Raw genomic sequence first — 70,342 nt, 5'->3', positions numbered from 1 at the left:
GAGGGGGAAAAACGATCTCTGAAAACCTTTTCACAGTGAACTGAGAACAGATTTAGGATGCATATACTCCAGGGAGAGGTGACCCACTGATAGAAATTCACAGTGGGCATAAATTACAAATATCAGACTCTTTCCTGGAAATAGGAAGGCTGGCCCCTAAAAAGAGATAGGATCCTCAGATGAGGATCAGAGAAGGTCCTTCCCGGCCTGAATTGGTCCTGTAAACTTTCCAAAGAAGAGGTGGGATGTCCTTTGCCTCCTTTCTTCCTTCCCCCTTGCTCCTGAAACAGTCCTGGTTCTAGCCTCATGTTACCAGATAACCCCAGAAGGCGCTTGCGGCTCAATTAGCGCATGGCCCTGCGTTCAGACCCCGTGTGCCAGCTGGGCAGCCAGGGCCCTTCCCCTCAAGAAGCTTTTCATCCAAGCCAGGTGCATTAATATAAGAAAACACTAGGGGACACTCAGTTGTAAGTCCCAAGTGATTATGTCCGTGGTGGTGGCTAAATGACATCGACAAGACCTTCCATGGAGCAAGGGCGAGTAGATTCATTCCACAAATATTTGTTAGCACCACCATGGGCAAGTCCTTGCTGCTGGGTCACAGAGAGGAGTAAGATCTCATTCCTACTTTTGGAAGCATAAGAGTTTTCAAGGAAAGTGTATTCTTTTCCTATGGACTCTGTAATAAATTATGACAAATTTGGTGGCTTAAAACAACACAGATTTATTATCTTACGATTTTGGAAGTCAGGTGTCTGGAATGGGTCTCATGGGGCTAAAATTAACAAGAGGGCTGCATTCTTTCCAGAGGCCCCGGAGAAGAATCCATTTCTTTGCCTTTTCTGGCTTCTAGAGGCTTCTGTGTTCCCTGGCTTGTGGTCCCCTTCCATCTTCAAAGCCAGCACTGGCTAGTTAAGTCTTTTTCATGCTGCGTTACTCTGACGCTGTTGTGTTGTTACATCTCCTCTGACTCTTGACTTCTTCTTTCCTTAAGGACCCTTGTGATTACATTGGGTCCACCTGCATAATCCAGGATAATCTTCCCAACGTTCAGATTCTTAATCACATCTGCAAGGTCTTTTTTGCCACACAAGGTAACATAGTCACAGATTCCAGAGGTTGGATGTAGACATCTTTGGGACATGTTTGGGAGGCCTTTATTCTGCCTACCTCAGAAGGTAACATAAATACTACAGTGTCAAAGAAGACGGGTTTCTCTCAGTATCTGTCATTGTTGGATTTGATACCCAAATGAGCCAGATGCCTGGGAAAGTTAGGGGTGGTACCACATTTACTCCTGCCCAATCCCTCTTAGAACCATGGTGGGGGGGGCCCTTCTGTAGGGTTCCTAGCTTCTTCTGCTGTCCATACACTGTGTCACATGACCAATTATGCCAGGTGCTCTTTTGGGAAATGGGACTAATTGATCTGAAACCCAGTCCCTCCATGGGAGAACACTCCCTTCTCTGACTCTGTGGAGCCAGACTAGATCAGGTTTACCCACCACTGGCACATCACCTCATCGAGGCCAGTCTTGTTGAGAAACACAGTGTTCAGGAGGCCAGGACAGTGGCTCCGTCCATATACAGACCCCAAAGCTGTAGCCCATACCTTTACTGTCCTAGCTACATACTAGTGCTATTGGTCACAAGGGGAGGTGGAGAAGCAGGTGGCTGGCTCAGGAAAATGGAAACACATCCCAATCCTAAGGTAGAACAGGAATGTCATCTCTGGGCCGAAGGGTAGCACACGAATAATAGCTCTGCTGTTATTTCCTCACCTCCTTCCAGGGAGGGCATCCCAGTTATGGGGATCTATGTTCTGCGGGGCCAACATAGGAAAAAAAAAGGTAAATATAGTAAAACAATGAGTATTTTTTTTTAACTTTGAAAAAAAGTCTGCATATTGAGGGTGGGGTATCTGGTTTAAAAATGTGGTGGAGAATTGTTTTACCATGCTCCAAGGAGTGAGTTGAGGGCAGAGCCCCTAGCACACTGCTCAGGGTCATGGCAGAAAAGCCCGTCAGGCCCCCTTGGGCTCCAGGCCACGTCAAGGATGGGGCAAGCGAGGACCAGACACAGTCTCAGAAAACTCCTCCAACCTGGGATCAGGCCTGCTCTCTCAGAGACTCTAAAGGGTGCGGAAAGCTGCCACCTCGTAGCCAGGGCCGCCGCCACTCCCTGGAGCTTAGCCCATGAGCAGGGCTTATACTCGGTCCTTTCTCTATCCCATCCTGTGGCGTTGGGATAGCATTGCTGATAGCATTGCTGCATATCTCAAAAGAATTCAAGATCTTTATTTGCCTATCTTGCATACCACGAAGGGGACTATTTAGAGCTGTTTAGAGTTCCCACCTTTCTCTCCTGCCCACCTCATTCACTCACCTTGAGCCTCCCTTACCTCCAGCACCCTGAGAAACCTCCTCCAGTGTTAGCTCCTAGAAGCCTCTGGGCCACCTCCAGCCGCTCCCAGTTCTCCATGGGGGTGGGGGGGGGGGGGGTGGGGACAGTCCGTCAGGGCGGGGCCTCCCTGGAGGGCAGGGCCTGGAGAGCCTGAGAGAGGCTGGGGTCACTCTTCAATCTGAGTTTTCCCCTCAGAGAGGTGGTTGCTGGAAGCCCGAGTGTGGTGCCGAGAAGCTGTTCCTAACGTGTGTCTTTGTACCTCAGCGCTCACTGTGGCTTTTCAAATCATCCTGTTGAGGCGCTTACACTTCTCATGGGGATTTCAGCCCCTATTCATCTCTGAACATTAGGCACACGCCTGAGTCCACATCCACAAATAGGGACGTGCATGAATAGTCCAGCTCTCTACAGCAGGCTGAAAGGTGTCTCAGAAGTGGGTCAGACTGGTTCGAGCCAGGCAGCCCAAGGTGTAAGACTGAGAAAGAACATTGAGTCAGAAAAGGAAGGCAGTGATGCCATCCTCAGGAACCCCAAATGTCAGCAACTGACAGATTTCTTGGGCAATTCGGTTGTGGTCTGTGTTGTCATGGCTTCTTCAGATGTTGCATGTTCTAAGAGAATGCTTCATGTCATCCCTCCTTAGTTCAGAAACTGATGATGACACCAATTTGTACAGCCCGTCCTGATGATACAATTTTTCTGCTGGGAAGGAGATCAGAGTAGGGCTTGGGAATAGGCTTTATTGTAAAATCCTGAGCACTTACGGCGCTTTACTGCTGGTAACCACTTCGGGGAAATTTGGGGCCAGGCACTGCCAAGTGAAAGCAGAATTACTTCCTTGCTCAAGGGTTGCAGTTGACCTTGAAATCAGGTTCCAAGCCTGCACGACCCTGGAAAAGTCACTGCACCTCTCAGAGTTTCACTTTCTTCGCTTGTGAAATGGGGTCTGTGTGTGGCTGTGCCCTCCTGATGGCCTTTTCCACCCCCTCATTTCCTTTCTTCCTTCGCTATCATCTCTGGTCCTGGGGACCCACATTAGCTCATTTGCCAGTGTTTCATCCTTGGACCCTGGATACCCCCAGACAGGCCCTCATTCCACAGTCAACCTCTCTTAGATGCCCAGACTAGGGTTTCTTAACTTAGGCACTGTTGACATTTGGGGCCAGATAATTCCTTGTTTGGGGGGCACTGTGCTCTATAGGATGTTTTTCACGTATGTCAAGTCCAGGTACCTTCTTCTCGGTGTGAAGGGGGTCTTATTCTTTCCCCTTTCATCCCCGCGTCCTCTCACCTCCTTTCCACCTGTCCCAGCGACTCCTTTTATTTTTGTTGAGCTGGCCTCACCGGAAGATCTTGACTTCTTCTCTCCTTTTTATTCCCTCAGCTCCATGAAAGTCCCTTAGCAGGTTTATGAGTAAAAGTCAAATCCCAGAAGAGAAAGTCCCCACAGAGAAGGCAGACGAGGGGCCTGCTGGACTGGGGTTCGGGGGAAGCAGTGGTACCTCAGGAAGACGTTAGGCAGTGTGGCCCCTCATGGCTTTCAGAGATAAAGCTCAGAAGCTCACAGCATCCTGCCGCAAAATTCAATAAATAAAGAAGGGCAAACAAGCTAATATAGAAATAGAATATTCTGCCACAGCAAGAGACTTTCCTGTTTTTTGGAATCTAGTTAAAATGTTAGCTCATTGAAACCTATTGGTTGAGAGGACGCGGGGATGGACCATTGGAACATATATTCTCCATTTTACTGGGAGGTGAAGAGCATTTCTAGATGCGGGGTGGAGTGCGCACGTGTGCGTGCGTGTGTGTGTGCGTGCGTGTGTGTGTGTGTACATGCACTCCACAGAGCTGCAGCCTGTCATCCCGCAGCTGCAGGCAGCCTTCCCGCGATGACTGTCCCTGTCTTCCCATTCACACGCTCCCTGGCCCACGGAGGGCTTGTTGCTGTGATGTAGGTGGAATTCGGGCTCCAGGACCAGAGCCTGTCAGAGGCCAGAGGACAGCGTGAGGAGTTGGGGTTGGCAGGAGGGCTGAAGGTGGAATGGAGCCCATGCGCTAGTGAAGTCAGTGACCTGGGACAGCCTGTGGGGCGGGGTGGGGGGGAGAGGGTGCAGCTTGCTGCCTCGGAGAGTATTCCAGACCACCCTGAGGGCCTGCTTGGGGAGGGCTCAGATGGCCTCTGTGTGTAGCCCCTCTGGTGCCTAGAGGTGGGGAGGGAAGGAAGCGGGTGAGAGAAGGAGGCAGAGGAGTCACTGGGCAGTTTCCCATCAGGCACAGCTACAGGAGAGGGTAGAAGAGGCTCCTAGGTGCTATACCTTTCTGATCTTTGGGGAGCGATCTTATTTAGTATAAGTAAGATTGAATAGGATACAAGATTGAATAGAACACATAATGAGGGATGTGGTTCCATTAGGTGCTGTGATCAGGGAAGCCTTCCTGGAGGTGGTGGGCTTGAGCTGGGCTCACACAGAAAAGGAGGAAGGTAGTCTAGTGGAAGAGAATAGCATTAGCAAAGGGGCAGAGTTGAGAATTTGCATGTGCTTTAGAGGCCTGCAAAAAGATCAGACTTTTTTAGTGATATTTTAAAAAATTTACTAGTCAGAGAAAAGATGTGTTGGATAATAATAAGGTTGGGTTGCCACCTCAGGAAATGCATGGTAAACAAAATTGCAGCAAGATTTAAATAAGATTGTCAGCTTTGAGATGGTCTCTATTGGCATGCTTTAGGGCTCTGCCATTGGCCAAGTGTTGTAGAACTTGTCAGTGACTTGGAGGAAGAAAAGGAAGACCTACTTATCAAGTTAATGGACAGCTTACAGCTGTGTAGTATCGTGATCTGTGAACTGACACGTTGAGATTCAGGAAGATTTTGCTAGGCTGGAAGATGCCCAAGTGAACAGAGTGAAAGTCAGGAGAAGTGGATGTAGAGCCCACACTTAATCTTCAGAACATCAGTCATCATCCAAATATAGACAGAGAAGCAGCAGAGGTGAACAAAACTTGCATTTCTCTGCAAGCTCAGGGAGACTCCCCAGGGTGAGGTGGCTGCAGGTGTGGGTCCAGCCCCAGGGCAGGCCACCTCCATACATCTCCCTTTGCATGGTCAAGCCGTCCCCAGAATCATGCACTGCCCTTTGGGAATGACCCAGAATCATGCACTGCCCTTTGGGAATGACACTTTTTCAGAGAGATCCCGGCAGATGAGAGTGTGTGTTGGGATGACCTCCAGGAGGGCAGAAGGACCAGAAGTCTTAAAACCCAAGGAACTCAGGATGCCTGAGACAGTTGAGCTCAGAGAATACCTAAGGGGAAGTGGTATGGGGCTGTCTCCTAATATTTCAAGAACTGCGATGTTGAAAAAGTATTGAATTTACTCTGTGTGGTTCCATAAGGTGGAACCAAGCCCAATAGGTGGGTTTGAAGGAGCAAGAGATTTTGTTTCAGTGCAAAGAGGAGTTTTCTGATAGAGCAGCTCAGAAATGGCGGGGACTGTCCTTTGAAGAAGAGAGTGCCCAGCACACGTTGGATGTCTGTTTTCTGCATTGTGTGGGTTGGGCTGAGCCCCTCCAGGTGTAAGTCTCTGAAAACTTGGATATAGTGGGAACTTCACAGATGAGTGTTGGGACGAAGCCAAGGCAAGGGATACTTTCATTCATTTACTCATGCTGTCCGCAAACACGTATTATGTTCCAGGCGCTGTTCCAGGTGCTGGGGCCACAGCAGTGACCCCAACAGAGATCTTCAGAGAGCCGCTCAGCAGTTGGGGGAGGGGAGGTGGGCTGCACAGGGGCATGAGGGAACTTTTAGGAGTGACGGGAACGTTCTCTTGATCACGTTGGTTGACATTTGCCAAAACTCACTGAATGAGACCCCCAGAGCTGGTGTATTTTACTTGATGTAAATCGTATCTCAGTCAGGTTGATTCAAAAAGCACAGCCCTGCCCTTGTGGACCTTTCATCCTGGTGGGAGGAGAGCAACACGAAGCAAGCAAAGTGGTGGAAGGGGGCGCGGGTAGGGAGGAAGCCCCCGCCCCCCCCCGGGGGGAGGGAATGTGGTTGCAGTCACCAGTTCACGCATTCTGCGTCTCTGTCCAGGAGTACGAGTGCCTGGAGCAAGAGAACACTGTGCTGCGGAGAGAGATCGGGAAGCTGACGGAGGAGCTCAAGCATCTGAGCGAGGCACTGAAGGAGCACGAGAAGATGTGCCCGCTGCTGTGTCCCATGAACTTTGTGCCAGTGCCACGGCCGGACCCTGTGGCCGGCTGCCTGCCCCGATGAAGCCCGAGGATCGTCCTCCTCTGCCGACGGAGGAGCCTTGGTCTTTTTCACATCTGAGCGGAGAGTGGGGAGGAGGGTTCCCTCCGCATCTGTGTCCAGGGGCACCGGGGGCCAGGTCACCTCCTCGGAGCTCCTGGCCATGTCCTCAACGGACGGCTCTGCAGGACGCTCCCGCGGGCGCCTCTCAGAGCCCTGAGCGGATCTGGGCAGGGAGGCCACCCTCAGGAGTCACCTCAATCCACTTTGGCAGCTAGTAGGTTCCCTGCTGTGTAGAATTATTACCTCTAGAATTTGAATAATAAAGATGGTTATGATCTCTCCTTTTGCCAAGGTCTTGGAATTTGGAAATACAATACGTTTCCTAGTCCTGGAGAGGTCGTCACCTTCTGTCTTCTCAGGCTGTTTTGTGGCTCCTGGGTCTTGCTTTCTCCTCCTGGTCATCATCCCTGAGGCCGTAACTGTGCTCGATGCAAGCGGCACCTTCGTGGGCCTGCAGAGCAAAGGCCAGTGGGACTTCTTGCCACCCCAGCTGGGTCACCAAGGGATAGTCATGCTGGGCATGACTCGTGCTTGTCTTCTGTTTTGGGTAGCCCTCTGTCTCAGTCAACACCCCCGCCCGTGCTGGACTCTCATGGGAACTGTTCTATTCCAGGCTGGTGTTCCTGTCTTCTCTGTACACTCCTGGGCCATCTCCCCATTCCATAAGTAGGCGTAGGATCAGAGGACAATTTCACTTTATGTTAGTATGAGTCACGACAGAATGGGGAAATCTGTCCCCATCTGTCCCCAAAAAAAACAAATATTTTGGCAGATGAGGAGAGCAATTTCCTTTCAAAAGTCCCGTCTAACTATTATTTCAGGAAAAGCAGAACCAAGACAAGTCAAAGGTGGCCCCAGTGAGAAAAGCAAAATGGCGGAGGACTCCCCATCCTCTTCCAATTCTCTTTTTCCCTGGACCAAGGGAGTTGTGGAAGGCGGAGCCATGCCATCATAAAGGGCACAAGAAATGGGAACAGAAGGAAGATGCTTTGTTGTAAATGTGATGTTGAAAAAGAAGAGAGTAAGAAAAGAAAGAGGACCCAGCCCCTCCCAGGGGTGACCAACTTGCTGACTTCATACAAGTATTCATATTGGCTACTCCTCGCGAGCCTCCCTTTTCTTGGGGAAGTGTCCCCCGCAACCCCCCCCCAGGCTTTTTGGAGGTCTGCGGGTCTCTTGTAACTCACACGGGCTGAAGGCTGCAAGGTTTCCCTGGTCAGAGGCATTGGAAGTCTGCCATTAGAGACCCAGGCTGCTGTAGAACCAGGCCGAAGCTTCCTGAATACAGCTGTTTCAGGGGAAAGGTGGCCCTTCTTAGTAAGAGAGACTTGATAAATCATCCAGCCTGATCATTCACTTTGCAGGCAAGGGGCTCTGATGTGGTGGGGGAGAGGCCTTGCCCAAGGTCCCCCGTGAGCAAGGAGCAGAACCAGGTTGGAACCCCAGAGGGTCTGACGTGACTCCTGACCCACCAAAGAGCTGATAGCTTCAGGCTGAAGCCATGTCGCAGGAGGTGACTTAGGACAGGACCTGGGGTCTATACGTGGCATGACCTTCTGTCAGAACCGCACAAGGCTGGCCAGGACTGCCACAGTCCAGGTGACCAGCCCATCCACGAGGGGCAGACTCAGAGCCAGGGTCCCAGGAGCTGATGTGGCTGTGAGTACGAACATGTTAAGTGTGTGCCTTGTACCTGCAGGTGTTTTGAAGCTGCTGTCTTTCAACTCCAGCACCTTCTGTCCCTGTAGGGAGCACCTTCTGTTCTGGCTGGGTCTCAGCCTGATGCTGCAGTACTTCCGTCTGTCCTGGCTTGCACAGTCCTCGGCGGTACTGCCCGCTGATCTGCGGTGACCCCTTCTGGCACTCCTCTGTTCCACTGTTAACCCCGGGCTGTCTGTTCCTGCTGGCCTCCCTGGCCTGAGTCCCCTGGCTCCACACGATAATTCAAAGACTATCTCCTTCCATTTAGTTGCTCTGTGCCCCTAAGGCCTTGGGGTCCCCTGGTTCCTCTACTCTGGCCACGAGACTCGGGACAAGGGGCCCAGGGAGGATGGTGGGGAGCAGATCTATCTCAGAAGTGATAGTACACCATTTCCGCCACAGTTTGTGGCCAGCCCTCAGTCACACGGCCTCGCTGAGCTATCAGGGACATTGGGGATTGAAATTCAGCCATGTGCTCAGTGGGGGACAAATCGGATTTGGGGACTATCTGTCAGTCTCTGCCAGAAGAAGATCCAGCTTTTGCTCCTACCCCCTCACTGAAACTGCCCGCTTGCAGGTCCCCAGTAAGCTCTGGCTGCCAAATCTCATGGCCATATCTCAGGTCTTATCTTCTTTTCATCCCTCAAATTAAGACGCTAGCTTCTGCATTTCTTTCTGTCTCTCTACCTGCCGCTTCACAGTATAAAGGAACTCCTCCTCTTGGGGCCTCCATCTCCATCTATCCCTAAACTGATAATTCCCACATCTGTACCCAGAACGAGGGGAGCTATACTCAGCTGCCCTTCCCATGCCTCCGAGGATGTCCCACAAACGTATCCCACTCAACACGTTCACAGCTGTACTCATGATCTCGTCTTCCCTTCAAAGATGCTTCTCGATCTGTTTTCACCTGTTGAATAAAGGTCTCTGTCCCCCACCTGGCATCATAGTTTCATAGTTGGAAGCACTGTGTCCCCAGCATAATTCACCAAGCCCCTCAGTTGTGCCTCCTAAATAGCCCCAGATCCAGTCACTTCGCTCCGATGGGCTAATTGCTTTATCTGCTAACAAGGCCTTGATTCCAACTAGCTGCTAAACATGGGGGCCTTCCCCCCGAGCTGTGTGTTCACTGAGGTGGGGCTGCCTCCACTTCTGAGTCAGAGCAGTAAATGTGGAGTCAAGGAACCCAAACTAGGGAAGCCCAGGGAAATGAGTCATGGCGCTGGGGTCCAAGTCCCCTCCAGGATAACTGGCAATTGTGAGAAGAGTTCTGAAAACCAAATGTTCACTGAGCTTGGCTGCTAAGAATGTCCTTATCAACTTCCCAGTACCATCAGGGGCATCTCAGCTCCCCAGTTCCTATGCCAAAGAAGCAAAAATTCTGTATAAACTTGAGGAACTATTGTATTATTCCAGGAGGGACAAGGGAAGTCGATAAGTTGCTGGGGTTTAGACTTACTTGGTTGTATTCACACTGCTGTTGTATGCACGGTCCGGCACCCCACATCTGAACTGAGTCTCCAAGTGACTGTGTGTTGGGCTGGGGCAGGGGGAAGGGACGCAGGCTGAGAAAGGCCCCTTCAGCATAGAAAGTGTCAGAGGGAGGAAACCCTTCCTTCACACCCACGCAGCCACACCACTTCCTGTCCACAATCCCTCCCTATGTTGCAGCAGCCCAGCCTTGAAGACTGGGGTTTCCATCACTGAATCAGGCCCCAGTTTGGGCCCCAAACCTTGCTTGAGAATGATGACACTAACAGACAGGAAAGCAAGAGACCCAAAAGCCCCTCTCTTCTTTCCCATCAACGCTAGAGTTTCCATAGTCCCGGGTGTACTTACCAGGGCTGCGGGTTCTGTCCTAGCAGGAGCTAGAGGACAAGGGGTGGTGCTGAATCTCACGGACATGTCTTCCCTCCCACGATATCCAGGAAGTCCTGGCAAGGTCATCGGTGCCACAGCAAGAAGGCTTGTAAACGAAAGCCCGTGAGCAGAAAGAAAGGAGAATGGAGAGGAGAAAGGGGAGAGGAAGGAAGGGAAGGAGAAAAAGAGGGAGAGGGAAAGAAGGAAGGAGGATGGGGAGAGGGGGATGGGGATCCTGAGCTCTGAACCTAAAGCCTCCCTGTTCCTGGGCAAGTAATGCTGAATCCCCAGGGGGATGTGCCGCTGGAAGCCCCCTAATAATGACATGTAACTCAAGGAGGGGAGAGTGGAGCTGGCCAAGGCCAGAGTGTCTGCAGACCACTCCATGCTTGGAGTCAAGGGAACTTTCCTGCATTGCCCATTTGGAAATGGACTTCCTTGATGAGATTAACCCCCATTTATCTATTTGGGACCAAAGGAGATCAATGAGTTCGCTTCCCCCACCATGGGCATCATCACCTAACGTTAGCATGACCCACACTGAAAGTCTGTACTCAGCAGGTGCTGATGCTCTTGGTGTGGCATGCTTGAAGAACTCGTGTCCTAAATCTGGAGCCATGTTCAGGGCAGACACTGGCCCTGGAGGCAGCTCACCTGCTCTTTTGGGTGTTCTAGCATGACCTTTTCGGGTCCAATATTCTTGAGAAGATCAGAAATGTCATCGAAGATCAGGCCAAAGGCCACTAGCCCAGAAGTCCGACCACGATGCTGAGGAAAGTGCAAGGGACAGTCCAGTGTTTGCATTCTAAGACACCATCCTGAAAGGCCAGAGATGGAACTGGAACTTCCCTGATTTCCCTAAAAAACCTGCTACGTATCTATCCATCCATTATCAAGACCCTTCTTGAACCGGTTTAAGTTCTCAGTGGCCTTGTGCGGGGCATCAGCCTCTGTTCTGTCCTGAGACCACCTTCTGCTCTGTCTCAATCTCTGGTCCCTCATTCGTGGACAGAGCCAGGGTCCTTGCCCGGGGCCTGGAAAGTGGCACTGTTCCCGAGGATCCTGGCATTCATGGAGTTCCTTGCAATCTTTCCTCTAGACCAGCAGCAAGACAAAAAAGTACCTTCCCAAATGTCACAAACCCACAGAAAGCTCAATTTGCCAGGCAGTACTTTCTGAAATTGAGAAAGTAAGAGAGTTGGAGAAACACTAGTGGGGGCCAGCATCCTGAGGTAAAAGAATGGAAAGAACCAGTGAATGCACCTTGCAGTAGTTCTCGAACTATTGCAGTGAATTTGCTAATTATTAATATTATTAAACGTTATTAGTAATTAATTACTCTAATAATCGATTGATTGTACCCAACCAATACATTTATTTATAGAAGTAAATAATAAAATACTTATTTAAAAATAAAACTGTTAATGATTAGTCGTTACTAATTTATGAATTAGCTATTGTTTAAACCTTCAGTAGTTAAGCGTCCATTGTGTGTATGTATGTGGGGGGGGGAGACCAGGACCCGCAAAGGACAGACACCCCCCAACACATGCACATACCTTAGAGAATCACCTTATCATATAACTTCTGAAATCTCACCTCCAGACCTTTTTCAGTTTGAGGAGGGGAGAGATAATGATGTTCTCCCTCTGGTCTGAACCGGGAACATTCCTACTTAGATCGTAAACAACTATAGGACAGGGATCGTGTTATTTATCCACACATCCCTGGTTGTTTAACACGGTGCCTAGCACATGGTAAGCACTAAAAATATCCATCTGAGTGATTGATGAAATGAAGGGCTACTCCTTCCCTAGTCCTCATGCCATGTAAGTCCTCACCCCCATTCCACACCCCCATCATTTAATATTACTTCATTTGTGATATGAATTTCTCAGTGTTATTTCCGCATTTAAGGGCATGGAGCTAACCTACTTCCTTTGTTCCTATCATTCTTCATCTGGGTCAGTTTGCCTGTTTTAAATTAGGGATTCCTGTAAGTCAGCAGTGAAGTTGCTTCATAAAGATCTTGTAACAATAATGTCGAAAGCACAATAGGTTGATGATGATGAAGGTGGAGGTGTGGGGCAGAAAACACACGGGAAACAAACCTCTTGGTTGTTTTCTTCAATTTTATTTAAATGTTGTAAATAGTTACTCTATTTTTATTTGTTCTACAACACTATTATTTAAGTCTTTAATATTTGCTTAGGGGTACTAGACTTGACATGTGTACACAGAGGAGGTGGATACATGAATCACCAGGGGCTCTGGCCTGGAGGGGAAAAAGAAAGAAATTGAACAGATCAGTCGTGGGGAAAACTATGTATTGTCTAAGAGGACATTCCTCAGGTTATCTAATTACAGACTTTCAATGTCTTTGAGCCATTTTACAACTCTGTACATTATAGCTAGCTGGTGTCAATGCAAAATGATTCTTATCTCTAGACATGCAAATTATGTCCTGTCCCTAGAAGTCAATATACTTTTCTCCCTCCCTCCTCCTTGAAAAACCAGTTTGCTTCCACTGGCACGTTCACTTCAATATTTCGAATCTATAAATATGGTGGCTCTGTGGATTCTCTTTTGAACTGGTTACACAACTGCTCAGCTTCCCCATTGATTAATGACCTTTCATCTTTATGATCTTATTTAATCTTTAATAAGTAAAAATTTTAACACCTGTTCATTTCCTATCTGAACAAGGGCCATGACTTTGCCTTTTTTTGCACTTTATTTTTAAACAGGGCCAAACGACCCTAGTGTTGCTGGGGAAGTTCTCCCCACGTGAACAGAGTCCGAGAAAGCAGGGCCGCGTATTGATTGCCATTGAGTGTTTGTCTCCAAGGGGCAGAGTCTCTGGGACCATTTCTCCTGTTTTGCTGTCCTGGTCTCTATTATCCTGAATCCTCTGATTGGCTGTTCCTCCTCCTTATTGTTTACTCAAACTCTCGAGCAACCTTTTCATCACCACTAAATGTGATTTTCTCCAGCAATCTTCTGTGATCCGACAAAGTTGATCAAGAGCTCTTACTAAGGTGCTTTCCTCGATTCTGGATGTGAGTCACAGCACACATCCCATCTGATTGTTACTGCTTGTGCTGTTACCTAACTTCGATGAGAAAACGTCTTGGTCCTAAAGAGAATCTTCGTGGAAACATTTTCCTGTCTTCTCTTGCGGTGGGACACATCGCCTTGTTTTCTTTACTGTGTATTTTTACATGCGTGGGCACTTTACTAACACCTGTGGCACCTTAGCTTTTTTATATTGCTCTCTTTGTCTTTCTTTCCCCTCCTCTGTCCTCTTTAATAAATCACAGAGTCCACAAAACGCCCACACAACTGAACGTGTATTTGCAAATAAATGCTCGGAAGGCAGCAGGACCCCAGGATGTTGCAGCTCAGGCTGTTCTCCAGCAGCCCGGGACATTTCATGGCATAACAGAGGAGCCGGAGTCTCCCCGACGCCACTCTTGGAGTGAAGCCAGGGTGCACAGAACTTCCCACCTCCAAAAGAAAACGATGAGTCATCTGGTCCCCCACAGGAAGCTAGGAAAGTAAAAGCATTAGAGGCACCCTGGGCCCCAGATCGGGCTGAGCAAATCTGTGCACTTACCCAGACCGCTTCTTTAGGTGAATAAGGAGGAAGGTGATGATGCATTTCACAAATACGCAGACCCTCTTTCCAAGCCCGGCTTCAGAAAGGCTCTGCAGCGCACTTCCATTTCACCCCCCAGCGGGGGTGGGGGGAGTGGGGGGCCGAACAAATGTGGTTGGTGGTCACTGAACGTTCTTGGCCTTCCAGCATATTGGGTGAGAAAATATGGAATCCTGTGTCTTTAAGAACTGAAACTGGGTAGAAACAGGATTTGATACCCTGTAGGAGACAGGAGACTTCCCTTTTGCTGTTCAAGTTTCATCTTCAGTTATCAGGAACTGGGGGGGGGGGGGGGGTGCGGCGTAGGACCTGGAGCTCGGCGGCGCAGGTCTGTAAGCTGCTGCTTTTTGGAGATGAATACACTCTTCTTTCTTTCTGAATGTACCTCATCACAGTGAAAAATACGTTTAAGAAAGTCCCTGGTTGACTCTGCACGTCGCAGGGCTTCGCTGGAAGAGGGGAGCATGCTGTGTAGTTCCAGAGGACCGCCAGTCCCAGGATTCTCCGCCCCCCCCCCTCCCTGGCACTGCCCTTGGTCAGGCTCAGGGCCCGGTGGGCTTGCGGTGCAGCCCGGGCAGCGGGGACCCCAGCGCCCAGCCCGGTCGGTCTGCCGGCCGAGGGAGCAAGCTGCCTGACGGCATCGAGGAGGAACCCTACGTTGGAAGGCCTTGAAAGTCACGTGGTCCAACCCACTCTTCACAGCTAGGGCAGTCAAGGCCAGGAGGCCAGTAGGGTGCCCCTGAGGACAGTCGGTGTGTGTGGGAGGGTCAGGCCTGTCAGGAATCCAAGTATCTTGACTTCCTGTGGTGTGGTTTTTCTGTTCTTCCACAGACTCACCAAGCCTTTGCTTCACACAGGCTGTGTGTGTGTGTGGGGGGGGGGGGGTTGTGCTGGTGCATCTCGTTTACCCCCTCAACCTACACACCTGACCCATTCTCCACCCTTCTCTGCCTTCTCTGTGTCTGCAGGCCGATCCCTGCGGCCTTCGGCCCGGCCTCTCCCGATGGCGTTCACCCCCCGGGAGTGTGAAGGCAGGGAGAGGTTGGCTGGGCTCTTTCCTGCCTGTGCCTCCTGACGTGGAGCCTTCGTTCTGGCAGGGGCTGCTTCCTCTGTGACTATAGCTTCTCCTGCAGGGGCAGCTCATTTCCCCTGGGCCTCAGTAGTACCATTCTCTCCCTCTGCCCTGTCAGGCCGGGATGTGGTAACAGCTCCCGACTGTTGAAATCCCTTGGACGCCTCCACATCCCTTGTTGGTTCCCCCCTTTCCTGCCCACATCTCTGTAAACCGCCCCTGTAGTAAAGTCTCTTCGGAAGAGCCATCAGAGTGGAATCCTGGAACCTGATGGATATGCTGGTGAAATTTGTTCCAGCATATTCTAAACCAAGGGGTTAACGAAGTCCTTGCTAAATAACACAACCACCGCCACAGCAAAACTACGGAGAAAGTTGCTTTGTACTTGCTCAGAGTCTAAGACTCAGTGTCTATCCAACTAACTAATGCCCAGAGAGCACCTTTCTGGCCAGCAGGGCCTGCTCCAGGGAGGCAAAGCTAAAGGGCTGGCGGGAGTCGGCCCATCTCTGGGCCTGCCTGCTGCAATGGACTTCCTGGGCTCTCTGTGGAACATGCAGAAACAATTCTCTCAACCTCTCTCACCTCCAGTCCTGTATGTAAACCTAGTCTGCTCTTTGTTTCTCAAGGCCTGGAGAATGAAGTCGTCATCCCCCCAGCTTCCTCAGCTAGAAACTGCAGAGTTACCTGGACACCTTCTTCCGCCAAGTCCAGTGGTCCCCACATCCATCCCTGTCTTCCCTCTGTTCTCACTGAGTCCCTATAAATGCCACTTTGTCTGGACTAGTCGTTTTCAACCAGGATTAACTGGGGAGCTTTTGCAAAATGCAGGTGCTTTAACTCTCCTTCCCTCTGTTTCCTAAAGAGATAGAAAAATTTTCGCCCAAGGTAGGATGTATCTTGCTACGACCCAAACCCCATAGTCACTGAGTTTCATTGGTTTTGAGCTTCATTCTCTCTTACTTGCAATACTTTCTTCCCTGGCCTCCTGCCACTCATCTCTTCCACACACCAATGGAATTATCTGCCCCAAAGCTAAATCTGATCAGTTCTTTCTCTTATTTAAAGAGTTTCAGTGGCTACAATCATAAAAACCAAACTGCCTGGGCAAACAAAGCCTTTTGCCATCTGTTTTTAACCTATCCTTCTAGCTTCATTCCTGGAGGTGTAGAGAGAATAAAGCAAAAGATAGAAGGAGCCAAGAGAGGATGGACACAGACAGGAGACGACCTTAAAGATTTAGGGGCTCCGGCTGCTGAAGCCAGGAGAGGAGCCTGGGATCCAGGACTGCCCTCCAAGCTCAGAATCCATGAGGTGTCTCTAAGGATTTCTATGAGACTTTATCTTCTGGACATTTACTTCATTTAACTAAATGGGATGAATTTTAGTTCCTCACGATCAGGAAAACCTAAGTAAATCAATGCCTTTCATGAATGTCTCCACCTGATAAGTACTTAGTCACCTTTCAACTAGTAGTTCAAACAGTGTCTCCCTTGAAGAGCTTCTGAGTTACCTGATAGGAGCAGTTCTTCCTTCCGCTCTACTGCCTCTGTTACAGCTTTGGTTTTGTCTTATTCTATTTTAGATTCATTGTTTGGGTTTTTTTTTTCATTTCTTAGAAGCTTTTATTTATTTATTTGAGAGATAGAGAGCACAAGCAGGGGGAGGGGCAGGCAGAGGGAGAGGAGAAGCAGACTCCCCGCTGAGCAGGTAGCACAATGTGGGACTTGATCCCAGGACCTTGGGACCATGACCTGAGCTGAAGGCAGATGCTTAACTGACTGAGCCCCCAGGCACCCTGGATTCATTATATTTATCCTAAAAATTCCATATAAATTTACAACCGCCTCGTCAATGTCTGAAAACCACAGCTGTGTTCAAATAGGATTGCACTGCATCTATGGATCTATTTAGGGAAGATTTAACATCCTGATAATCTTGAGTATTCCAATCCATGAAGGTGATATATTTATTCATTTGTTTAAGCATTCTTTAATTTCTCTCGGCTTATATATGTTTTTTTTTATATATTCCGTGTTTTATAATATTCGACAGAGAGGTCTTGCACACCTTTCATTAAATTTCCCCCTAAGTATTGTATGCTTTCTGATGTTTTTGTAAATGGGATTTATAAGACTATAATTTCCCAGTTGTTTGTTGCTGGTGTACTGGTTTTTGTATATTGATCTTGTATGCTTTAACTTTGCTAAATTCACTTATTAATTCTAGTTGGATTGTTTGCTTTTTTTTTTTTTTTAAGATTCTTTGGGATTTTCTATGTAGACAATCATGTTGCCTGTAAATAGAGAAAGTTTTGCTTTTTGCTTTCCGAATTTTGTGCCTTTTAATTCTTGTTTTATACATTGGCTAAGGACTCCAGCACAATATTTACTAGGTGTATTAAAAGCAGTCATCTTTTCATTGTTTCCTATGTTAGGGGAAAGCATTCAGTCTTTCACCATTAAGTATGTTGTTAGCTGTAGGGTTTTTTGTTTTTTGTTTTTCCAGAATTATCCTTTATCAAACTATTTTTAGTTTGCTGAGAGTTTTTAGTCATAAGGGAATACTGATTTTTTTCAAATGTTTTTTTCTGCCTCTTTTGAGATGATGGTTTGATTTTTAAAAATCTTTTATTCTGTTAATATGGACAATTACATTGATTTATTTTTGAATGTCAAATCAAACTTTCATTCCTGGGATACACTCCATTTGGTCATGGTACATTACTCTTTTTGTATATTGCTGGATTCAATTTGCCAACATTTTGTTAAGAATTTTTGCAACTATGTTCATGAGAAATAGTGTTCTGTGGTGTTTTTCTTGAACTGTTTTTGTCAGATTTTGGCATAAAGGTTTATTTTTAAAATTAAAATTAGGGCGGCTGGGTGGCTCAGTCATTAAGCGTCTGCCCTCGGCTCAGGTCATGATCCCAGGGTCCTGGGATCAAGCCCCGCATCAGGCTCCCTGCTCCGCGGGAAGCCAGCTTTTCCCTCTCCCACTCCCCCTGCTTGTGTTCCCTCTCTCGCTGTGTCTCCCTCTGTCAAATAAAATAAATAAAATCCTTAAAAAAATTAAAATTAGGGCACCTGGGTGGCTCAGTTGGTTAAGCGACTGCCTTCAGCTCAGGTCATGATCCTGGAGTCCCGGGATCGAGTCCCACATCGGGCTCCCTGCTCGGCGGGGGGTCTGCTTCTCCCTCTGATCCTCTTCCCTCTCGTGCTCTCTGTCTCTCATTCTCTCTCTCTCAAATAAATAAATAAAATCTAAAAAAAAAATTAAAATTAAAAATTTAATCTAACATATGCATAATTTTTTAAAAAGTCAACTTGTGCTAGAAGGCTTATGGCACAATTAGAGTTAGTTTCAACTAAAAATTTAGCAGAAGAGCCCAAAATATTTGTGCTTAAACAAGATAGGTATTTTTTCCATGTCAAAGCTGCCTGAGGGGAAGGGAGTCAAGCTGGTATGGCAGGGTCATTGTGGCATCAAAGACCCAGGCTCCTTTTATTTTTCTGCTTATCCTTAAGGTCACTTCATATTCCAAGATGGCTGCTGGAGCTCCATTCATCAGGTCCATATTCCAGGCCCACAGCAAAAGAAAGGAGAAGAAGAGAAAATGGGTATCTGTCTCTCACTTTTATAGAGACTTTCCAGAAGACCCTTTTAATTATGTTTCTTTGACCATAATTTTATCATATGGTCACATCTATTTTCAAGGAGGGTTAGGAGGCATAATCTTTTAGCTGGGTACATTGCTGAGGGTTTGGTTATTAAGGAAGAAGGGGAGGATGGATAAAAGCAATATGCTGAGCAAAAGAAAAGCCAGGACACAAGGAGTTCATACTATAGGATTCCATTTATATGAAACTCTAGAAAAGTCTAATTTATAGTGACAGAAAACACATCATTGACTGTGGGACTGATCCCAGGATTGAATGACATGGGGTACAAGGGACCTTTTTGGGATGATGGAAATGTTCTGTAACTCGATTGTAGTGATGGTTATATGGGTATATAAATTTGTCAAAATTAATCCAAATGTGCACTTATAAATTATGTGTATTATATTGTATAGAAATTATACGTCCACTTTGTTGTTGATTTTTATAAGTATGGAAAATTCCAGCACTATAATAAAACTTAAATTTTGCTCATCTCCTTATCTTCATATGATTGAAATCAGAATGCACATAATGACTTTGAATCTTGCCCAGTTACCGAGTTAGAGAAGACATTCCAAAGGAATTGGTAAGCTGTATGTAAAATTTACCCCAGCGGTAGCTTAACGCTGGTGATATGACCCTTGAAACCTCTCAGCTACGCCAAGATATTAAAGGGGAGAGAGAGAGGAGATTGTGAAAGGCTTTGTGAGGGCTGCCTCGATCCCCTACAGTTAGGAAAGAGAAATTCAACAGGGAGCTCATAGCCCTCAGTATATGTCCCTGCGGTCTGAGGGACTCAGGAAGCTTGAGTCTGCCTTCTGCCTGAGAGATGCTGAGGGGAGAGGAATGTGCTTTATTAGGGGAGTGAAGGGGTGTGGCAGTTGCCTGTGCTCATCTTATGGGCTCAGGGTTTGTCGCAAGAAAATTACACACGTTTGCCTGTGCAGCAGTTGGTGTGGGTGGTCTTAAGTCAGTGCCGGCCCTGATCTGCCCTTGTCTTTCTCTGCTCTGTCAGCTGGAGGCTCAGAAGCCCAGGCTTATCTCCCTGCTCATGGAACACAGCCTGTCTCTCATAATCTCAGTGCAAGTTAGGAGCAGACACTCCAAGAGTGAGGAATTGGGCCTTGGCCCAGCTCTCTCTCAGCCTGGCTTTGCCTTTGACCCTTTCTTAGCTCCTAGCCTATCCCCCCTGCCTCCCTGTGGGCTGGGCTGAAATAGAGACCTCCTGGATCACTGTGCTGATCCTGAAGGGGCTTTTCTCTTCCATTCCGACCACCTGCACCAAAGACAGATGCTTCCCGTCACAGGGTGCAGACCCCTTCCCCCTGCCGCCCACTGCCCCTGGGAAAATCTGCTTTCTGGGCTTCCTCCCATCATTGCTCCTCCCCACCTACAGACCAGCTGCCAAGGTCATGGTGCAGATCCTGCCCCAGAAGGCCGGAGGGCCGCAGAGCCTGCGTCTCTCACAAGTTCCCAGGTGGTGCCGATGCTGCTGGTCTGTGGACAAAACTGAGCGGCAAGGGCTTCACACATTCCAAAGCCCCGGTGATTTTTACAGAGTCATTCTTTAGGGTCATCTCGTTCATTCAGAATAATTGATGTAGGGAGCAGAGTCTGAGTTTTTTTTTTTTTTTTTAAAGATTTTTTTATTTATTTATTTGAGACAGAGAGAATGAGAGAGAGAGAGAGCACATGAGAGGGGGGAGGGTCAGAGGGAGAAGCAGGCTCCCTGCTGAGCAGAGAGCCCGATGCAGGACTCGATCCAGGGACTCCAGGATCATGACCTGAGCCGAAGGCAGTCGCTTAACCAACTGAGCCACCCAGGCGCCCGAGTCTGAGTTTTTAGAAGATAAATTATTTAAATATTGTAAAGCACAATGGCTTTTGCCTCTTACAAACATGTATTTTCACTGAGTGGGGCGACAGACGGTTAAAGAAGAAGGTCCCATGGATCTGCTCCAACGAAGAGGGAAACATTGCGAGTCGCAGGTCTGATTTCCTGCTGAACTACGGGCCCCGATATGGCTTGGAAATTGCCTGATCGATTCTCTCTCATAGACAAAGACACCACAACCGATTATCTTACCCATTTTTTTCTTGGCACCAAGGACTATCTTTAGTTTTTTCCCCCTAGTCCTCACTGAGTGTGAGCCATATATGCTTTGAATGATAGAATTTCTTTGCTTTGAAATTCATCTGCTCATAGATGGTGGAAAAGGAAACTTTGGTGCTCCATTTTCACAATCTGTGCCCCATCCAGATGAATGCCGCTTTCCCAAGACCGAGGCCGGGCCCAGCCCCCGTTGTCCCCCTTGTGCCCCCTTGTGCCCAGGGATCACTCAGAGGTAGGGGAGTGTGTTTTCCTGAAGCAGGCTGAGCGGGCATTTTCGCTGCCCGGCAGTGACAGCCGGTCACAGCCCATTTGTTGTCACCTGTCCCTGCCTATGCCAGGTGCAGGGGGGGTGGTGTGGGAGGATTGGCAGGGCAGGGGAGAGGCTACTCTCAGAGGCTGCTGAGTGAATCGCTGCATGGTTTCTCCCTGAGTCATCACGCCAGGGGTGAGCTTGGAGGAGTGAGGCTGGCCTGCCAGTATTTGAGTTCTCTCTGGATGTGAGCAGACACAGACGCAGATGGCCTTGGCAGCCACCTCACCAGCTGCCACCTCATTTGCATGAGGATTTACGTGGCTGGGTCTTGGACACTCACCTGTAGGTACGTTTTGGGGGCGTTTGAGTAGGTACATGCTTCATGCGTGTCTAGGCAAGCGAGGAATTTCGGGGAGGGATAAAGGATCAGAAAACTAGATTTTAGGCTGGGTCCTTAATTCTGCATTTCTCCCAGAGAAGCCAGCTGCTGATGCAAGCATAACCATGAAGTTGGAGCATCTAACTAGAGTTCACCTTACAAAGAGCTTCCTGGGCGCCTGGGTGGCTCAGTTGGTTAAGCGACTGCCTTCGGCTCAGGTCATGATCCAGGATCCTGGGATCGAGTCCCGCATCGGGCTCCTTGCTCAGCGGGGAGTCTGCTTCTCCCTCTGACCCTCCCCCATCTCATGCTCTCTCTCTCTCTCTCTCTCTCTCTCTCTCTCTCATTCTCTCTCTCAAATAAATAAATAAAATCTTTTTAAAAAAAAAACCAAAAAAACAAAACAAAGAGCTTCCTGTGGGGCCCTTGGCGTTGGAGAGGGGGGTACATAAACTGGTAAATAGAACCCTAGCTTTTGAGGAACTCACAGTCTGAAGCAAAGAAAGATCCTGAGAACACTCACGGAGAAACTTGTGCACAAATGGGTTTGGGGGGCATGGGGGTGGTAGCCACGTAGGGAACAGAGGTATTATGGCCCCCAGTTGAAGGCACGGGGTTGGGGGGGATCTAGCTGTGCCCTCTGGGGAGTCGGCCAACCTGCCTGAGGGCTCAACGTCCCCTGGCCAGTGAGACTCATAATACCTGCCCGCTCAGCTGTTTGAAGATTAAATGAGATCATGAGCGTGAAGGGTCGAGAACAGCACCTTGCTCTACCCGGCCTTGGTCACAGTAACTGTGAGTGTTGGTAAGATACAACTGTGGATCAGCCATGACGCCGCCTCACACGCTCAGCTTGCCTACCGCTTTGTTCCCTGTGAGGAAGGCCTCTTCCGAGCTCCTGCCGGCCCTCAGACCTCGGGTTTTCTTTGGGATCTACATTCTCAATTAGCGCGGGCCAGAGCACAAGGGACCACTTGCAGCTGCCAAACGGGATGGACCAGAAGGAGGCTGAGAGGCCCACCTGAGGGTAAAACTCGGGACCTGAGCCTCAGGAACATCCCCAGCCAGCAGGGCCGGAACATGGCAGGCCCAGAGGCCACATAGGGTAATAGCACAGAGCCAAACTGGATTCAAATCTTGTGCTATCACCAGTTGTATGACCAGGGCGAGTTATCTGACCTCTCTGTACCTCTGTTTCTTGATCTGCCAAATGGGGGAAATAGCAGAACTCATCGAGTAGGATTGTTGTGACAATCAAGGGAGCTAATGGGTATGAGGTGCTGGGAACGGCCTGGCACAGAGCGCATGCGGTGCAAATGGTAGCTATTCTCATTTGGTAGAGGTCCTTGGCTGTGAAACCCTGGGTTTTGTCACTTTCTGATAATTTTTGAGGGGGTGACTGGCGTGCGTAGGGTAGGACGGGGAGGGGTTCATGACCAGAGGATTAAGGACATCCAGGTGGGTGGGCAGAGCCCTGCGACAAGTCTGTGGGTCACTGGGGAAGGGAAGGATAAGGATGGTGGCCAAGAGAGAGGAGGATAAGCCTGTCCAAGGTCAAACATTTCCTCTGACTCATTTTCTAGGAGCATCCACGGGGAGCTCAGAGCACTGCCCAGGATAATATCTCCCTGTTCTGCAGATTGAGAAAGGCTGTGTCTACACGACCCTTCGGGGCACCACGTCCGCCAGCAGCAGCCCATCCTTCCTCACCCCTCAGCCAGCCCCTTGCTGGGGCACTGGTGCCTGAACCTTCCCATGGTGATATCTGACTTTTCCCACCATGATTTCCCTTCTTTCCATTTCCTTTTTTACTTAAAAAAAAATCTTGCTGTGGGGCACCTGGGTGGCTCAGTCACTTAGGCGTCTGACTCTTGATGTTGGCTCTGGTCGTGATCTCAGGGTCGTGAGATCGATCCCTGAGTGGGGCTCCGTGCTGGGTGTGGAATCTGCTTAAGATTCTCTCTCTCCTTCCCCCTCTCTTCCCCCACCCCCAAAATCTTACTGTGTCATATCTATTTTTGTAAGTCACCTTAGACTGTTCTTGGAATAGGCAGAGAATAAATAAACTAGTTCCTGGAGTTCTAATTTACCTTTATTCAAGTTTTTACAGTATATATCTCTATCTATCTATCTATCTATCTATCTATCTATCTATCTATCTATCATCTATCTATCTATCATCTATCTATCATCTGTCTATCTATCTATTATCTATCATCTATCATCTATCTATCTATCTACCTACCTACCTACCTACCTATCTACCTATCTATCTAATATTTGGGTTAAAGCATGAAGAAAGACCCCAGGCCCCCAGTTCTGGGTATCTTTACCAAGCTCTACCTCTGAGAAGCCCTGTTTGTAAACCACCAGTCTGCTCCATGGAAACCTGCAAACTCAATATGTCACTATGATGCAAAAATAAGGAAGTGAGTTGGTTTCTTATGGCCTTTAGGACAATTTGCTAATTACTGGGGGACACTAACTGCTAAAGAATGAATATGAGCTAGTATCTAACAGGAAAGAGCTATGAACAAAAACAGAAGTCCTGTTTATCCTTCTATTATGTAAGATAATCATTTGTGAGTTTAAGTAACAATTAGGCCTTCAGTACCACTGATGGAGTTTAATAATTAAATAATGAGTCCTGGATGTGAAACGTATAAGAAAAACGTTCAAAAGTAGTTTTGGAACTGAATTTTAACTGATGATCAACACAACCTCTCAGCTGCCTCAGTTTCCCCGTACAAGTGAAGTCCCCGTTCTCCCAAATGCTTCCACTTTCCCATTTCTCTCCTTTCATGTTTAAGCCTCTTTCCTCAGAACTGAGCTCCTTCATGAAGCCCCTAGCGACCCACCCCGTGCAAACCTGGTAGCACTTGTCGAACTTAGGCTGCTGTGTCTTCGTATGCACGCCTGGCTCCCCCAGTGAGGGGATAATGTGGTGTCTGAGTCACTTTGTACCCAGTGATCGGCCCACACTTGGGTAGTTCCACCACCAACTGCTACTGTTGAGTTCTAATTCTGCTTGGTACCTAACTCAGCGGCTGCTTCTAAAAAAATTACAACTTACATGGCTATGTTGGAATAAAGACACTTTTTAAAGATTATGTATTATTTATTTGAGAGAGAGAATGCATGAGTGGGGGGGGAAGGGCAGAGGGAGAAAGAGAAGCAGGCTCCCCACTGAGCAATGACCCTGACGTGGGACTCGATCCCAGGACCCTGAGGTCATGACCTGAGCCGAAGGCAGTGGCTTGTCCGACTGAGCCACCCAGGCATCCAAGACAAACATATTAATATGATGTATTAAAACATTATCTTCAGACCTAAAAATTCATTTTTTTCTTCTGAGTTTAAAAGAAATTAGAACATTTTTCTAAGTCCCCCAAAGGATCATCATGGGCCCTTGGCACTGTGCACGTAGATCAGGTTACCCTTCCCAGTTCTATGGACTTGGGTGATTCACTTAACTCTTCTGGGTTTAGTTTTGTTATTTGTAGATTGGGGATGATAATAATAGGACCCAATCTGCAAGATTAAATGTTAGCTATTACTTATTTTGTATTGCGCAGTCAAAAATAGAGAAACAAAAGGATAATATCTAAATTTCTTCTTATGCTCTGATCCAACCTCAAATCTAGTTTTTCATTTTCATTTTACTCTTGGCAAAAACGGACTTCCTATTTCGAAGGAAAAGCACTACAAAAAAACAAACGAAACCAAACCAAAAGCTCTTTCCGAAACATCCAAGGACTCTTGCCAAACACCAGCTTGATGAGTTCACAGTAATGAATCAGAGACACACAGTTTAGATTTCCCTCTCAAAGTCCCAAGAGGAAAACAGGAAGGCGAGGGCTTCAGAGAGCAGCTGGGCCGAGCCAGCCCCACTCTGCCAGCTGAGTGAGAGATCAGGACAGCGGAGAGCCCCTCAGACATCCCCTTCGCCGCCAGGCTCGGCTCACATCTCTCCTGTGTCCTCCCCCAGGGAGTAGGTGCCAGCAAGTGGTCCTGTCCAGAAACCAGATTTCTATTACCTAGTATTTGGTTATTGCTTAATCCTTGATCCCTGATCCATTCCTTCCTAGCTGCAGGTAGGATTTCTAAGAGAGATTTGGGGGTGGAGGTGGTAGATCTGCTCTCTGTGGGTGGTTTTCTAGGAACCTCAGCTAGCTTCCTGAGATATGTCATGCACTGGAACCTTCCCAGTGGCTGGCAGGGGAACTCTGGAATGACTCAAGTGAGGACCTGAACCAGGAAAGGATGGGTTATGGCCTAAAACCACCCCCTTCTCTCGTTTTGTCAAACTCTATCCATTTTAATTACGGCTTCAACAGCACCACCCTCCACCACCACCACCCCAACTGGAAAGCCTTCCCAGATCAACCAGAAGCCCTTTCCACTCCCAGGTTACCAACCCCACTCCCCACCCCTCCAACACTCCCATTTGCATCTGCGGTTAGCTTTTTGTGGACATGGAGCGATCTTCGAATAGCTTCAGCAGGGCCCCCTGATGGAATCTAATGGGTCCAGTGACAGCTTCTTGAAAGATCTGGGCTGAAGTCTCAGAGCCAGTTTGTCAGGCAGTCAGTCAACACACTGTGGAGTGCCTGGGCACTGCCAGCGAAGCCTTTCTTGTCAGGGACTGGTTTGTGCAAGACAGAGAGATGGTGAGGGAACACCCAGCTCTCAGAAATGCAGAAGTCAGGAAAGACAGAAATAGAAACCCCAAAGAACTCCAGGCACAAACGTCTACAACTGACCTGTTCACATGGGTGACCGTGCATGGCAGAGCTGAGAGTCCCACACCACCTTCATCTGCCCAAGGCTCTGGAGCCATGGTCCTCCCCCGGCCCTTGCAGGCCTTCCCATGGAACACAGGGTCTCTCCAGTACTGAGTGGAAATAAAACATGCGGTGGTGCTGCGCCCTACCCACTCGAGACATTCCCCCCAGCCCTGGGGGGGCAGAAGGGGCTGCCTGGCCTAGAGGAAAACAGAAGGCTATAGCTTCTGTCACTCAAAACTGGGCACCACTTGCCCCCCAGCAGAGAAGAGGGGGGACACTCCGCAATTGCAATGGCAGGTCTCTGTGAGCACCCACCAGCCGGAGAAGACAAGATGGAGGAAGAATGGCAGCCGGAGGTTGTGGTCTGTGGGGACCGCAATGACCCACTTCAGTTACCGTGTCTCACGGCAGGAGGAGCTGGGTCTTCTAAGCATAGAGATACATAAGACAGCCTCCCCACTCCCCCCGGCCATAAGATATCCCAAATGAAGTCAGTCCAAAACACAAGGCTGCCTGGACTGAATGCCAAGTGACTGGTGCACACGACTAATAAGCACACGCCAGTAAGTCTCAGTGGAAAGGAAATCATCATGGTAACATTTACTGAGCACTTACTACATGTCAAAGTGCTATTCTCCATGGTTTATATGGATTTAATTTTTCCGACAATCCACTGGTATTATTCCCATTTTTTTTTTTAAGATTTTATTTATTTATTTGAGAGAGAGACAGAGATAGCGAGAGAGGGAACACAAGCAGGGGGAGTGGGAGAGGGAGAAGCAGGCTCCCCACGGAGCAGGGAGCCTGACGCGGGGCTCAATCCCAGGACCCTGGGATCATGACCTGAGCCGAAGGCAGACCCTTAATGACTGAGCCACCCAGGCATCCCTATTATTCCCATTTCATCGGTGAGAAAAGTGAGCCTCAGGCGATTAAAGAACTCACTAGGCGGTACACATTTTTTAATGGCAGACCAGGATTCAAGCTCAGAATTCTGCCTCATGGAGCGTGCATGTGCACAAACATACTTGTGCCTGTTTTTCTTAAGTGATGGGAAAAGACTGGGAAAGAAGGACTAGCAGGCACGGGACTCTGACTCCACTAGCTAAGCTAGCTCCATTAGCTAAGTTTTAAAGTTGGAGCGTACCTTAGGTGAAGAGATCATTTCACTGCAATTTAAAAACGTTCTTAATATTGAAGTATAGCTGACATCCGATGTTATATTAGTTTCAGGCGTACAGCCCAGCGACTCGACAAGCTCGTACATTACTCAGGGCTCACCGTGGTGAGTGTAGTCCCCATCTGTCACCATACAACGCTATTCCCACATTACTGACTTGCGAAGAGATCATTTTTGAGGCTGAGTTTTGCAATATTTAAAATCCTCAAATTGGGAGCGGGCTGAAATGACGCGTAACGTGGGAGGGCAGTGGGCTGGGCCCGGCCGGCCGGCGGGGAGGCGCTCGAGGAAGAGAGCGAGAAGCCGCGGGGCTCCGGGGGCGCGGCCTGGGAGGCCCTGCGGAGTCCCTGTCCCGCGGGGTCCCGCCTCCCCGATGCGGCCGGGAGCAGGAGGGAGCGGGGAGGCTCCTCCACAACCACTTTCCGCGACCTGGGGGTCCCCCTCGCGGGGCTGGCCTGACCCGGTGGGTCCTGGTCCTCGGTCGTCGTAGATGGTGTCAGGCGGGCCCCCGAGTCCCCTGAACCACAGCGCCACCTTGTGGCCGCGGGCAGCGCGCTCCTGGGCTCCCCTGGCTCCGGGGCCTGGCGCTCGGCCCACCTGCGCTGGGGGGCTCCAGCGGGCTTTCTCCTGGTGCAAGGAGCCCAAGGGCAAGGGGGCCTGGGCGCCAAGGCTAGGACCAGATTTGCCTTATGAGAAGGCAGCATAACGGGAGGAATGCTCCTTAGAGCCGGGCAGGCCAGACCCCTACCCGCTTGATTGTGATATTTTGTCCCTGAGCCTCTCTAGACCTCCACTTTCTCATCCTTTAAAGGGCGTAACAAGGCTGGGTGGAGATTAAATTACAAATCCTCCAGACTAGCAGCGTGAGTTCAATACGTCCTTAATGTGTTATCATCAACAGGTCTGCAACAGGTCTCCGTGCTGCTGAAACTCCTGATTGGCAGAAGGCAGGTGCTCTGGGCACACCGCAAACCAGCAGCGACGCCCTTGGAATGCCAGCTCAGGAGGAGGACGGCCCTAGCACTAAATATTTGCCTATTTTCATTAAAGAACACTGTCCAGTTGGCCTGGCACACCATGTAAAAATATCCGGCTATCCTATTCATCAGCCCAGGAGAATGTTCCAGCTCCACCAGTGACTCCTGCCTCTCACACCTGCCTGTAGGACACCCTCTGGGAACAAAACTGTTCCACTTCTGGGAGGCATTGTAGTAGTGAGCGCAAAGGGCAACAGCGTGGAACCTGGGGCAAGGCACTAACTTCACCGGAGCCCGTTTCTCATCTGTAAATCAGAGATATTAATTCCCACCTCCTAAGGTATTTTTGGAATTAAATGAGATATTAATGTAAAACATTTAGGACAGGGGATTTAGCATGCACTAGCATCAGCAGAGAACTTACCGAAATACTAGTCATTGGGCCCCACCCGGAGTTTCCAAATCAGTACATCTGGGGTGAGCCCAAAGAATTTGCATTTCTAATTTGCATCTTAGGAGTTGTTGGTACAATCTGTCCAGGGAACAAACTTTGAGAAGGACTAATCTAGCACGTACTAGACCGTCAATTAATGTTCATCGTCACTCCCCAATCACTCAAGTACAAATTAAAAAAGAGAATGAGAAAAATGAGGGAATATTAACCCAAATCCAACTAAGTAAAAGCTGCACACTCAACATCTGGCTAGAAATAAGAACAGTTCCATTTAACAAACGTTAATTGAATGTTTTGTCTCTGTTTCTTTCGTCTGCTTTGCTGGGCGGTGCTTCACTCGCGTTCGATGCCCATCAGAGTCTTCTGGAGTGTCTGATGAGCACAGGGAAGGGCTCTCCCAGAGGTCCAGTGACTTGCTCAAGGGCACAGAGCTCTGGAAGGCAAGGCACAGACTCAGCTGGAGTTGGCTGACTGTGGTTGGGGCCCTTTCAAGCTGCCGCTCAGACACCCGAGCACGCTTGTAGGGGCTGCGTCGGCCCACGTGCTCACGCCGCTTTGGGATCAAGGGCTCCATGGTCTCCCCTTGCCAGGTTCTTTGGCTCTGCCTTTCTTCTCACCCGTGGGACACTGGGTCCTTCCAGAGCGTGGGTGTGGCCTGACCTCTGGCTGTGTGCTGTGGGCCCCCAGGCCCCAGCAAGAGGAAGAGGCCCTCAGGGTTTGGGGGTAGAAGCAGGAGGCCCACCCTTGGGATCCAGACCCTACCCAGGCCCTGTAGGTCTCCGAAGGAGTCGCCCCTTCCCCATCCTGGCATCTGAGAGGCCACAGAGACCCAGTTTCAGCGACACGTCGGTGAGCCACCTCAAGACCTAAAGGAGCTGCTGTCCTCCCCCACTCAGCCTGGGTGGGGAGAGGAGCAGAGCGCTAACTGCCTGGACTCTGGGACACCATGGCTCCCCGCTCCAGGGAGTTGAGTTTTTCGGGTTCTAGAAGGAACATGACCTTTAGAACAGAAGACCTGATTTGAACCAACCCCAGCTCTCTGCTACCAAAAGAGCTTCAAGAAGTCTCCTAAGTTCTTTGCCCACGTTTATTTCCTCCTCTGCCTCCCAGAACTGCCGTGTGGCCTGAATGACAGCTGTGTGGCCATTTTTTCCCCCTGCCATCCACCCACCACTTACAGCGAGCCCGTCCCTGAGGGTACACAGGTGGTGAGCCCAAGTCCCCGCCTTCTGGGAGCTTCCAGCCCACTCCCTTGCCCAAACAGGACAATGGCAGGAGGTTTGAGCCTGGACCTGGCTGGGGGCGCTGGGGACCGGAGGCAAGGCCACTGGTCCCAGGGATGGGCTCCCAGCATGTGACCTCTGCAGCAGGCAAACTAAAGCCCACTCCACGGAAGCTGGGCTTGAGTCAGAGCTAATGGTTTTCAGAGCTTTGCCTTGGAGGTGTGGAGAGCCCCATGACTCTCCGCTGTACCAGCCGGAGAGACTGGAGGCTCCTCCATCCAGCAGTTTCTGCCCTTGGCACCTTTGATTTCATGTTTGTTCATTCATTCCTTTATCCCACAAACACTTGTCAAGAACTCCAGGTGTGCTGGGCTCTGGGAACTCAGACTTGGGTGAGGAAGACAGACTCGAAGCAGGAAGGACCGAGGTGGGGTACCTGCCATTCATCCCCACCTCTTCTCCCCAGACCATGAATGAGGGTGAAGGTAGGCAAGTAGGAACTTTCCTCCAGGTTCCCAAGGTTCACCCCTTTTCTCATGGGATCACAGGGAAGGCCTGACAAAGGAGAAGTTTCTGAGGTGAATTGGTCCGCTCTTGGCTCCTGCAGAGATGTGGATGTGGAAGGAGAGGGCACTGAAGGCAGTCCCCGGGAGACAGAGCCATGGGATTGGCTTTGAGGGAAAAGGGATCACTTTAGTTTCAGTTCAAGTGTTTTCTTGAGTTTCTTTTCTTTTAGGAGATGAAAAAGGAGTCAAGAAGCTCAGGGTGGGGTTGTTAGTGGATAAAAGTGAGAATTGAGAGGGCGAATGCTTCTGTGGCTTCAGTGCCTTCAAGCCTTCCTTCCCTGTTTCTCTGTCTCCAACATCTCCCCTTCTTCTCTGGCCATCCTCTTGGCTCTCTTGGCTCCTCAATGCCTCCCCATCCCAGGCTGTCGCTGAAGCTCCCCAGGGAATAATTGAAAACTATAGTGACCCCCAAAGCTGATCCCCACTCCTGCTGCATCTGCTGTCCAGATTCACAACTAGAAAAGAACTCCTGGTTAGAAAAAATAAAATAGAAATTGGGGAATTGAGTTGGAAAGTGGAAGGAGCAAGGGGCCTCCTTTGAGTTCAGGTAAGGGCGACTCTGTGCTGTGGTTAGTGAGCTGTTGGTGGGACATTGACCCCAACTCCAGACCCCACTTTAATCCTGCTGAAAGGGGAAGTTGCTCCTAGAGGTCTGATTAAAGGCTCACTGACAGATGGTGATAGTCAAGTGACTTGTCTAAGGGTATTCAATAAAGATTAGTTCTCCTGTCCATTTCCTCCTCCAAATTTCCTTGGAGGCCCCAGATAGTCCTAAGACCCCTCTTGTCATCCCTGTGGCCATCAGCCAGCTTCTGACCTCTTGCCAAGTGCGAGAACCTAGAGGTAGTTAGGAGCTTTGGAGCAAGAAAACTGGGTTCTTATTAGCTGTGGGAACTTGGCAAGTACTTAACTTCTCTAAGCCTTAGTTTCCTCATCTGTAAAATGGGGATAATAATAGCATCAACCCTTTGGGAGGCTGTGAGAACTAAATGGGATAATGCATGCAAAGGGCTTAACATGGTGCCTGGTAGAGACTATATTCTCAATAATAATTGCAATAATATCTCCACTTGGATGACCTACTAGCAGCACCTTATACTCACTAGTTCTTCCCCACAAGCCAGCTCCCTGGCCTCACTTTTTAGTTTCCTTTCACGGAGTCAGCATTCCCCCATCATGTCCTTGGGGACCTGGCCACTTGGATTCTACTTTGTTCCTTTCTCATGATTTTTCTCCCAACACCCCATGCCCACGCTCAGCCTTTCACTGTGCCTTCCCTAGAGTCCCTGACATCAGTCCCCTCATTCAGTCCCTCCCCCACAGAGCCACCAGATTTAGTGGCCACTCTTTGCCTCAAGAACCTCTAGTGACTCTTAGTGGCAACTACTAATGTAACTGTTCACTCCTCACCCTGATGGCTTAGGTCCTCTACTGTGGCCTGACATACCTGCCACCCTCCTTCCTGACCTCTTCTTCCCCTGGCTTTTTTCCCCTTGGAAGGATGCAACTGTCCCCACTGCCCTCTTGGTCCCCTGTGTGTGCCCTGTCGTCGGGACAGACTTGCAGAGACTATCCTGTACAACGAAAGGAATCTTCTGATGCTACCCTCGACCCACCAATATATCTGGTATACACCACTTGTATCAGTCAAGGTCTCCCAAGGAATGGATTTAATAGAATATATATAGATATATATATAAATACACACACACACACATGTTCCAGCCCCAAAACCATCTGTGGTAGAACCAGGAAGAGCTGATATTGCATATGAAGTCTGAAGGCAGTTGGCTGGAGAATTCTCTCTTGCTCAGGAGAAGTTGGTTTTTTTATTCTATTTAGGACTTCAACTGATTGGATGAGGCCACCCACATTATGAAGGGCAATCTGCTCTACTCAGTGTCCACCAATTTCAATGTCCATCTCATCCAAAAACATCTAGAACAATGTTTGACCAAATATCTGGGCACCGGGCAGTCCAGTCAAGTTGACACATGGAACTAACTATCACACTGCTCCCATCCCTCCTGATGTCTACCCTCCTGAAAGGATCCTAAGAATTCATCCACCCTGAGAAGTGCTGTGGGGCGTTTTGTGGAATATTTACACTGTATCTCTAATGGTGGGATTTTAGCACTGATTTCCCAGGCAAAGGAAGCATGATTTGGGGTGGCAGTTGGGGGAGAGGGGTCTTTCTGAAGCCTCTGAAGAAATCACAGCATGCGGGCATCTCTGCCAGCTAGCTGCTTTCCATGACCGCTATCCCCACTAGGTCTGCTTCACTCTTTTGCAGCTTTGCAGAGTACAGAAGTTAATTTTTAGCCTTTCCTCAAGCTATCTTTGGTCCAAGCACAGGGGCAAGAAAAATTGTGAAGTAGAGCAAAATACAGGGCATGAAACCAACCAAAACCACAAAAAGCATTCATCCATGAGAGGAAGAGGACCCTGGTGCCAGGCCAGTAGGGAAAAAGGAGGTCCCAGAAGCTCAAGAGGCTGGAAAGTGGACCCCAGGGTGAAGGTGTGTATGTGTGTGTATGTGTATGTGTGTGTGGGGGGGTGGGTGTTTGCCTGTGTGTGTTGTGTGAGTGAGCCCTGACTGAATGAGCTGGAAATACATCTCGCCTTTCCTCAGGCTCTGGTGTCTCAGGTGTCTCGGGACACAGACCTGTCCAAGCCCAGTCCACTCTGACCTTCTTTTCTGCCCCTTTGCCCACACCGTTCAGACACCAGGATTCAGGCTCTGTCCCTGTGGCTGCCCACCAGTGCCCCTGTGGTGGGTGCTCAGGCCTCAGGGTGTTGGGGAACCTGCCATGAGGTAGGACTAAGGCGGTCCGGGTTCTTCTGGTTCTGCCTACTCATCTGCTTCAGCTGCTTCTATTACAAAGTGGTTCGAAGCTAGCTGATCTCCCAGATGTCATCTAGCTCCAATAACGTGTGATTAATGATTTGGGAAAGCAGTGAAATTTAGTGAATCAGCATATATGAATGTTTCAGCTGCAAATAACACAACACTTGGAATAAAGAACTAAATGATGGGCTGATTCATTATAGCAAACCCATAGACCAGAGGGAGGTGGTTCTGGGATTGGTGTGGTGTCTCTAGGAGGTCATGAAGGACTCCGGCTCTTCTATCTTCTCTCTCTGCCTTCTTCACAGCTGCCGCTGTGTCCCCTCATCATGGCAAGATGGCTGCAGGGACTCCAAACTTTTCTCCCCTGTAGCAGCTTCTCCAGTAGGAAGAATGAGGGAGGGGCACAATCGGTAAGGAAAATCTTCCCAGAAGCTTTTATCTAGCAGCTTCCTCTTGGGTCTCTTTGGCCAGAACTGGGTCACAGGTCACTGGACAAGAGGATGGGACTGACCAATCATGATCCATCCACTTGGACCAGCTGGATGTACAACGAATGAAACCTTGGGGTTCTATTAGCAACAAACGGGTGGAGCAGCTATTGGGTGGGTTACTGATAGTGCCTGCCACAACCTTGGGAGTGATTTCAGGAATGAGAAACAGAAACAGTGTCTTGTTGTTGTAACCCAAAGGGGAATTTATTGGAAGGAGGTATGGGGTGAGTCTGCAGGAAAGAAGCAGGAAGCACAATAGATGCTTTTAGCCAGAATGGCCTGGTATGGACCCCTCATCACTGTGAAAGAATTCTAGTGCCTCTGCGCTTTGTGACACTTGTTCAACATTGAAGTCTTGGCACATATATTGTATTGAGTCAGGCTGATGACCTGGACACCTGAATATAGAGAGAAGGAGTACCTGGACTTTTTAGTCTCCAAAATAGTCACCTACCAAGACCTTACATGCTGGGAAATTCTCCTCCAATAGGAAAGAAATGTTGGTTGGTGTCCAGCCAACACAAAACTAGACAGTCCAGCTAATATCTAAGAATTGGAAAAGCCTCTATTAAGGCTGCAGCTTGAGAAGTATGGTACTTGGGAAGGCAGTAGTTGGGCTTATTGATGTCCACCAGGCTTAATTACCAGGAAGCAAAGTAATGCCTATATGCCTCCTATCATTTTGCAAGTCTTATTGACTGTTGGGTAAGTTTAGTTTAATTACAACACTAACACTTGTTTGTGTCAGCCAAGTTTGTAGCAGGTTAGCTATTCACACCTTCAAGGAATTAGAAGAATATGGTTAAAAACAAACGACAAACACTGGAAGGAACATTATCTGTGAGGAAGCTGAACTGGGGAGAAGAGTCATACCTGCAGCTGCTTCTCCCTTGGGTCTTCTTTGGTGGACCACCCAGGGAGGATACCGTTGGGAGCAGAGGCTCCATAGGGGAACCAGTTACATCTGGTTGAATTGGTTAGGCAGAGAGCAGCAGGTGGTCTGGGATTTTGCAAGTTCATTATACTGAGGCACAACTTCTGGTCATCCACATGACCTCCAATTAAAATGAGTCAAACACAAGCTCATGCAGCATCAGTCCCACCATCCCTAAACACAGGGACCCAGGTCTGGGATGGAGGGAAGGATGGGGCAAGAGAGCTCCTAGCCAGTGAGTGGTGTGCATGTGCATACTTGCACATGGGTGTCACTGTTAAAGTCACAGGAGACAACCTGGTCCCCAGTGTACCCCAGGATGCCCTTGAGGGGCTCCTCCAATGCCTACTTCACCTCCCTCTTCATGTCATTGTATTTGGCAGCTTTCTCCAGGTGGCAGGCCAGATCCATGACTGGCACGTTGGAGGTGGGAACATGGAGGCCATGCCAGTGAACTTCCCATTCAGCTCAGGGACGACCTTGCCTGCAGCTTTGGTGGCGCCAGTAGAAGCAGGGATGATGTTCTGGGCAGCCCCTTGGCCATCATGCCACAGCTTCCCAGAGGGGCCATCCACAGCCTTCTGGGTGGCAGTGATGGCACGGACTGTGTCATGAGTCCCTCCACGATGCTGAAGTTGTCATGAATGACTTTGGCCAGAGGGGCCCAGCAGTTGGTGGTGCAGGAGGTATTGCTGACAATCTAGAGGGAGTTGTCATATTTCTCATGGTTCATGCGCATCACAAACGTGGGGGCATCAGCAAAAGGGGCAGAGATGATGACCCTCTTGGCCCCACCCTTCAAGTGAGCCCCAGCCTTCTCCATGGTGATGAAGACCCCAGTGGACTCCAGAACATACTCAGCATCAGTGTCACCCCATTTGATGTTGGTGGGATTTTGTTCCAGGAAGATGGAGATGGGCTTTCCATTGATGACAAGTTTCCCGTTCTCAACCTTGCCTGTGCTGTTGAATTTGCTGTGGGTGGAATCATACTAGAACATGTAGACCATGTTGTGGAGGTCAATGAGGGGGTCCTTGATGGTGACAATATCTACTTTGCCAGAGTTAAAAGCTGCCCTGGTGACCAGGTGCCCAATATGGCCAAATCTGTGTACTCTGATCTTCTCCATTGTGTCTCGGGGACATGGCTGGCCCTGCACCAGAAGATGGGGCTGTCTGTCGAATGGGGAGGAGCAGAGAGCCCAGTTTTAATCATCTTTAAAACAACTTCTTCCATCAGATTATCAGATCCATTAAATAGCCTCTGAAGGGACTGTCACAAAGTCTCCTACTAGGAGCCCTGGGAGAGGTGCTCAGATCACTAGGCCTGAGGCAGCTCTGGACCTTGGGCACAGCCAAGGAGGAGTGAGAGAAGGGGAACCCCCTCTCCTGCCATCTAGAGTTCCCTGTGACACAGTCTCCTTCGGCTGAGGCTCCCCCACTGCCCGGATACCTCACACTCAGTCCATTTGTCTGTGAGCGCAGGCTTGCAAGCAATGAGCACTAAATCAAGGCAGTTTTCCTAAGTCAGGAAAATGATGAGCACATTCTGAACCTTGACAGGCTTTTCTTTCTTCGTCTCTGGAGAATTTAAAAATAGATCTGGAGATGAATTTTGCAGCTGAATTCCACAGGCATGATATCCCCTTTCCACAGTAGAGATATAAGGAAAACAGCTGACTGGAAAGGCCTTTTCTTGATGTCATTAATTGTCCTCCAGGCCCAACGTCAGGATCTCAACTACTAAGTGACAGGCGGCATTGTTTGGGCAAGGGCCAGCCCTGGGCAACAGCACTGAAGTCCCCTTCTCTCTCCCCCCTTCATTCCCTCAGCGTCCCCTCTCAACTTACCCTCTGGTCCTTCCCACTGCAAGCCACAGGGGAGCGTATCTCCGGTTTGGCTCAACTTCACCCACACCCGGGCTGTGTGAAAACACAGACTGCTGAGCCCTGCCCCTGGAGAGGGATTCAGAAGCCTGGGGTCAAGACCGGGAATCTGTATTTTTAACAATCCTTTGGTGATTCTGAGGAGCAACTCAGTTTAAGAAACACTGGCATAGTGCAACCAGCAAGGACTTTGGAATCAGACAAGCTGAGTTCAAATCTAACTTCTGCCACCGTGGCCAGGGACCATTACTAAGCTTCTCCGAGTCTCAATTTGCCCATCCATAAAACACGAAACTTGAGTAAAATAATGTACTTTAAATTAAAATTCTTTCAGATTGAAAATTTCTATTCTTCTTCTTCCCAAATATAAAGTCAGACTCTCCCCCAAACAACTCATTAAGCCAGGGGGAGAATCAAGGATAAGAATCACAGTGCTAAAAAGAATAGGACCGGGGTGCCTGGGTGGCTCAGTCGGTTAAGCATCTGACTCTTGATTTTGGCTCAGGTCATGATCTCGGGGTCATGAGATTGAGCCCTGCGTCAGGCTCCATGCTCAGCTTGGAGCCTGCTTGTCCCTCTCCCTCCTCCAGCTTGCTCTCACTCTCTCTCTCTCAAATAAATAAATAAATACAATCTTAAAAAAAAAAATAAAAAGAACAGGAACATACCTGCCTGCCACCCTACCCTCCATCTCCACCCTATCCCATCTGGGAGAGCAGAAGGCAGAGGCCATGACTTCAAGGCTCTCAAGCAGCTAGTGGAGGCCTGCTGCTGGGGTCCTATGTGAAGTAGGGCGGAGGAAGTCCCTGGCTGGCTGGGCAGGCAGCAGGATTCTGAAGTCCGTTCGTGCTTGTTGGTGGGGCACAGGTTCAGGGACTCCAGGTGTCCCCGGAGTGTTGGTCCACGTGAGTGTTGGTGCCTAGCCACCACTGTGCCAGGAACGACTGGCCATAGGAGGGTGCCTGCTATTCCCTGGCTCACTGCTGCGGGCAGCGTGCCCACATTATAGCAGGTACTCATGATTTTTAAGATCCTGGAACATAATGGGCACATGATAAGGACTCAATAAATATCAGTTCCTACCAAGTCCTGCATTACGATAAGATATAACTGACTAATAAGACAATTATGAGTTACTCTTCTAGAGAGATCATCATTTTAAGGGGGAGAGATAGAGTGTTAAGACCAAGAACAAATTCCGTAATGTAGAGAATGTAGAGATGGAAATGTCCGGGAGAGGGGGCAGGAGAGGTCTTCTAGCCCCTATAAATTATACTTGCGGGATTTCCTATCTCAAAAGAAAATTTAAAAACTTTTTACTCCTTCCTTCTCCCTTCTTGTCAATAATCCTTTGCCTCCCTCTCTTTTAAGAATCACTTTGTGCTGGGTACCTGGGTGGCTCAGTTGATTGAGCATCTGCCTTCGGCTCAGGTCATGGTCCCAGGGTCCTGGGATCGAGTCCCGCATCGGGCTCCCTGCTCCACGGGGAGTCTGCTTCGCCTTCTCCCTCTACCCCTCCCCCTGTCTGTGTGCATGCATTCTCTCTCTCTCTCTCCCAAGTAAATAAATAAAATCTTTTTAAAAAAGGAATCAGATTGTGCTGATTCTATCATGCCCAAACTACTGGTCAATCTTAACTCATATTTAGTGGAAATATTTTGGAAAAATCTTTTCTTTTCTTGAAATCTTTAAGAAGAGGGCAGCTACTCCCTTTTGAAGTTATTCAGAACATCTCAGTTTAGGATCAGAAGAATGGGCTGTTACTTCTGGAGCCATATTCCTCTCCCCTGTCCTTTCTCAGAGTGGTCCTTTTCTCCCTCCGCCTGGAAATGAGATGCCTGAGTCTTCGTGCCTGGGTTGATCGATCCAAGAGCTATCCTCTGAGGTCCTCTTTATATGAACATCCAGACTTCCTAAAACCGCCCCCCCGGCCAGGTTCCAGAATATTCTGTTCCCTTGACCAGCCACAACCAATGAGGAACAAGTAGAAGAAGGTCAATGTAGGACATGCAAGGGGAGAAGAGAATAGTGGAGTGTTGTCATGGGAAGTGGGATTTAAATAAAATGCCCATTTTCAAAGATGTCATAATGGCCTGGGTGCTCTGCTCTCTAAGATGTACACTCTAGGGTGGTTTTGGCAGGGCATGGAGCTGAGCCAGAGTTCAGCGCCAAGAGAGGAGAAAGAGGGAAGGCTTGGTGGCCAGATGCTTTCTCTTCCTCTGACTTTTGCTGGGTCACTTAGAAACGACACAGAAACCCAGACTGTGTTCCTTCCTCTGAATGACTTCCAACTATGTCCCTCCCCAGCCCCCAACTGGGGTCCACTCTATTTTTAAATTTCTCTTGGGAAGTAGATTCCAAAATTTCTGTAAGTCTTCCCGTCAGGAGAGCCTCTGATTTCCAGTAAATTCAGGGTCGCATAGTTTTCTATATTCATTTGCATTCAGTTTGTATAAAATTAGCATGCTTTGGAGACCAGGACTCTGAGTCAAAGCAACCCAGAGAATTAATGCAATTGGGTTCCAGCTTTTGTGTCCACCGACGTGGCAGAGTGAGGGAGCCTCAGCCTCAGAGAGAGCAGAGTGGCAGCCTGACTTCTAGGCAAGAGGTCTTGTCATCCTCTTGATCTGCAAATCCTCACGCTGGGCCCACTGAGATCTCTGTCGGGGGGTCTCTGTTTTCTGGACCCTGAAGCTTCATCCTTAATGTGGTGAACCTAAGAGAGGGAATTCGAGTCATGACGCGGGCGTGGGGGGTGAGGCGGGACAGGAGCTGCGTGAGGAGGGACCTTCAGATCTAAGTAAAGTTGGGGGTGGAGATGGAAGGAAGGAGAATGGAGATCATTACTGGAGACTGAGAGAGCCTACAGGAGGGGAGCCCTCGGGTAGGAAAAGGAGAGAGGGGGAGAGGTAAGAGGGAGCAAGACTGGGAGGGTAAGCACTGCGTGGCTTGTTAGAATGGAGCGTGGACATTTGTTATCTAGGAGGTGAACGGTCAAAGTTAGCGAGTGCCTGGCCGGACAGATTCCCTGGGGGCCATTCCTTTCCTCTCTGTTAGGCGGGGCTTTCTTGTTGGCCCAGAATTTCATCGCTTGGGTCTGCCCAGGGATGGTCTGAGGTGTCACAGACTGAAAGTGCCAATGACAGATCTTACAGTGGTTCCTGGTAAGACAGAGGTCAGCAGGTTGGAACCAGAAGGAACAAAGCACTCTGCCCACATATGCAACTCATTCCTCCAGTGTGGCCAAGACATCCTGGGCCTGAATGAAAGGCGTTGTCCATAGCAGAGGAGTGGAGGGAAAGGGAGTGACCCCCAGGGGCACCTGACATGGCACCCAGTGTTCCAAGCCATGGAGTTTATTATTTTTTTTAAATTTTTAAAAAAGATTTTATTTATTTATTTGAGAGAGAGAATGAGAGAGAGAGAGCACATGAGAGGGGGGAGGGTCAGAGGGAGAAGCAGACTCCCCGTTCGGCAGGGAGACCGATGCAAGACTCGATCCTGGGACTCCAGGACCATGACCTGAGCCGAAGGCAGTCGCTTAACCAACCGAGCCAGCCAGGGGCCCAGCCATGGAGTTTACTGACTGACTGCTGGCTGTGGGCTGGCTGCTCACCGCGGTGCAGGGTCGGATACCTTCTAAGGCCACGCACTCCACAGAGTCAGCCCATGAGGGGGTCAGGAGGATGGAGACCTCTTGGGATTTAATCCTGGCTCCACCCCTGCCGGCCTTGGGTCAATTATTTGAACTTGTCTGTGCCTCGGTTCCTTCATCCGTAAAATGGGAATAATTATGCCGACTTTGTCGAGCTGTGGAAAAAGAGCTAAACCCAGTAGCCCCTGTGGAGTTTTTAGAACGGTGGCTGCTGAGAGAGGAAGCGCTCAGTAGATATTACTGTTCTCACATGTGGCAGCCCCAGGTAAGATGCACGGAAAAGCCTGCGGAGCTTGGAGGGAAGCATGGGGCGGGCTCCCAGTTTCTTGGCCCTGTGGCCGGTGTGGGGGCTCCTCGTGCACTTTCGGCCCCAGAGGATGCAGCCCCGGCAGCAGGCCGGGCAGATGAGAGCCGGGCACGGGCTCTGGCCAACCACAGGCTGGGAAATGATACTGGTGATGATGTGGGTTCCTTTTTTCCCCTCTCTCCCCAGGAGGGGAGTATGAAGGAAAAGAAATTGCTCCTTTATTAGTTTGGCAAGAAGGCGCACAAGAGCTGGAGGGAGGGACCCCGGCAAGAAGAAAGGCCCAGACCCCTGCCTGACTGGTTTGTACCACTCCCAGTGAAGGGTCTGCTGGTCTGGCCTCTGTGGATAAGGGAGGGCTGAGCATCATTAGTGGTGTCTCTCTATGTCCAGGGCCCCCTGTCAGTCGGCTCACAGGGCTGCTGGAAGGCGGGGAGGGATGGCCATAGGGAAGGATGGAATGCCCTGGACGCACTGTGCCCAGACGCAGGAGTGACTGGTGGGCTCTTCCTTGTCAACAGAGCCCTCCACAGATGCCATTTCTCTCCGCCTCACACACACAACCAGCCTCCGGGACTCTCCCTCTGGCAAACCCATGTCATACTCTCAGCTTATCCTCCATTTGCACAGCTGTTACCAGCGGCCGAAAGCGCTGAGCTGGTGGGTTACAAAAAGTGCTGAGAGGCTTCATGCCCTTACCACTGAGATCCCAGAGCAATGCGCCAACCCCCAGGGTTTTCTCCAGCCCTTGCTCCTCCCTAGAGATCCAGCCCCTGATGCTATGGGCTGTCTGGTGGCCCAGCCTGGGATCCGCTCTCGGGGCCTCGCCTCCTCCCAAGTGGAGTTAGCAGACGAAACAGTCTCTCTTGCCCTAGGTCATGTCAGATTTAGCCTTAGCCTGACTTCCGTCATCATCAGCTTAAATTAAATTCACCAACCCTGGATGCCCAGAAAAGTCCTCAGACTGCTTGCTAGTTGCTCGTTGCTAGTCAAGTTTAGAAGATTCTTGGATTTCAGCATCAGAAAGGAGCGACTATGTCTGGGTACAGTCAGTTGGTTGGAGGGGGACTGGTTGCCCTAATCCTGACTTGCTCCATCCACAAGACCCCGTCCATCTCTGAAGGCCGGGTTCCGGGCCAGGGCTGGGGCAGGCCTCTCTGGGGACAGAGGCCCGTCACCATTGGTTTCACTCCTTGACCAAGAGGCCAAAATGACATCATAATGTTAAGGCAGTGAATGTGAAACAGAAAACAAGTGGCTTCAGTTCCAGGAAGTCAGAAATGGAAGGAAAAGTTGTAAATATTCTTTGAGACCCACTGTGGACTAGGTTTTGTGCTGTGCTAGCCAGAACGCTGCTGCTGACTTGAAGTAGGACCTTGGGAAAGCCCCTCTCCTCTCTAGGCCTCAACTTCCTCATCTGTAAGTGCATCTGGGATTAGTCAAGACCCTTCCGGGCCTGACAGGCTGTGTGGTTCTAGGTGTCCCAGGACTCTATCCCCCAGGGGGTCAAAGAACTTGAAGACATGTGCGGAGGGATGGGGAGAAGGGGACTAAGAAATGTCCAGCGGGGGTTCTTGTGATAAACTTGACTGAAAGGGGGAGGACAAGAGGGAATAAGAAAATAAAGTAAAAAGAGAGAAGAACATAAGAGAGGGAGTTAAGGAGAGGGAAAATAGGAAACCTGGAGGTGACCACAATGACCTCAGGGCTCCTCAGGTACATCCTGGCCAGGTTGACTTTATTAGAATGGGGGGTGGGGGGGTGGCAAGTTGCCTCAATACCATTGCTGCCTTTTACAATGTGGTCTTGTCATTTCTCTATGAAGAAGCAGTTCAATTTCTCTCCCTTTAAACATGGGCTGCCCTTATGACTCGCTTGTAACCAGTAGAATGTGGTAGCAGTTACGCTGGGTGCCTTCTGAGGCTCAGTGGGCAGGAGTTTCTTTTTCTTTTTTTTTTTTTTTAAGATTTTATTTATTTATTCATGAGAGACAGAGAGAAACAGAGGGAGAAGCAGGCTCCCAAGGAGCAGGAAGCCCAATGCGGGACTCGATCCCAGGACCCTGGGATCATGACCTGAGCCGAAGGCAGACGCTTAACCATCTGAGCCACCCAGGCGCCCGAACAGGAGTTTCTACTTGGTTATCTTGAGATATTTGCTTTGAGTGAAGCCAATCTGAGTACCTGTGACCATCATGCAGAAGGCCACATGTAAGCATTTCTGTGGAGAATCCCACCTTATGACCATTTCCCTCAAGGCACCAGACGTGTGAATGAAGATCTCTTTGACTCTCCAGACCAGACTACTGACCCGCCTCACTTGATACCATGAAGAGCAGAAGAATCTGCTCCCCATTGAGCCCTGCCCAAATTCCCGATGTAGGAGAATCTACGAGATATCATTTTTTAAATTAATTAGTTAATTTAATTAATTAATTTGAGAGAGAGAGAGAGCACAAGTAGGCAGAGTGGCAGGCAGAGGAAGAGGGAGAAGCAGGCTTTCTGCTGAGCAGGGAGCCCGAAGCGGGGCTCGATCCCAGGACCCTGGGATCATGACCTGAGCCGAAGGCAGCTGCTTAACCAACTGAGCCACCCAGGCACCTGTCTACAAAATATCATTTTTTAGGTCACAAAGTTTTGGGGTAGCTTATTATAAAGCAAAAGGATGGTAGGAGAGGCTTATAAAAATATAAGCTTCCTTAAAATGAGAAACCCTTAAGCATGTATGCACAGGACTTTTAAGATCTCAGAGATGTGTGAGATTTCAAAACAAGTTTGGAAGCCAGCTTCTAACTTTGCCTATTCAGGACATGATAACGAAATTACCATTTTCTATAGGTCACCATATTATGTTTTAAAAAAAAGTATATTTTTGTGAGAAAGGGAGAAAAGGCACTTCATCCCACCAGATCCGTTAGAAGGAGAGAGATGAGCAACATCAAACGTTGGCAAGGATGTGGAACCAGAAGAGCTCTCGCACGTTCCTGGTGGGAGTGTGTAATGGCAGTCACTGTGGAATTATCATCTAAAACTGAACATATGCGTGTATTCAGTTCCATTTCTAAGTATACGCCTGACAGAAATGTATGTATATTTTTACCAAAAGATCTGCATCTAGGTGTTCATAGCAGCACTCTTCTTATTAGCCAAAAACTGGAAATAACCCAAACACCCACCAATGGCTGAATGAATAAATAAATTGTAGTATATGTACACAATGAAATACTATATAGCAGTGAGAATGAGTGAATTATTGCCGGAAAAATTGTGGACAAATCTCATGAGTATGATGTTGAGGGAAAGAAACCGGAGTCAAAGAATACATACAACGTGATTCCATTTACCTAAAGTTGAAAAACAAGCAAAAGGAGTCTACGGTGTCAGAAGTTAGGATAATGGTTACCCTGGGCGGTAGAGAAGCTGAGGGGGGTTTCTCGGGATGTATGTTATACTTCAAACTAAAATGTTAAAAACAGGAGGAAGGACGTGCTCTCCAAGCAAAGGATAGGTCTTTGGAAAGTTTTTCATAAAACTTTGTATAAAGTTAAATTAGTTTTTTAAAGTTTTATGAAAAACTTTCCAATTTCTCCTTCCTTAAACTAGTGTAAATTGTATTATGGCAAGGTGTTGGACATATGACTATGTCCATGGGAGAAGGAAACAGGGGTGACATGGTCAGCAGCAACTGAAACGGGGGGAACAGGCCAGCCCTCCAAGGAAGGTGCTTCTCTGCGGCTCTTTGCTGACAAGTATATTGTATGCACGCATGTGCATATCTAGACAGATCTTTCCCAAAGTTTTGCACGTCATGACACATGTAGAAAGTGGCAACATTGGAACGGCATCCTGGGATATCGGATGGGGCTCCTGGCAGCCAAAGCTGACTGGCTGGGTCCTCCAGGTGTCCCCAGGATGAGCGGTACACTACCTCAGCACACTGGTGGGAAAACACCCACTTACAGAGTCGGGGAAGACATGAACCTCCATAACACATTTTAAGTTCTCCTGTTCTTCTGCTCCGGGAAAATCCAGCTCTATACACCCTTCACCTCTAGATTACAGGTCCCATTTGCAGTAATGAAGATCATGGGGTCCAGGGGTTTACTTGGCATTCCTGGTCTCTCCTCTATGCCGTGGTCTCGTCTCCTCTTCCAGCCTCATTTCCCAACACACCCTCACCCCCTCCCCACTACCCTCCTCCACCTTATCCCCTAAACACATGATATCTTGAGCACACTGTACTTGTCTATCATCTAGAAACATCTCCCAAGACCCCCAAACTCCCAAGTCCTCCTCTTTCTCCATCATCTCTTTGCTCAGACCTTCCCTTCTCTATGAGGCCGCTTTTTATACACCGCCCAAGGCCACCGCCATACTTTGACTTATGTTACTGGTGTGCGTGTTTACATGAACTATCTTGCCCATAGTAGGTGCTCAACAATTGTTTCTCCAATGACTTCTAGGCTGCAGAGAGACCCTGACACTAACTTCACCCTACCCCTATTCTGGATGGTCACTCATTATCCCCATGAGTTGAATCCCCCAACTTCCTAGGGTACCAGTCTTGTGGCCACTCCGCATTCTGCCACTCCCTGCCAGAGGCTTGGAGCCAAGCAGCCTGGATGAGAGACATTACTCAGACCCCTCCCCCCCAGCTCACACCTCCGGCATTGGCATTAGGCTAATTGTGGTGTGACAAAGGGAAGTGGTGACTGCCCCTCAGCCTCAGTCCTGGCTCCCATCATTCAAGCGATAGCCTGCAGTGCCAGGATGTGGCCACAAGGGGCTCTACCGAGCGACTCTTAAGTGCAGTGGAGGAGGGTTCTGTTGGAATACCTCCTGCCCAGATGCACAAGGAACGGCTCAGGGAGTCTCTCCTCTCCTCTCCAGTTCCCTTTGGCTGCCTTATCCTGATGTTTTACCCCTTAGCCACCTAGAAGGTGTTTCATATCTTAAGACATTCCTCCTGGCTTTCCCATTAGCCTTTCTCTTGCCATCCCCTTTACTGACCAACAGTCACCATGGAGGGAGGACACTTCCCCTTTGTCCCTTCCGCCTCTTTAGATGAGTGCCGAACCCAGGCCCTGAGCTCCCTGTCTTTCAGGATGTGGGATGGAAAATTGTCCTGTTCCATCTTTTCAACATCTCCTGACTCTGCCCCCTTCTCTTTCCTCACTGCCACCCAGGATCAGATTTCCCCATCTCTGGCCAGGATTAATGCAATCCTGGCTTCCTGGAGGATCCCCTGTCTCAGACAGCCCCCTGCCCATCAGCTGTCCACCCAGGAGCCAGAGAGAACTTACTCCCATCAGGTGCTGGCTCTCAATGGCTCCCCAGGTGCCTGAAGATCCAGCTGCCTGATTCTCCAGCCTCATGTTCCTCTTCTCCCCGTGTGCGCCAACCAACAATACTGAAATACCTATAATTGCTCAACACATCGTGATATTTCAAGTCTTTGTACTTTGCACACATTCTTTTCTGTGAGAGACCTTTATCCTTGCTCCCCATACTTCCTCCACCTGGCAGAATCCTATTCATTCTTAAAACTGCCAATTCCTCTGTGAACACTTCCCTGACCCAAGACTCCTTCCCATGCCCCGGAGCCTCCTCTGAATGGATCCTGTGCCCTGAACATGCGTCTCTCCTTGTATCTGTCACTCAGAGTTGTGATAATTACTCAAGCCTGTCCTGTTTTTCCCATTGATTCCGTAGCTCCCGGCAGGACACGGCGCTAGCACTCAGGAGGAGATACATGAAAGGTGTTGCCTCATCCCTCTCTGCACCATCACCTCCGTCTCGAGCAAGTCCTTTAAATGCTCTGAACTCCCATTTGCTGATCTGCCAAACGGAGACCTGGGAGAATCAGAAGGGGGCGCATACGTTAAAGGACTTTAACTGACTGAGTGCTATTAAACAGCTAAATGCTATGCAGATGTCTTTATTCCAGACTAGTGTTTACCTGCACTTGCCTGTGTGGAAATCAGAGGATCAAAGGAATGTGATGTGATCTTTTTGTAACTTCCCTGCCTCGAGTCCAGGGAAACGCTGGTTAAGAGTAAACTATTAATTCTGTCTCCCTGCATCTCCGAGTCTTCTCTGAAGCTCTGGGTTAATGATTCCAAGGTTGTTTTCCTCACAGGGCCAATCCGTATCTAATCTGTGGCATGTTCTATTCTTTAAGAATAACTTGACTCACTCCAATAATTCTCCATCCTGGGGTTGTGAACCTTGTTTTGCCTGAGGAAATGGTGGATGTGTGTGGGTCTCTGGCTCCTTCCTTCCTCACCGGAGCCCCACCCCATGGCCATTCCCTTCACCAACAGAAGCGACTCCTCTCCTCCCCCACTCTTCAGTGCATGGATGCTGTGACCTAACAAACAATCTCCCTCAGGCGAAGTTTAAGGATGTGTTTTCAGAACGCCAGAAGGAGAGACTTGGTAAGGAGAAACCCTTTTAAATTGTTTCTCCATACCAAAGTTTAATTAGTGGCTGTGGGAGGAATGGATTGTAGGGAGATTCCAGACTGGTCCCTGGAATCCCAGGCAGGAGGTCTGTTGATGGCTGCAGTGCAGGTCACACAGAGGCTGGGGATAGAAGCCTGGGAGCCAGACGTAACTCAAGGGTGGTCTGGACACTGGAGATAAGACCAGCTGAGGGCTGTGAGCTCACTGAAATTCAAAAACCAGCTCACAGTGGCTCACTTATCAGGAGACCCCCAGCTCCCAAACCTCCTTCCCCTTAATCCAGTACATTTGGTGCAGAGTTTTGGAACATAGTGGTGGGAATCCTCTGCATAAAGGAGTGGGTCACTGTTCTGCAAAGGTTCCACTGTGCGATAGGAACAAGTTAACTTTTCTGAGCCTCAGTGTTCCTATCTGTAAAATAGTGATTACATTTATTGTAGGTAGGTAAATTATTACAAGAACCCAGAACCCAATTTAAAGAGACCAGACCTGGGACGCCTGGGTGGCTCAGTTGGTTAAGCGACTGCCTTTGGCTCAGGTCATGATCTCCGCTCAGCGGGAAGCCTGCTTCTCCCTCTCCCGCTCCTCCTGCTTGTGTTCCCTCTCTCGCTGTCTCTCTCTCTGTCAGTTAAATAAATAAAATCTTAAAAAAAAAAAATAAAGAGACCAGACCTTTCAGACATAAGACATAACACTTTTGTGCGTACAGAAGAGTGAAAACATAAGGGAAAGGCATTGGTATGTCTGAAGCAATTCTAGGACCATTCTGATTGCAGAGATCGTGGTGTGAAAAATACACCTGTGTGCCCACTGCCTTGCTTCACAGAACATTTCCAACAGCGCTGAAGGCCCTGTGTTCACTTTGTGATCCTGTCTTACCTTTCCACCCTGGAGAAAACCACTGTCCTGAATTTTTGTGTGTACTGTTCCCTTGTTTTTGTCACACATGTACTTTTGACCTTGTTTTTGAACTGTTCTGTAAGTGGAATAAGTTACAGTCACAGAATAGGTTTTTTCCTAGGCCAGGGTATGTAGCTGCTCACTGTTGCATGTATTCATATCCTACTGTGTTATCAGTTGTGTTGAGGGTAATTTGGGCTGCTTGCAGTGTTTTGCTATTTTTTGCTATGAACATTCTCACCGTCTTAGAACCGGTGTCTCTCCAGGATATATACCCTGGAAAGAACTTGCTAGGTCTAGACGGGAATATTGCCGACAAAGGCTGCTGTACCCCTCTTCCCTCCACTGAATAGCCTGGGGAGGCCCGTTCTTTGTCTATGGACCTTCAGGAGTTAGAAATGTTTATAAAATGGTGGAGGTGGAGCATTCCGGGCCATAGTTTGACTTATAGCTGTGGCCCTGAGGAACAAGCCAGACAGGCCTTGAGGCAGCATGAGCTTTGGCTCACATCTCTGAGTGTGAGGTGGGGGCTGCCCTCGACTGGACCCTGGGGTCTCTGGTGGCAGCCCGGCTGACCTCACAGAATCCACTGTGAGGTCACTACTGGGCTGCAGGACCTAGAAATTCAGACAGAATGCAGCATGCCATTCTCAGATTGTATGGTTTTTTATTTCAACTGCAGTGAGGAAAGCTGGAATGGAGTCTCCGGGGATACGTCCCTGAGCCCCGGTCCCCTTTGCAGCTGCCGAAAGCTCTGGGTCCTACTAATGGGCTTCGAAGGTCACCGTCTCCATGATGTTAGATGTCCCGCTCCCCGCGCTCTCCAAGCACTGGCCGCTCTCTGCGGCCTCGATGACGGCCTCCGTACCGCTCCTGTCCACGGTCTTCGCCAACATGTCCACGTCTCTGTCCCGTGGGGAGGCCACGGTTCTTGTAGTAAGGTTGGCTTTGACGTTCCTCAGGAAGGAGCTGATCCTGCTGAGCCTCTTGGTGGCGGAGCCCGAGCTGGTGGTGGACAAGCTCTGCCCCGATTTGTGCGAGGTCCTGGACTCCTTGGCGATGGGGGCGTGGCTGATGCCTTTGTGGGGGGCGCGCCTGCCGCCCCCCGGGCTGCCGCGGCCCTTCTCCTTCTTGTCCTCGCGCGCGGCTCTGTGGACCGCTAAGGACCGGCTGGAGGCTTTCCGGGTGATCTTGTCCCCCGGGGCCTTGTGGCGGCTCTCGGCGGCCCTGCGGCGACGGGAGCTCCGGAGGGCTCGCTCCTTTTCACCGCGCTCCCTCCGCTCCCTCCGGCCCTTGCGGGGCTGCCTTCCCGCCTGCGCTCCCGGGCCGCCCGCGCTCGGCGCGTCCGGGAGGAGCGCTCCCTCGGCTCCGTCCAGCGCGGCTCCTCCCGCAGCGCTGCCCGCAGCTCTCGTCCCGGCGAACGCCAGGGACATGCTGTCCTCTGGGAGACCGTTGGACGAGTCGGAAGTAAACCCTGGGGTCTTTGCGGTACCTGCCAAGGCCACGTTCAGGCTCCTCGGGGACGTGTTGGCAGCGCCCGCAATGGCGAGGTTGGCTTTGCCTCCTCCTGGACGCTTGGTGGCTGTCCCGGCTACGGCCGTGCTTAGCTGTTCAGGGCCCGCAGACCTGGTGATCGCCACGCTCAAAGCGCCTGCTGTGGTGCCCAGTGCGACCCCCGCTGCGAACCCTGTTGCTGTCCCCGCGGCCACCACGGCCGCCGCCCCCGCGGCCTCCCCCGCCGCCGCCGCCTCTGTCGTGGTCCCTGCTGCCGACTCCTTGTCGAGCCCTGTCGCTTTTGTGTTTGGGGCGGCTACGTCGGGCAGGGTGTTGGGTTTGTGGGATTCCTGATGGGTCCCCTCCCCGCCAGCAAAAGCCGCAGAGGTGGCGCCGGCCACCTCCGAGACCACGTGGAGGCTCCTGACGCTGACCTGGTCCTGATCCCCTTTTCCTTGGAAATCTGCCCCCGCTGGGCTCCTCCGGTCCTCCTCCTCGAACACAGGCATGCACAGCATGTCCTCCGCTGGAATGGCGTAGGTACTGCTGTGACTGTCCACCGGCGGCCGCAGGAGGTAGATGAGCTTTTCCCAGTAGGCAAAGAGGTCTTCCCGCGCGTCCAGCGGGGGACTCAGCTGCAGGTAGCACGAGCGGCCCGTGGCGAACTTGAGGCGCAGCTGTTGTTTCTCATGGTCGTGAATGGAGATCCTCACAAACTTCAAGGGAAGGAGCCTGGTGAGCTCTAAGGTCTTTGAAGCCTTGCGGCCTTTTCCCTTGGTGGCCTGGCCCCGCCCGGAGTGCTCTTCACAGCCGGTGGCCGGCCGGGCCAGCAGCATGACATCTGGGAGGGGGAGGATGGGGCTGGTGGATGCGATGCCCACGGTCACCATTCTGACCCGGTTGTGCACATCGATGACTTCTCCCCTTTTGGTAATCTGGATAAAGTCGCTTTCAAAAATAGGTGCGTACTTGAATATGTCATATTCTCCCTTGTGCAGTTGTCTCTGTAGTTTCCCCATGGTGGTGTTGAACATGCCCACTCCCGAAGCACTGTGGGCGGTGTGGTAGGGTGGCAGAGACTCGGCGTTCATGACCACCTTGTATCACAAGCAGGGCTGGCTGGCGAGGGCGGTCCCTGGGTCTTCTCTTCCCTGGCCTTGTTGGGTTGGCGGAGGGCTCCTGTGTCACACGGGTGGCTCTGGGGCAGGTGTCTCAAGCCCACCCCACCCCACAGGGCACAGACTCCCTCCCCTTTGGCTCAGAACCTCCCAGAGACAAGGGTCAGGGTTGGGGGCTCTGAGGATGGCAGAGGGGATGCTGGTGGGTGCCTGGACCCCAGACTAAATCTCTACAAGGGTGTAGAGATGGACGGTGGGCTCCTCCTCTACCTCCCCTCTGCTCTGATTTTTTTTATCTTCCTAAGAGGCTGCGAACTACAGTCACGGTGAGAGAAGTGACCACTCTCTCAGCCTAAACCCCTGCGCAGCCATATTTATCCTCTGCTGCCCTTTGTGACCTGTCACTGTCACATACCCCTTTGTTCTCATCCCCCAGGCACCCCCTCAGGGCAGGGCCACCATCCTCCCCCCAAAAGCCCCATTGCCCACATAGAGGACAGGCCCACCCTGCCAGGGACTCAGGTAGGTATCAAAATAAAAATTTCTTCAAATGGAACAATTTTGTGTGGGGACTTTTTCCCCCCCCCTCCCCCAAATTCAAAAGATTCAGCAACTGGACAAAAGCTATAGGAATGTAAGATGATAGGATACATTTGAACCATTTGAGCTCATGGTTTCATTTTGTCCAAGAACCCAGAATTGGCAGTCTTTGTCTTTCGCCTGCCCTTTCATAAAATCGCAGTAGACATTGATGCTTGCAGCCATTAATGATAACCTTAAAAACCGCATCCCCTATGCACCATGCCATGTTCTCCACATATGACCATGAGAATCCATCAAGTTTGGTCCTGTTGCTACTGCCCCATTTTACAGGTGAAGAAAGTGAGGCGGTATCATTGGCCTAACTTCACAGAACTGATGGTAGTAGAGGCAGTATTTGCATGCAGGTCTACCCGATTCCAAAGCCTTTGTTCGGAACCACCACAGTGCTTTGCCTCACGAAGAAAGCTTGGGCCAACCACAGGTTTTAAACCAGACTGATTTAAGACCTTTCTGATGCACTAGGGGAAGTTGCGTGCCTCCATATGTGTGTATATGTTATGGACAGAATCCAAGACAACTACTTCAGGTGGTGGCTGGGCTGAATTGGGAATTAAATTGTACAGGGGGCCATCTTCGCTCCTCCCCTCCCTTATGCTTCTACAAACAACCTGTGTGTGGAAACCTGGTTATTCTCTCTTAAGACCCCTGGTTTTCTTCCCTTCTTCCCCGGTGAAATGAAGTGCGGGGGGTGCAGAGATGTCATCTTCAATTCCAGGAGCCTACCAAGCATCCTCCTGGGGCAACAGGACTGGTTTGGAAGCCTCGACACCCATGGGAAGCATGTACCATTTTACCTCCTGCCTTATCACCCCTCCCACAGAGCTAGCCGCAGAATATGTGATTTCTAATCGTTATTTGAAAGTTCTAAGACACCTGCTCCCAACTCTCTAATCTCCCAGTTTGATGTTATGCCCGAAATCCTACATTAGGGATTCATTCCTTGAAAATAAAGGATATCTTTCTGTTCCAATACACACACCTGTTCAACAACAGGTGAATGGATAAACAAAATGTGGTCTATCCATACAGTGGAATGTTATTCAGCCATAAAAAGGAATGAAGTACTGATACCTGCTACAACAAGGATGAATCCTGAAAACAGGATGCCAAGTGAAAGAAGCAAGACACAGAAGGACACGTACTGTATGATTCCATTTAGATGAAATATCCAGAAGAGGCAAATCCACAGACAGGTATTAGATTAGCGGTTGCCTGGGGCTGGACGGAGGGGAGTGTAGGGAGTGACTGCTTAATAGGTACAGGATTTACTTTGTGGGGAATGAAAATTCTGGAACTAGATAGTGGTGATGGTCACACAGCATTGTGAATGTACTGAGTTTTACACTCTCTAGAATGGGTACAATGGTAGATTTTATGTTGTGTGTATTTTTTTTTCTCATGCACACATGCACATATACACTCCTGCTTGGAACCCTTTAGAAAGGTCAACGGTGTGACTCAGCTTTCCATTTCCTCGTCTGTAAAGTGGGGATAACATTTGCTCTGAGGATTCAACGAGATAACGCATGTGAAGTGTTGAGCATATCGTCTAACTCAATAAATAGTAGCATTTATTAGCATTCATCCTCAACTGGCCTTTTAAGCCAGTGTGAATTCCTTCCTGAGAGCAGTTTTTGAGAGGACAAACTGAGAAGCTTGGGGGGTTACAGTCGCTATGGGAACACAGAAGGATGCTCAATGGGCGAAACTGGCCTCCTCTGAGTCTCTACCTCAGGCAGATCCATGAAAACACGGAGAAAGGTGAATACAACCAGAGTATGGGACGGGAAGAAAGGAAAGGCTCAATATGGGTTTGGGTTTTAAGGGTTTTTTCAAAGCCAATGGGGAGAAAGTAAGATAAAGATGGAAAATAGCTTTTTAGCTCTTGGCAGAAAGTGAAAGTTTTAATTCCAGAATCCTCTGGGCCAGAACCTTTAAAACTCTTGATTCTGAAAGAGGTGTCAGGCCAGATGTTAGGGAAAGGCAAGGGGACAAGGATGAGGTCAGGAGAGAGGGTGGGATCTCCAAGAGCTGCCAGTGTGATGTCACCACCCAGCGGGAGGCCTGAGGAAAGACACTGGCCAACTGGGTGTCTGATTCTGGCGGAGGCCCCATCCAATTTTATTCTCTCAGACTCTGCCAACCTTCCCTCTCCCTTGAATATGAAACAAAATGAACTAAACAACTTGATGGTAAATAGATATTCGTCCTTTTTATTATTATTATTATTATTATTTTTAAAAGATTTTATTTATTTATTTGACAGAGAGACACAGCGAGAGAGGGAACACAAGCAGGGGGAGTGGGAGAGGGAGAAGCAGGCTTCCCGCCGAGCAGGGAGCCCGATGCGGGGCTCGATCCCAGGACCCTGGGATCATGACCTGAGCCGAAGGCAGACGCTTAACGACTGAGCCACCCAGGCGCCCCTTTATTATTATTATTATTATTATTATTATTATTATTAAAGTATCAAAACATAAACTTGGCCACAGGAAACAAAACTGTTTTTAATGCACTTGGTAAAAGGTGCTTTCCACTAACCATATACAGTGTATTTTTCGGATCAATTTTTTTGGCCATTGCCACCACCCACTTCCTTCCTCTCCAATTCATTGTTGTTGTCCTTGGCGGCTTAAGAACTGTCTGGAGTTTCTAACAGCTGATTGGTGGCACCTACACCTACAAACAGAGGGTAAATGCAAGGATTCTCCCCCCAACCCCTTAAAGAAAATAGATTATCTCCTGAAAGCAGTGGCAAGGGGCGCTTCCACCAATTGGCTCTTTACAGACTGGGAAGTATCCCTGATGTGCAAATAAAGCAGCAAAATCAGGACACGGGCATCACAGGTGCTAATTTAAAGGAACCGTACAGGAGTTCAGAGGACCAGGCTCCCCATTCATGTGCACGAATCTTAACATTGGACGAAGCTAGTATCTCTCTGAAGGAAGACATTAGTAGCAGAATAGCCAGTTTTTATTTCTAGCCTGTGAGGGATACCTGTGCGCACAGGCAAAGAGCAAGGGAGCCTGGCTCTGTTCCAGACCCAAGGAATCCCATTTGGTGGAATGCCTTTCTTTGAATTAGCACACCTATCAAAGTGATTCTCTCCCTCTCTTCCTCCCTCCATTCTTTCCTCCTGTGTGAAATACATACTTGCAATAATCAGACACATATTTGGACATAATGGATGTAATCGAGTGAATACTTTAAGAAATGCTCTGCGGCAGAAGGTACAGTGTCAAGCTGAACAACGGGTCTACGTTTTAGGCGTCTGTACATTCAAAGAAACATAGTTGAGATTTTATATCAAAACTCTATGTTAACACCAAACATTGGTCTAAAGGATATACTTGGTTGGCGCTGTGTTTCGGGGCTTGTCAATGAGAAACTGGGCATCAGATGCCACAGTCTGAGGAACAGGATGGAAAGTCAACCATCCCGCCCAGTGGCACCCCAAAGAGCAAAGGATGACCCTGGGGAGAATTTTTAAGCGAAAACGCCCCTCCCCCTCAACGGAGAGGGAGGGGGTGGGGAATGACTAGAGTTCAACAACCAACCCATTTACAAGTAACAGAAACCAGCACAACACTTAAGTTCACCATGTCTTGGTTCCAGTATTTATTATATCGACAAGTTAGGAATACTAGGATAAATAAGTAATATTTTCTCTTACAGAAAATTGTAATGATACTATTGAACAGGATTAAACACTCTGAGGATTTCACAGAAACATCAGAATTTAAACAGACAGTAGCCAGAGTCCTGTGGCCAGTGTGAATGACCTCTCACAGCTATAAATGCTCTGGGCCAGATTTCTACAAACATCCGCATGACAAACAATGCCACGAACATCCAATAATGCTAATGCCTGGGCATCACCTGGCTTCAAACTTGTCTCCACTGAATGTGGTTTTCAACTGCGAGAAAGGGAAAATGGAATATTCTTTGGCTTTTCTGGCCTAGAAATAACTCCTGACCTAAGTCACTGAGTGGAGAGTCCTAGCCCTTTGGAAGTTGGACTTCCTGCTTTCTTCCTGTGACATGATAACTGGGTTTGCGGCAGAGGACCTGCAGTCATGCCCGTGAGTTTTGCGTTAATGCCTGGCTCCACGGGAAAGGCGGCTTTCTCTGTTGACACAAAACTGCCCTGCTCGCCAGCAGAATTCTGTTCTCCCGGGGCGGACAAGCTCTTCTGGCCACCTCAACATTCTGTAAGACCCTGCCTATGGTGCTCGCCACCCCCACACGCTCAGAAACCAGATCTGAGGAAAATCACACCGGGTGTTGTGCAAAACAAACATCAGGAGAGCACAATGCCTAGCTTTCACACAGACGCTTTGCACACAGTAATTCCGGTACATAATAGCATGTTTGCTAGAAAGCACAACCCTGGCCATTGTACAACGCTGTTAAATGCTGTTCTCCCTCTGTGTCCCCTGCGAGTGGCCGAGGCAGTGCAGGACGCGGCCCCACTCCACCCACCCAAGGTACAGACACTTCTTCAGCATGAGTCCTAATGGTGAGAGTCCTGGTTTTGGTAGAATCCAGGCAGAAGATGGGCAGGACCCTGAACAGGGGCCATCTGCAGCATCCAAGAATAGCCAGTAATGTTAAGGCCTAAATCCTGGCATTGAGACAAAAAGATGCCCTTGTCCTGGTCCAAAGTCCACTCTGGTGCAGAGAGGAAAGGCCCAGCTGAGTCACCAAGGGCTCTTCCGCCTCGATGGGTCTTCACGAGAGGTGCACAGGAAGTCAGATCTCCAATGGCTTCAGGGTTTGGGATGTAGAAGGTTTCGATGAGGACTCCCCAGTTGCCCCCATACCATGACTGCTTAGCTTTGCAATGTTCCTTCTTTTATCTGTTGGATAAAAAGGTTTCTCTCATCTTCTGGAGTCCGCCCATTCTGAGCCCGGACAATACACGTGGGCCGATGAAGGTTGAGCATGTATATCAAATGCTGCTTCTCGTTCTTGAGCTCCTCGATTTGGGCCTTCAGTTCGGCGTTCACGCTCTCCAGCTTCTCTGACTCCTGGGGAACAAGCAACAGAATTATTAGGAATGGAGCCAAGGTTCCAGTGCAGAGAGGCTGGCCTCGGGGTGGCAGTGGTCACACGTCGTTGGGGTTCATGAGGTTGGGAATGGCCTGCAGAGAGGGAGTGCTTGGGGTCCTTGGGATGGCGTCCCCACAAAGCTGGGACAGCGGCATTAGGTCTGGGAGAATCCAGACCCTGGAGAAGCCTTTGAACTTGAAGGCTTCTTCAGAGATGCCCTTGAGTTTCCACTCAAGGTTGAGGGTGGGTTGTGACTGTCATGGCAATGAAAATGCAGTAGAACCAACGGCTCAGAGACATCCTTTGCATGAGTCCAATAGCCCATGCACAGCCCCGCTGGACCTGCGAGGGCCTCGAGCGCTGGGAAGAAATGCAGACTCATGGTGCTCGGTCTTTCGTGAGTCACTGATTTCAGTGAGAAGTTCGTCTCCCCAGAAAAAATGTACATGGCAACACACAAAATGTCTCCATTTTCACTGCCTCCCTGAAGCAATCAACAGAATCCTTGGGGACCTGCAGAGCCTGGGCGGAGACTCTGCGCTGGCCTGTCCACACTTGGGGGAGAGGACACAGGCACGGAAGGACTGTGCCGCAGCCCGCCCCACCTGCCCAGGGATGCTCGTCCCACCTGTGCTTCTCCCTGCAGAAGGGGAGCTGGCGGAACATAGCAGGGAGCTCGGGCTATGGGATGAGCTGAGGAGAAGGGCGACAGAGTTAAGAACACACCAGAACGCAAAAAAAAAAAAAAAAAAAAAAGTGTAACCACTGCTTGCAGATTAAGGAAATAACTTGTTTGAAGAGATTAATTAAAGGCTTTTCATATTGAGCCAATTGAGAGCCGGCAGCTTCCTTCTCTCGGTAAAACGGGTGAGTGAACCTTCTTTAACCGGGCTGACATATCCTGCAGCCTGGAAGCTGCTGGACGTGTATGGACGGGCCAAGACTGCTGGGAATCTGGGCAGCAGACAATGTGTGGTTTTTAATTCACACACCTGCTTCTTCTACATCCAGAGTCCCCTTTGCGCTAACAGCTTTGTTCCCCCCTCTTACAGCCACCAGCCTTCTGCTACCGGCTACATGTCCTTCTTGGGAAAAGACTTCTGGGCAGGGAGCTTTCTGACTCCCCTCGTGCTGGCAACATGAGGTTGGTCATGGGCAGGCATGAGCAGGAGGAGGGGGTGAGGCAGGGAGGACTCTCTTTCTTTCTTTCTTTCTTTTTAAAGATTTACTTGTTTATTTTGGAGACAGAGTGAGTTGGGGGGCAGAGGGCGAGAATCCTCAAGCCCACTCCCCACTCAGCCCGCCTCAATGCTTGATCGCACGACCCATGAGATCATGACCTGACCTAAAACTAAGAGTCGGACGCAGAACCGCCTACACCACCCAGGCGCCCCAGGGACGACTCACTTTCTGCAGGCACTCTGTCTTCTCCTTCTTTTTGTTGCGGCACTTGGCAGCTGCAATCTTATTTCTTTCCCGCCGCCTCTTTTTCCTTTCATCTTCTTCTGGGGCTACCTATAAAATTCAAGAGACCGCACACTTCATGGGAGGCAAAAAATGCAACCCACCTTAAATACACTGCCTTTCTTTGCAGCAAAATGGCAAACCAGGACAGCCGCCGGGTGAGGGGGGCTGACAAAGTCAAGTCCCAGCCTCCTGCATGACACCTCTCCATACGTACGCACGAACGAAGAATGCAAATCGAAGAATCGCTAGTTAAAGTACATTGGCAATACTAGTAAGTTAAAATCCAGCTTATTTAAAAAATGCATTTGGATTCTGAAATGAGTTGGATATTCATATTGATAACTATCAGTAACTACTGTAATCATTTGGAGCAGGAAACAGATTCTGTTTCTTAGCTACGTCCTTTCCCCTGGATCCAGGAATGACCACAGGAACATCACCCAGCACCTTTTCTCTCCTGCCTCTTCTTTGATTTGAGACCCAGGGGCACCCCGTTCACCTCTATCTTCACCCAGAGCATGGAAACACCTCCTTCATGAACTCAAAAGTAGCCCACGGAGCTCCTGGAAAAGAGGAACCCAAGTGCGTTCCCCAAACAAAGTGGCATTATCAGCCCAAGGCTTGGTAACACCTGTGGGCGGTGAACACGAAGCAACCAGTGATTCATCCAGCAAAGACCGATCTCTTCCTCTGCGCCCCACCCCGAGTCAGCTGTGGGGGTCCTCAGAGAACAAAACTCTGTCCTGCTTTAGGTTCTGGTCCTCTCTGGAAGTTGGCTCTGACCCTGACTTTGTCTCAGGACTGATGGGGAACCTGCAAAATTCAGCCACTGGGCTTGGCTCAGAGGCCTGAGGCCAGCTGGGATGAGGCACTCACGGGTGGGCTTGAGTGGGTGACGGTCTAGACTGCTAATGTCAGACCTTGTCGTGTCACCTGTCCCTGCTCCGGACAGCAGGAAAGGGCCAGGGAGCCATACCTCAAACCAAAGAAATCCTGGGACACAACAGTCACCTCAGATCTGTCTTATTGCTCGTCCTTTGGATTCGACGACATTGACTTAGCTTGTGCTGAGACGGAAGGCCTCACAATTTAGAGAAACAAAGTCCGAGGGGAAAGCAGGGCAAGAGGCAGTTCTACCTTTTACATCCTGGACCCCAGGACCACACAGGCAGACATCTGAGTTTAAACTAAACTGGCTCGGGGCGCCTGGGTGGCTCAGTTGGTTAAGCGACTGCCTTCGGCTCAGGTCATGGTCCCGGAGTCCTGGGATCGAGTCCCACATCGGGCTCCCGGCTCAGCGGGGAGCCTGCTTCTCCCTCTGACCCTCTCCCCTCTCATGCTGTTTCTCTCTCAAATAAATAAATAAATAAAATCTTAAAAAAAAAAAAAAAACACCTAAACTGGCTCTGAATCCCAGCTTCACCACCTATTAGCTGTGAGACCTTGGGCAAGTTACCATACTCTTCTGAACCTCAGTTTCCCTCACTTGTAAAATGGGATCAATAACCTTATCTATCCAATAGGGTTGGGAGGAGGGTCAAATTAGTTAAGTTAGATAGATAGATAGTTAGATAGATAGATATATAATTAAAATGCTTTGCACAGTGTTTAGCATACAATCAGCCTTAATAATGATGGTAAGTTACTATCATTATTAACCTCACCATTCTTCATCAAGAACCCAGTAACTGTAGTACTTCCTATACAACCCTACAGATATTTTTAGATAGGGGGGAGAGGATTCGGGGTTTTCTCATACAAGGAAATACTTCAAAGTAGAGCAAATCTCAGAATTGTACACTGTCAGAGATGGAAAAGGCTTTCAAGAACCATTCAGTTCAAGCCCCTGACCGTAGTGCTGTGGAAATGAGGTATGGAGGGGTCAGCAGCAGCACTTCCACGGAGGCCCAGGCATCACTAGCTCATGGTCACCAGACCCGCAGGCTACAAAGCCTGGGTATAAACCCAGGCCTCTGGCTCCTCATCCTCTGTCCTCTCTGGGACACACTGCCTCATTCTACTTTGTTGCCTTCCCAGAGGTGACTGGGACCTGGTGGAACAGGGTCCTGCTGCCCAAGTGCACAGGATGCCCATGGGTTTCATAGGCTCAGCATCCTATTTTAAGATAAGAATTACAGCAACCAAGGGAACCTGAATATTCAAGGAGATTCGTTGGTGCATTCTTTTCCCAGTAAGAGAACCTACCTGTTGAACTGACCTAAGATCAGAAGGTCACTTAGTAAACACACAATCAGTGGATGAGTCTGGTGGCTCTAAGGAATATTTCCACAGATCAGGAAATATTCTGTCACCAGATGTCCTCTACATTGGACATCTGCTTCTTCCTCTGAAGAACCCTCCAAATACCCTTGCAAAATGCTTTTCTTTCTTCTATGGGGATCCTACTACTTCCCACTACATCCTGTTATCTCAGGGTATTTAGAGAATTTTTAGAAAATTCCTCGCGTGTCCCAAGGCCCACCTTGCACTGTCCAGTACCGGACAAGGCAATGATGATGATGCTACCCCTTGACCAAAGACAGTGATCACAGCAGTTAAGTAAGCTTGATACACTCCCATCTTTTATCCATGAGGGAAAGGCCCAGAAAGTAGCCAAGACCTGCACTCTGAGGTCCTCGAGCCACCACTGCATGGCCAGCACCCAGCTCTCAGACCTCTCGCCACGTCTGTTACTCCAGGCGTCTTATAAAAGGTTGCTTGATGGGGAGGAGGGCAAGTGTCGGAGACAAGTGAACTCGAAGCAGAAGCTGTTGCCAGGGCCGTGAGCGAGGCTGGCTGGCCCTGGCTCCCCACACTGGCCACCCGGGTCCTCGTCGTGACGAACACCGTCCCCACACTCTGAGCAGCGCCCTGCCTGGAGCACGCCTGGCCTGGTGGGTGTACGACGAAGAAGCCCGTAAAGAACGGGCACCGCGAGGAGCACCTACCTCGGTTTTCGTGACTGCCATCTCCAGGGGGCTGCCGCTGACGGTGACTGACTCCAGTGCAGAGGACATCCGGTGACAGAGGTGCTTGTTCTGGATGGCGAACCTCAGCTCTTCCTTGACAAAGGGTGTCAGGTTAGCAAAATCCTCAAACACCAGTGACCCAGGAGGGGACAGGCAGGGGACGATGGCAGACGCACTGACTTCTGAGGCAGAGACCTGGCCTGGATGTTGAAGCATCATTTTGCTGAAAGAAATATCGAGACCCAAACTACTTCAGGGACTTAGGGGCATGGGATCAAGTCTCCCCACATCTGCGGCCCCCAACACCCCAGCCGTATCCCCCTCAGGCTTCTGTGTTGTTCTCGTTTTGCACCATCCTTCTCTTGAGTAAAACAGGTTCTTAAAATACATAGCTCAGTGATGTGGATAAAATGCCTACTTGAAATTTATAAAGGGTGGCATTTCAGGCTAGAGGTCAAGAAGCTATTAGTTTTGGCTGGTGCGCGTATATGCAAATGTACCCTCAAACAGTCCTGAAAGAGGAAGAGCATTTAAAGAAAAAAAAAAAATCAGTGAGACTTTTATGTAACCCCATTTTCAGTTTCTGTTTTTTTTTTTTTTTTTAAGATTTATTTATTTATTTATTCGAGAGAGAGAGAATGAGAGACAGAGAGCATGAGAGGGAGGAGGGTCAGAGGGAGAAGCAGGCTCCCAGCCAAGCAGGGAGCCCGACGCGGGACTCGATCCAGGGACTCCAGGATCATGACCTGAGCCGAAGGCAGTCGCTTAACCAACTGAGCCACCCAGGCGCCCTCAGTCTCTGTTTTGAAAAGAAACTTGGAAGGTATCTGAAATCAAGCTGAATGGATCTATCCGTGAATGGAAGTAAAAGCAAAGATTCAGGGACCCTTGAATTTAGCAAATAAATCTCTGAAACTTCTCCCTCAGGAAGTTGGATCCAAGTCAATGAGAATGAGGATAGTAACTGTAGCCAGCAGGTGTGTTTCTTCAGCCCAGCTTGGCAGGAGCTGGGGCTGAGGGGTGGGGCGGGGGATTCACATCACAAGGGACGAGTAGCCCCTTCTTAAAAGGTTAAGCCCGCTGAAGCAAAAGACTTGAGAAAAGAAAAGCAAGGAACTAAGAATTTGGACCTCTCCTGGGGGTGTTGTTCAGCCCCGTGGTGTCTGGAAAGGCTGGGGCTGGGGACCGAGGGGAACCTGGGACTGGCTCCAGGACTGAGGAGCAGTGTGACCTAGGCTGAGTCTCAGTCTTCATCTGGCTAATGGCTGAGAGGTCCTGCGGCAGGGCACTGAGTGTCTTCACTGTTCCTGTACCCAGAGCTGGCCTGGCGCCTGGCACCAGCTGCCCCCAAGGCCTGCTGACCCCCGCAGACTGCCTCACTGAGTACATGAAAGGGGGAAAGAGGGGGTCAAATCAAATGGTCTCTGAAGTCTCATCTACCACTCTCGTTCTATAGCCCAGGGAGCCCAAAGGGACAATGAAAGGAAAGTGAAGGGTAGAAATCATAATAGTTCCACGGTTCCCATTTGGAAGAGCCCCCCATAAATCTCTGCCTGCCACACACTCCCTCCAGCAGCAGCCGTGTCCCCTCATCCTTGCAGTCAGTTGTCCAGGTATGAGGAGTATGGGGACGGTCTAGGCACACTGTGCCCTGGAGCGTCCTTTGCAACCTGGCTGCGTGCAGTCATTGGCCCAGTCTAGTCGACAGGAAGCCCTCTGGCAAGCGACTAACACTTAACGAGTGCCTCCTTCACACTAGAAACCTTACGTGCATTATCTCATTTAACCCTCACGAGAACCCAGTCAATTAGGTTCTAGCCCCCTTTCACAGATGAGGTAACTGAGGTTTAGACTAGCGTCCTACACCTAAACCTCGTCCAAAGTCACAGAGTTAGTTAGTATGAAGCAGCCTCAGGACTTGGATTAAGTTTGACTCCAGAACTCATGCCCTGAACTTATAGACTATAAAATATTATTTACACTGCAAAAACAAAAATGCCAGAGCAAACCTTTCTTGCGGGGTAGGGATGGCAGGGGCTGGGTGGGGGACCTGGGACAGAAGTGGTGGAGAGGAGACTCTGTGCAATGAACTCTGTGCAATGAACCGCTGATCTTTCTGTGTCAGCGTGCACACTCCGGCCGCTGCCTGCATTTCAGGAGTCGTAAGTGGGTCTTTTATCCACAAAAATTCTTAGACTGGGGTTACATGATCAAGATTTGAGGCCCACTCACTCATGTATCATCATCATACCTCCCAGTGCCTGTTTTCTCCTCTGTAAAAGAAGGCTAATGACAATCACCCATTTTTCCAGACTTGTGGAAGGAGTTGAGAAAGTAATACCATGAACATGTCCTGGAAAATATAAAGCAACTGCGAGGCCTGCCCGGGGTTCCCTCCAGGCCGGCTGGCTCTGTGACAGATGCTCTGTGGGGTCCCGGTGGCAGGGTGGCTGGTCACTCTCTGTGATCTCAAACACTTCGGAATGGATCACCCTGACCTCTCAACTGACTCCCCCTTAAGGTCTGAAATACACTGATGGAGGCAAGAATGCCAGGCCAACCAACGCCACCACTGGGTGTTCAAAGAAATCTGGGAAACGTCTGTAATTCTCTTCCCAAAGCCCTGTGTCGTGAGCCAGAACCGAGGTTCTTCTATCAATTTAATCCTATCCTTCAGATGTGGGGAGGAGACTTCTCTGGCAGGCTTTTAAACTCTGAGAAACCAGCCTTCTGAAGCCCGAGGCTTACGATTCTCCCATGCATTCATGTTTTCCCTCCCTTAACCAACTTGATTAAAAACCCAGTAGTTCAGGGATGGAATTCAGAGCTACCACTGGCCTGGCCTTTGTTTGGATGACTGGATGGCTCTCCTCTACCTGGGTAGTTTGAATTCCACCAGTGTTGAGTGTAGTTCTGTTTCACCCCCCCAGCTAAGTTTATTAATGAGCTCTCGGGGCTTGGTTTTTTTCCTTCTTAAAGTCAGCTGTTCCAGTGAGAGAAACAAGAATGTCAGTGGTATGGAATGTTTTTATGACAAGCATTGGGTGGGCTTACTTGGGGATGGAAACGGGTTGTAAAAATGCTAAAAAGACTTTCAGAAAGGAAAGCAGTTGCATCTGTAGAGATTTGAGTTTTCTCTGCATTCTGCTACAGCTTAATTTCTTGAGATACTTTCTAGTTACTTCTTGACTCATTCTCTTAAGGTCTGACTCAGCCCAGACTCAGGCTGTGTCCCTACGAGGAAAATGAAGTTAAATCTTCAGACAACTTTTCTCAAAGTTGAGACCCGCCAACATTCCCCCTCGTTGAAGAATAAAAAAATCTGTTTGGGGATTTTCTGAGTTGGCTTTCTACACTGATCTTAAAATTGTCCAGACTTACTACAAAGAACCTGCATTTTGCTTTTGCTTCATTATCTCCAATCAGAAACCATGTCATATCTTTGGCGGTTTCATCATTTTCAAGAAAGTGAAACTTCACTCGTGTATTTCTTTAACTGGAAATTCAACTCCCAGATTTTATTTCCTAGTAGCTACAACTAAGTTGAATTTTCACTTTTAGTTTTCATCTCTTCACCCTAAGTGCTGCTCGGAAAACATCTCACAGTGTACGAAGCCAATACTGGTCTTTCACTAACTTCCTATACTGGTCTTTTTCCAGGCCAATCTAAAAATCGTTGGTGTAATGCTGGGGCTTCCAGAACAGGCCCCTCACTACCACTCACAAGCTGAGCCCCCATTGACAACCCTCTCACGCTTTCTGGGCCTCAGTCTATCTGTAAAATGAGACCAATATTGCCTGCCCCCTTTCCCTCACAGGGTGGTCAAGATCATACAAGAGTCACAATGGTGGATTTATACACAGGCTGGATAACCATTATTACGGTGATTCCACTTTCCTCATTTCAGGGGAACTCAAAATGTTGTTGTCAATGCAAGTTAGCCCCATTAATCAGGAATTAACTGGAACCCTAATGAAATTCAGGTCATTCATAGCTTCTTTTGCACTTTGGTTGACCCTGGGCTCCCAACACACCAGGTCAGTTCTACCCCACTATATATTTGCTGGCAAAAGCTTGTTTCCACTGCTCTTACGTACTTGAGAAATAACCAGTTCTCGCACATGAAACCATTTCTAGTTTCTCTGGTGTCCTGGCTATGTACTTCCTCCTTCCTAGGCTGGGTAACACTTAGAATCACTGACCCTGTTCCATGCCCAGCCAATTGAAAAGAAAGAAATCATGGGCTCTATATAATGGGATAGAACACCCGATATTAGAGGCACGTAAGTCAGATCTTCATTTTGCCATTAACATGAGATCCAGGAAGGTAGTGACTTGCCCAAGGCCATAAAGCTGGTCAGTGGCCCAGCCCTTGCCAAGCTGTTGACCTCTCACCCACTGCTCATTTTGCTTCATCATTAACAGAGATCCAACACGGATAGGACAAACCAATAACGCAAATGGAAAATAGAGGGAGATGAGGGGTTAGCAGTCTTAGTAACCTGGTATCCACCACAGAGGAGGCTTTGACAGGATTGAGACTGGGAGGGAGTACAGAAGAAAGAGAACAATGGAGAGAAAGGGCCAAGAGGGAGAGGGGGGTTGGGAGGGCGGTTAAGATAGAAAGGATGGGAAGGCTCCAACAGCTGCCACAGGTGCTGGGTGTTATATCCTATCCACACTGTCAGTCTGGAGTGTTACCTGTCACGTCTCTGAAACCATCCAGATGATAACTACAAACCCCTCTGCCACCCCGGTGTTTGTCCAGGATATCCTCAAAGCAAGAGTTTATATGTTGTAGAATTATTCTATACCAAATACTAAATACAAAACAAGAAGGGCAGTAATAACAATTTCTCCTTCATTTAAAGATGGGGAGCTCCCCCCGCCCCCAGCAGGTGGGACTGTCACCCACACACAAATAGGTGCATTGGGGGAGACCACCCGAATGTTCTACCCCGCATTTCCTCACCCCTGGCTCCATCAAGGGTTTAGCAACACCTCTATTTGTAAGGATGTATATGTGATCTCGGTAATAAAATTAGGGAAAAGAAAATGGTTAGGAGGAAAGAAAGTAAGTAGATGAAATGAAAATGGGGTGTGGGGGAGCAGAGAAGGAGAACCATGCAATGGAAAGAACGTTAGGAAGGGAAGACATGCCCCATGGAGAAGTCCCTTCCCCTTCATTGCCTCCGAAGCTGGTCAGTGACATTAGACAGAGACCCCCCCACTCAAGTCATTCACGTCTCCTCACCGGCCCCCTTTCCTTCAGTTACATCGCCCTGGAATCTGAAAAACGTCTTCCAGAGAGGACCTTAATGGTTATCGGGTCCAACCACCACCTGGTGCTTCCAAACAGGCAGAGGCAGCCAGCACGGGCCCTGTGCGCCCACTTTTCTCACTTGGGGAAACTGAGGCTCGAAGACACGAAGCTCAGTATAAGCTCTCAGGGTCCCGGCCACTAGACCACAAAGGCATTCTCTCAATTATCTACACTGGATTCGTACCCTTGCTTCCTCCAAGGTGGGTCTCCGTAGACGAAAGGCAGAGAAACCCGCGGACCCGCCGGAGGAAGAGTCACAGGTACGCAAGAAAAGCGTGTGAGAGCCTTGGGACAAGAAGTCTCCCGCCCAGGGGTTGGACACCAGCCTGTGCCAGGAGCCCTCTCCGCCGTCCGTCCCAGGACAGCAACGCTCGCCACCTCGAAACTCATCCCAACTAACTTTCGCTCCAGGCTCCCGCGCGGTCCCGCGGCGCAGCGCTCCAGGGTGCGCAGGGCGACCCCCAGCGGCCGCGCCCGCGACCCCCGCTCGCCCGTCCCTTTCCCATTCATTCGGTCCGGCTCCTGGGGCAGCCCTTCCGCCGGCACCCGGCCTCGGTGCCTCTCCGCGGGGCCCGGGAAGGCTGGGCTTGGCAACAGCGGTGCCCGGGACGAAGCGAAGGATGAGCGGGACAGCGAGCGGGAGAGCCTCGGCCACCCCCGCGCACCCGCCTCCCCACGCCCGCTCCGGGAGAGGTGAGCAGGTGCCCAGGGCGGAGAGGAGCAGGGCTCCGAAGCCGGCGGAGGAGCCGGAGTCCGCCCTCTCCGTCACCGGGACCCTTTCGCGCCCCAAATCAAAAGAGAAAGTTCTTTGCGAGAAACTTTCCGAAGCGCTGAGGAGCAGCTTTGGCTGGGAGAAGTTCGGCCAGAGTTCTTTCGCAGCCGGAGGCTGGGCGCGCGGATCGGGGACGGGCGCAGGGGTCGCGGGACTGGTTATTAGAGGGGCGCAAAGGGAATGAAAGCGGGCCACCCTCGCCGCGCTCACTCACTCGGTTCCGGCGCTCACCTCCGGTCTCCACTCCCGGCGGCCAGGGTCCAGAGGGCGGGCGGGGTCGGGGCGGGGTCGGGCTGTCTGTCTGGGGGGCGGACGGGCGAGCCCCGAGGACGCACGGCCGGCGCGCGGGCTGGCGGGCGAGTCGGCTCGGGTTCGGGCGGCTGCGCCGGGACAGCGTTGGGCACTGCGCGCCTCGCTGCGTGCGACTGTGGCTCAGAGCGGGTTGCATCACCCCTTTTATAGCCCTCTGGCTGGCGTCGAGCCAGTTTACTCCGGGTTACGAGTCCCAGGCTGACGTAATGCTATTAATAACTTCCCCCGAGAACCAGCCGAACTAGGCTGGGCAAGGAGGAGGGATGGAGGAGGGGCCAAAGGGGGAAACGAAGCGGGGGGGGGAACTGGTGATGCAAGCTCGGGGAGGAGCCGGTCGAGCGGCGCTCCCCCGGCCTCTTGCTCTCGGACACACACCCGCCCACCCTCTCTCTCCATATCAGGACCGGAGCCGTCCGGGCGGGCAGCCAGATGTGCGTACTCGCCGCTGCGTGTTCCAGGCATGAGCCAATGGTGCCCAAGCCAGCGGCATGACTCCACTGCGCTGGCATCTCTCCCTCCGCTAGATTGGGGGAGGGGGAAAGATGGAGGGGCGGGGCCTGGCCGCAGCCCAAAGTAGGTGAGGCTGGGAAGCGGGCACGACCTTTCTCTAAAATGCGTGGTCATTTTCTGGAGCCCCTTCCCCCGCCAAACGCCGCCTTCTCTAGTTGGGGGCAGAGTAGGGTCAGAAGCGGTAGTCCCCGCTGTGGGGACGTGCCAAAAGGACTCCTGCGAGAACCCATACAGTGACCCGCCGGGGGTGACCTCCGCGGCTTGGCCCGCAAGAAGTCCGCGCGTTAACCCAATCGCGGAGGGCAGCGCTCGGCGGGCACGGTGCGTCCTAGCCCGCAGCCCAGGCACACCCCGCACCAGCGCACAAGCGGAACCGTCTCTCGGCCGGCGGGGAGCGCGTCTCCGAGGCCAGGGCAGGTGCTAGGACCGTGCGGATTAGGATTTTTTAACAACCACAAAGAGTTTGAAATTGACGGGCAGTTTCTCAGTGAAACGAACACAACCTGGAGAGATGAGAGGAGCTGTAAAATCAGAGGCAACTTGGGCGCTAAGAGTGGGGCTGAAACCGAGCGGCCAGGGCGAGGAGGAAAGAGAAGGTGCTTTGATCCCCGCGGGCCAGGCGGAGGGAGGTCGCCACCCTATCTTAGGCTACGTCTAGGGAAAACCCATCTTCGCCTTTCACGTGTTTTTCTGCCCCCAGAGCGGAATTGGAAGGGACAGGACGGCGGGGAGTGGGGGCTCACTGACGCCAGCCGAAATGAGGCCCCGTAGCAGAAATCCCTTCGCCCCTCAAGCCCGGCTGTCGGGAAAGGTTGGGTCCTATGGCCGCAGATACTAGCTGGAGCTTCAGCAGAACTGGATTTGAACCTTAAAAACGATTTCCGGGTTCCGATTCCTCGACCCCAGCTGTCTGGGCTTCGAGAGTGGCAGAACCAGGGACCTTCTCAACTGCCCAAGGACGAATATACGTGGACGCGAATGTGGCTCGCGAAGTTTCGAACCTGCCCGGGAGGGGAGGGGGCCCGCGCGCGCCGGTGGGGTGCAGGGGGCACGGTTAGGGGCAGAAACCCCTGCTTCCACCTGCCTCTTGGGAGAGGCGATCGAAGGTCATGGTTTGGTAATTTGAGGTAAGAACTAGAAGGGTTCTGGAGCCCGGGCTTCACCGGCAGCCACACACCCCGCACCTGCACCCCTAACCTGTTACAGTCGGCACTGATGGAGGGGTCGTCCCCACCTCCCCCACTCCCCCACCCCCGCTTACACACACACACAGTCCTGCACACAGGAGGAATATCTGTCCGTTTCCCCAGCCCCTCCGATTGCCCAGCCGCCTGGGGCAGAGACCCTCAGAGCTGCGGGTGAAACTGCAGGTCCCCCACACCCATGTTCCTGTCCCCCAAGCCCGAACCTCATCCAGAACACCCCCTCACCAAGCTTCCGGCCCGGGACAACTCGGAGGGCAGCCTCGGAAGCCCCCCCCGTCCCCGCCCCCAACCCGTCTGGGAGCCCAGGGTTCCACACAGGATCCTCGAGGATGTAGTCCTGCACCTGAGCGGCTTTCCAGCTGCGTCGCGCGGGAAGCGTGGGGCGGTTGTTTTTGCTTTACTTTTCGTCCAGGTAACGGCTCTCCGCGCCCCACCCTCCACCCCCACGGCCACACCCCCTCGCACCCAGCCCCACACCCCCCTCACCCCACCCTCCTGCAGACGCGCGGGCAAGTAAACCCCGGGCGTGTCGGCACAACCCCTAGAACAGTGCAAGACCAGAAGGAAGAACGTTTATACATTTAAATGAAAATTATTTGGGATTTTCTACGCATGTATTATATCTACTTATCTATTGCTCTGGAATAAATTGCACCATCATAAATTGAAATAAGGAGATGGAGGAGAACATGTGAACCCACCCCTTTTTCTTTCTCTCCGTGAAATGCCTACAGTAATCTTTAACCAGTTTACATTTTAATACACCCAAGCCAGACTTGTGGTTTAGTCCTGTCCTTGCGGGGAAATTCAATTTAGGGCGTAGGGTAAACAAACAGCCAGACCAGCCTCCACAAAACAATGCAAGAGAAGGGTAATTACGATAGAGAAGTCCACAACCCCTAGTCGTTTATTTTTATTATCATCGTGCCTCCCGTTCCCTTTTCTTGGTCTTGTTTCATTCAAATAAGTCTTGGTTTTGAATCTCCAAGTGACCCCTGGGTAGAAAATGCTGTCAGCTGGTCACAGAAGTGTGAGCCTCGCATTCTCTGCTTCCCTGGCCCGCTGAAACTCTAAAAGTGATAAGAATCTTGACAGAGAAGTAAGTCCACCCCTTGTGAATGAAACTCTTATCCAAGGAAAACAAAAACTAGGGCTGCTTGACTCCCTGCCCCCAGCCCCCAGGAGGACTGTGAAATGCCTGCCCAGCTGGAGAGAGACGGGGAAAGATTCGCGTTTGGGAAGAGCCCCAAGGTGTGGGCTGCTGCGGGAGTGATCAATATCTCAGTCCTGTGTGTCCTCATTTCACCCTGACTTTAGTTAAAGCCACCAATGTCTAGCGTGCATACTCTGTACATCTAGAAGTGGGGCAAGAAGAGCTCCACAGACCAAAATGCTTCTCTACACAAGGGCAAAGCACGCCTCCCCCTCTGA

The 70,342-nt window shown here is 50.0% G+C and overlaps 3 protein-coding genes and 1 pseudogene across 5 annotated transcripts in view; 1 reads left to right on the top strand and 3 right to left on the bottom strand.

Moving 5' to 3' along the window:
* Window positions 1-7,000, top strand: part of BATF3 (basic leucine zipper ATF-like transcription factor 3) — an 11,237-nt gene extending 4,237 nt beyond the window's left edge. The window contains exon 3 of the mRNA XM_035010510.1: window positions 6,498-7,000. Coding sequence (XP_034866401.1) covers window positions 6,498-6,680 — 183 coding nt within the window. The 3' untranslated portion in view covers window positions 6,681-7,000. The remainder of the gene's footprint in view (window positions 1-6,497) is intronic.
* Window positions 7,001-34,715: 27,715 nt separating this feature from the next.
* Window positions 34,716-36,618, bottom strand: LOC118014119 (annotated as a pseudogene).
* Window positions 36,619-48,848: 12,230 nt separating this feature from the next.
* Window positions 48,849-50,669, bottom strand: FAM71A (family with sequence similarity 71 member A). The gene has a single exon (XM_035009546.1). It carries the CDS (start codon window positions 50,667-50,669, stop codon window positions 48,849-48,851), a length of 1,821 nt encoding a protein of 606 aa, XP_034865437.1.
* A 4,220-nt stretch (window positions 50,670-54,889) lies between these two features.
* Window positions 54,890-70,342, bottom strand: part of ATF3 (activating transcription factor 3) — a 50,145-nt gene continuing 34,692 nt past the window's right edge. The window contains exons 1-4 of one of the 3 annotated variants that reach the window (XM_035010507.1): window positions 67,099-67,298; window positions 60,768-61,011; window positions 57,760-57,867; window positions 54,890-56,330 (exon numbers count right to left, since the gene is read on the bottom strand). In XM_035010507.1, the coding sequence (XP_034866398.1) occupies window positions 56,133-56,330; window positions 57,760-57,867; window positions 60,768-61,007 (546 nt within the window). In that variant the 5' untranslated portion in view covers window positions 61,008-61,011; window positions 67,099-67,298 and the 3' untranslated portion in view covers window positions 54,890-56,132. Of the gene's footprint in view, window positions 56,331-57,759; window positions 57,868-60,767; window positions 61,012-67,098; window positions 67,299-70,342 lie in introns of those variants that run through there. The other 2 variants (XM_035010508.1, XM_035010509.1) reach the window with 2 other exon arrangements.

This window comes from Mirounga leonina, unplaced genomic scaffold, assembly GCF_011800145.1.
Source record: "Mirounga leonina isolate KUSES-001 unplaced genomic scaffold, KU_Mleo_1.0 Mir_154, whole genome shotgun sequence".
In the NCBI taxonomy this organism is placed as follows: domain Eukaryota; kingdom Metazoa; phylum Chordata; class Mammalia; order Carnivora; family Phocidae; genus Mirounga; species Mirounga leonina.
The sequence above is the reverse complement of the archived record's forward strand: the minus strand, read 5'-3'. Positions and strand labels throughout refer to the sequence as shown.

What these genes read in the sequence shown, in the direction of transcription:
- FAM71A (XM_035009546.1), bottom strand. Translation starts at nt 50,669, where the DNA reads ATGAACGCCGAGTCTCTGCCACCCTACCACACCGCCCACAGTGCTTCG.